General features: G+C 35.0%; 1 long non-coding RNA gene across 2 annotated transcripts; it reads left to right on the top strand.

Moving 5' to 3' along the window:
- Nucleotides 1-14,887: 14,887 nt before the first annotated feature.
- Nucleotides 14,888-22,848, top strand: LOC139704572 (uncharacterized). 2 transcript variants are annotated; one of them, XR_011706445.1, is made up of 5 exons: nucleotides 14,888-14,962; nucleotides 16,269-16,421; nucleotides 17,491-17,559; nucleotides 20,299-20,377; nucleotides 22,242-22,848. It is a non-coding gene; the product is annotated as an uncharacterized lncRNA (long non-coding RNA). The 2 variants fall into 2 exon arrangements; XR_011706446.1 differs by lacking the exon at nucleotides 20,299-20,377.
- The last annotated feature ends 49,241 nt before the right edge of the window (nucleotides 22,849-72,089 follow it).

Raw genomic sequence — 72,089 nt, 5'->3', positions numbered from 1 at the left:
CATTTGCCTCTTCCTTTTGAAACACCAGCAAAGAGATGCTTGACAGGAAGTAGTAAATCTGGTATATAGAGCCAGAGGGTCTTTTACTTTCTTGCTTTCAGACTTTCCTCTCTTGCTCTCTCCCTTGTTTCCCGCCCTCTCTACTTGAGAGCCTGGGAACCTAGATTTCTTGTTCATGTGCTAATATTTTCATGTTTCCATTCATGTCTACTTAAGCTTAAGACCATGATTGACATGTGGAACTCTCTGTGTCCAGCCAGGTCTATGCCACCACATGCAGTTTCTGCCCAGGCAGTGTGCCCACTGTGCTGCTCCTGTTTTCTGCATCATGGCATACTTTCATCTCTGCTTGTCCTGCACAGCATCTTTCCCAATGTCAACTTTGAATGTTTCATTTAAATTCCACATTTCCTCCTTTATGCTCTGTAGAAACTTCCTTATAGACATGCAGTTTGATAAAAGTTAAAGAACTTGTCATTATCCTCCCCATTTAAATGGCTTTTGCACACCTTGGAAAGCTTTACACCTTATAGCACTCAGGTATGCTGTGGATAATGTGGTGTTTGCTGTCATTTCTGTAAGTCATCAAGCAGCAGAGCCTTGGACAGACACTGAACCTCCCATTATAACATTGTTTCAATGGGAAAATCAGAGTTTCCTTACATCATTTGGAATTACAATGTCTTTTCCAGGAACATAATTCATGCTTAATGCAGGGACTGCTGGTAAATTGAGTGATAGCTGCTCCTTTCTTTCCAGGAGTGAAGGTTTAAAGAGCTAGGCATGTTTCTTGGATACCAAATATAAGTGCATACTGCTGAAGTGCCCTCTGTGAGCCAGGTTTTCCCTGCTCACTCTGAGGAGATCCTGCTGGAGAAGACGACTTCCTTCGTGACCTGCCTCCCTGTTGTCTGATCCTAGATTGGTCTATTTGAGATGTGTTTTGCCAACATCATTTATGCAGTCTTGGCTGCATGATAGTCCGGAAGTGTCCATCAACCACAAGCTGAGCTCACACCTTTTGGGGACGAAGTTCTGGAATAACTTTAAGAATGAACACCTGTGTTTTCACTTGATTCAGCTGGACAGCCTGACTCCATTCCACGTCTGTTCCGTAACTACTCATAAGGCCTGATCCAGCCTGAAGTTTCTTTGGATGGCCAAGCCAGCTATAAAGTTGTGCTCTACCTCTCATGAGACATATTTAATCAAAAATATTGAACTCCTGTCACTATTGTGTGCCGAGATTCTAAGATCCAAACACAAGTGAGACCATTTCTGCTCTAAACCAGCTCATACACCTAAATGGGGCTTATTAAGGGGAGACAGACGTAAACACAAGTATTTGTAATAAAACAGAGAATAGAGTAAGACAGGATATGTCAAGTATAACTCAGAACATTCCCTAATAATCTGGATACACTGGAGAAGTCTTCTGGATGGATGTCACTGTCCTCACCTGGTATCTTTAGGGTTATTGAAAGGAAAATCCAACTTCTGGGGTGGGAAGAAAAAAAAAAACTTTCCCCATGATTTAAGTGAATCATCAAAATGTATTCAGTGGTGGAAATGACTTGACTATATAACATAGTCGTGGCTCTGTGGATTATCGTGAAGCTGGAGGGTAGCTTTTATCACAACCAGAATTGGTACAGCTAATGAGCATGTGGGGGAGAACAAGGTAAGTAACCAGTTTTACCTGGGCATGCCCATTCTACATCATTTGTAATCTTGATACTAGTCTTGTAGTACTTTTTACACAGCTAAAAAAATAATAAAATTCCTTTTAACTTAGGAGTCTGTTCTTATTCAGCCATTTGATAATCAATCCTCTCGTGGTCATCCACTCAGCCTCCAAAAGCTCTTTCCTGAGTCTATGTACCATCTTGTACCTGGCACCATGTGGTCCACATTTTGAGATCTCACTTAATTGTTGATCAATGCATGGATAGGTAAATGAATTTATTGTTACCAAATTTCCATGTTCCAGTCTCTGCAAGAATCTATTAGCTTCCCATTTTTCTATTTAGATTGTGGCTCTCTTGTAATTTATTAACTAGTTGTTTTTCAATCAGAATCATAGGCAAGCTATCTACTCATTGAAAACAGGTTCAGCAAAATTTTCTTCCTCCTCTTTGCCACAATCTCCAGGAAGTGATAAGAGGAAAAAAAGACAGTAAATGCTCCATAGGCCCTTGGTCTGCCTTTGTATGCTTGTCTCTTACCTTCTCTTTCTGCATCGATAGACACATACAGAATCACAGGGCATTTTTTTTTTTTTGGATGAGTAACATCTGTTTGAACCAGAGTGGGTCAATTTGTTTCTTAAGAATCATGTTTACAGAATTAATTTGTTTATAAATATGAGAACAAATTTAGGGTACTAATTTAACTTGGTTTCTCCCCAAGGCAAGCTGATTCATAAAATCAGAAATATTGTTTTGGCCATGAAGTAATGTTTCCTCTAACTTCATAAGTAAATAGAAGGAGAAAACCTAATAAAGCTCAAATTCCCAGCAGCTAAAAAGTTAACACCTTTGGTGATGAAGAGTCATACAAGAAAGAATCAACTCTTGCCAGTACCCCAGAGGTCCCAAACCCATGAAACAACTTTCTGAAACTGGTAACTCTTTTCTTTCAAGTTATTCAACCTTTCACCTAATAGGTCCCTTTCACTGACCCTTGAACTATAACTATTTGTTTAGCACTGCAGTAATAGAGTTTGGAAATCTGAAAAACATTAAGTTAAATGCAAGGGTGTTGAGAAGGTGAAATTCTTTTAAGTGAGTTGAAGCAATTCTATCTGGAAGATTTAAACATTTTTTTTCCTTGTAAGATTAAGGAGTAAGAAATATGTGAGTCTCTGGAAATGTTATCAAAGTATTTTTAAAAAAATAATGAAAAAAATATTATTGATAGAATGGGTGAATAATGAAAAAAAAGCTATGTTCCCTTTAGCAGCTACTTATTTTTAAAAAATTATTACAAAGGTAAATAACAGATCAATCCAAATTTTCATTGAAGTGGTATATATTTTCAAAAACACCAAAACTAAACAATATAATTATTTATTCCAGTGACTGTAATTTCCAATCTCTGACATTATTAAATGAAGGCCCAAGATTCCTACAAAGTAGATTTGCTTTCTTTCCTGTGCTTAGTTTGGAGTTTCAGCATTATTTCAAATACATTAAAGCAGAAGAAAATGAGGACCTGGTATTGTGACTCCTATGAAATAAAACTGAAATTGTGAGAGTCAGGTGTTTTGACTATCCCAAAATGTTATGATTAAAAGTATGAAAAACTTGAGTCAGTCTTAACCTCTGTTTCTTTATAATATTCTCCTCTTCCTCTTCCTATTTCTTCTCCTCTTCCTCCTCCTTCATCATTATCATCAGCATCATTTAGAAGTGCCTCTTTCATCCATGTTTTTAACTTTATGCCCCTGAAGACTTTCTTCTGCCAAAGGGTTTTGGTGCTAAGGCTTTTCTGTATTGTCTTGATAGTCTAGAATTTAATATGTAGAGGACAAAACAAGAGATTCTTATTTTTTAGTTGGGGAATGGCAATAAGAGTTAAAATTCACCAGGGTTTTATATGTATTTTTTTTTCTTTTTGGTACGAGGGAATGAACTCAGGGGCACTTAACATCTGAGACACATCCTTAGCTTTTTTTTTATTTTGAGACAGGGCCTCACTAAGTTGCTGAGGCTGGCTTTGAACTCATTATCCTTCTGCCTCAGCCTTCTGAGTTGATGGGATTATAGGCATGTGCCACCATGCCTGGCTGTAATCTTGAATGAAAGTAATAAAAATAAGCATTACAAAACCTCTAGCAGAATCAGGATCAGCTTTAGACATGAATTTAAGGAATAACTTGAAGAATGGGTTTCTGGAATAATTTGAGAGAGATTGAGAAGGTGTTTCTGATCTCTATTTATCTGTCTATATTGATTTACCATCTATCAAACTATTTACCTATCTACCTACCTACTTGCTACTTTCTTGCAGCCTTACTTTGTATCTGTATTATTCAGTTAATTACTTACTTATTCATTCAATATATATATATATATATATATATATATATATATATATATATATATTTTACATATATGTCTGGTCTTGAGAAAAATCACTGAGGATAAGGATGAAATGTCAAAATCTTTCTTTCCAAAGAAATTTAGATTAAAGCTTTGAAGATCTGGTGAAATGCAAAATTGGGTACATAAAACATCAGACACTCTTAGGTGGGGATCTGTGTGACTCAATGGTAGTAACTCTGGTCTGAAGTCAGGAAACTTGGGTTTTAGTTCTGTGTACTAGAACCAGGTCTGTCACTAGTTTGTGGAATAACTAGGATAGGCCACTTTACTTCTCTGTCTTTCACCTTCCACCCCAGGGATTCAATGTGTGCTCATCAAGTCTCAGCTCTAAAAGGTCCACAGCAAGCACAAAATCATCTGGGGTTAGACATTTGTTAGGTTCATCCTGTTCTCACCCTTGTATTCTCACCTTTATTAATGTAAATACCATATGGAACATCCTGGGTTAGTTATTTGTTAGTTGCCATTTTCTCCAGTGTCTTCTCATTTCTCTGCCTCCACCTCTAATGCCTGGAATATACGATGTGCCAATAAGTATTTGAATAAATGATTGAGAGTAACAATGACACTAGAAAGAAACTCTAGAAACAGAAACAACATGAATCTAGCAGCAATTAAAATCTCATCTAAAGAATATGTATCATGTATTTCACATATCTTATTATGTAACAGAAAACTCTGTTGGTGGTATTCAGTACAATAGGCAGCTTCTACCTGCCATATGGCAACTTAAGCCCATTATACTGTTTGGCAATTTGTGGAGGATAAGTCAAATCAGAGAACTAGCATGACCCCTCTCCCAGTCACTGATGGGCTAGTCAACAACAAATGTCTCTCTTCGAGGTTCCCACTCTACAGCTGCTTTATGTACCATATCATATCATTGCCTTTAGGATGACAAATAATCTGACACTTGTTTGATCATTTGTATAAAACTCCCAGATCATTATATCCACTGACATTAAACATCTAGGTCTTTTCAGATATTGATTACATTGCTGTTTCCACACACAGAATAAGTTTAACTTTTTTTGTCTGGTCAAACAACCAAGTAAGTCATCTAAGAGATTAGTTTATCATGTGTGTTTGATATAAGGTGAACCCAATAAATATTTGTTGAGTTAGTGTATTCATTTTGCCAATTAATTTGCATAAATTAGTGTCTGAATATTAGAAATTCGACATGGAGGAGGAATTGGGATGTCAATGGTTAGTAGAACCTCTACAGAGTACAATATCCATGCACAAGCGTGGGGCAAATCCTCCAATGTTGAACAAATGCACATGTTAATTAATTAATTAATTAATTTTTTTAAGCCTGCAAAAATTGATTGAGTCAGAACAACAAAAAAAGTTTTCAGCGTATATATTCTGGAACAACTCTCCGCTGGACAGAGCAAACCGAGAATGCAGGTATTAACCAAAAAATACAGAAATAAAACCCATCAACATTTTAAAGGTATATGTAGCACTTCTGCAGATATGTTTCTATAATAAAAATATATGGTCTTAATTTTTAAAGTTTCATCTACTTTATGACTTGGTTACTTTTTTAAAAACTTTTTATAGTAGTCGATGGACCTATATTTTATTTACTTATATGAGGTGCTGAAATCGAACCCAGTGCCTAACACATGCTAGGAAAGCACTCTACCACTGAGCTGCAAGCCCAGTCCATGACTTGGTTATTGAGTTAAACTCTGGGGCCAAAAGACGTGTAACATTTTTTTAAACTCTGCACCAACTTGAGGAGTTGTTGCTTTTCAAAGGGTGACAATGCCATATATCCTATGCTATGTCAGTCACAGTTCATACAAGAAACTGACTAAAGTTTTTATGTATTTCTGCAATCCTGCTTTAAAAAAAAAAAAATATATATATATATATATATATATATATATATATATATATATATATATATATATGTAAGCCCATAGTTACTGAAAATCACTCTTCATTACTACTTAAAAAAAAAAAAGAAACAAAACCTCTGCTATCCAAGATACTTTCTTATATTTGCTTGTTTAAATCAGGAAGAATGGCAACAAGATCAATATATTCCTTATATTAAGATGTTTATTAGTAAATAAAAATTTAAATATTACCATGATGATTGACAACTGTATTTTGGTAAAAGGCATGCATGATTCTATTTATGGATTTATTGGGGGTAAACTAAGGGCAAGTGGAGTTTTTCCTTTTTAGATGAAAAAAAAAAAGTTTAGCCTATGCTTTAAAGAACCATCTGTCTATCCCCTTTCCTCCTGGGGTTTAAAAAATGTAGAACCAAGGAATTTCATTGATCCTATTTTGTATCCCCAGGGATTTACTTCTTTAATGTCCTTTCCCAAGTTTTTGTCATTTCCCATGAAGCTGTTATCTAACGTTTAAGTACACAGAGTCTTTTTCTTGCTTAATCCCATCACGAGCCTAGAACTATTCTTAGCCAGGCTTCACTTTCTTCTAGTGACTTGTTATATATATTTTTTTCCTGTAAATCAGCATCGTTACAGAATATGACCAAAATTATACCAACAGATTTTGTAACTCAGTGATATTTAGAAGGCTAATTCTTAGTTGTATTTTCTAAAAGTGACCCATTCTGGTCCAAAATAGAATTTTTCACCTTTCCACCCAACCTCCTGACTTTCTATTTGTGTGGCATTTTCATCCTCATTTTGGTTTCATGGGTTTGTAGTCTCAGACATCCATTCGGTTTCCTACGTATCGCTTAAGTCTCAGTATTTACTTTTGTCACTGATTCCTACCAATATATCTTGGTAATTTGTGTTTGTTTGTCATATGCATGTCTTTCCCACCGAGATGGCTCAGGTTCAGATCCACATGATTGCTCTCCTGTTAAGACTAATCTCTTAATTGAATTCTCAGGCCTCACCCTTCTCTAAGCAATTTTCTACACAGCTCCCTAAAACACAGCTCGGAAATGCTCATTTCCCAGGCACAATTTGAGAAACCATTTAGATCCTACCGCCTACACAATAAAAGCAGCATTCTTAATTCTTGACCTCTCAACACAGCCTGACTCCTATGTAAACCTCCAGCTGTGCCACCTCCCTCTACCTGCCCCTCATCTAGCACCCAAGCTACCTTTCTTCACCTTCCATGTGAATGCAGTATGCTAAAAGGTGGAGAACTGGAATTGGTCATCAATTACAATCCATCATACAGGGAAGACTCTTCCCATAGGAAATTCAGTTATATAGAAAAGATCAAGGGCTTTGATGATTTCAGACAAATAGGGATTTGAATCCCATATTCCATCATTTTCAAGTTGTGCCAGTTTAAACACCTCAAATAGAATATGGAGAGAATCCAGCCTTTGGTAGATGCCATAAATATTGATGTGAAAATACATGCTATGAGAATGAAAACATGTGTTGTTATTATTATTATTGATAAATAATGGGATTAAAGGATTGAGCCCAAGGGCAGTTAACCCTGAGCCACATCCCCAGCTCTTTTTTAATTTTATTTTTATTTTGAGACATGATCTTGCTAAGTTGCTCAGGGCCTTTCTAAGTTGCTGAGACTGGCTTTGAACTCATGATCCTCCTGCCTCAGCCTCCTGAGCCACTGGGATTACAGGTGTGCGCCAGTGTGCTCCACAATCAACATTATTTATATAATGATCATGTTGGAAAAAAAAAAAGTGTCCCCAGTTCTGTTATTGTCCCCAGTGTGATGGTTTAATCAACTGTGTTCAGTGGGCTCAGTCCAGTTGCCTTAAGGCCAGTTCTTTAAAGATTGTTTTTCCGCTTCCCTGAAGGCCCCTGATTAGTAAGTCTTGCTGGCAGGTGGGGACATTGTTTTCACTAGCAAGTATCTTCTCATTAGTTTCTTCTTCTCAATAGCATCTCACTTCAGATTTGCTCAAAAGAGCAGATCAAAGGGAGTATCTGAATTTCAGCCCAGATGTGAAGATAAGGAAGAACAGTGAGAAAGTAAAAACTCTTTTTTTTCAAAATGATTTTTCAGGGCTGCAAATGTGAGAAAAAGATCTTCCACAACTTTTTATATTTACCTTCCATTCATTAAGGTCTGTGCTACAACCCCAAAATCAGCTAATTAGAAACTAAAATAAAGTAACTTTTTTCCCTCCCAATATAACAAAATCATCACAATTAATCAAAGTGAAGTGAGTAATTTAGTCAAAATATGTAATAAATATGAAAGTCTGGATGGATTAAAAACTCATGGAAAAATACGTTAGCATCTCAACTTACAGCGATAGAAAAATATGCATAATAAGACTTAGTGTTTTATTTATCCAAAGGACTGACACATTTAGCATGTTTGAAAATCATTGTACTTTCATCCATAATATGGAACATAAACCATGTTTTTAAAAAAGGAAAGATGGTACTTTTTCCTACATAATATCAGTTCTAGCATTTGTTGTTTTTCCATTGTGGATTGACAAAATAATTTTTGATTACAGCAGCTATGTAGAAGAATAGTAATTTTGATTATTTTCTTTTCAGTAAAAATGATTTTTAAAAATATAACCCATATGATGTTTTTAGATAAATTGTAAAACTTATACTAAGAGGAAATTTTAAGGTAGTTTCTGTTAGAAGAAAAAGGCTTACAAATACACTTTTACTCTAAAAAAATGTTTAACCATTACCCATAGAACTATTTATTATTCAATAATTGGTATATTTTTTTATGTTGTATTTTCTTCTGCTGTATATTTCTTTTTAAATACAGGGATCTTTGTTGTTGTTTTTGGTACTGGGGATATTTATTATTTGCCACTGAGATGCATCCCTACTTCTTTTTATTTTTTCTTGGAATTGCTTAGGGCTTTGCTAAGTTGCTGAGTCTGGCCTCGAACTTTATATATATATTTCTTTTGATGTATGTGACACCTGAACATTCTTGAATTGATTCTTACAATCCATGATCAGGTAATATCTCTCTGTTTACTTAGAACTTTCAGGTCTTTCATTGTGTTTTGTGGTTCTTCATGTATGGATTCTGTGCACATTTTATTAGACAATTGTTTTGTGTTGGTGCTATGCTAAATAGTGTTATAAAATCATATTCCAATTATTTATTATTGGTGGGTAAAAAATAAATTCATAGACCTTGAGTTCTGTAACTTTATTATTCTTACCAATTCATTCTAGGAGTCTGGGATTTTTGTTTGCTTTAGATTCTTTGGATGTTCTATGCAGATGATCCTTTTTTAAAATAAATGATGACAGTTTTATTCTTTCCTTTCCTATGTGTATATTGCTTATTGTTTTTCCTTGTCCTATTGCACTGGCTAGAATTTGTGAAATGCCATTGAAAAGGAATGCTGAGAGACAGCATTCTTGTCTTTTTTTCTGATTTCAAGAAGTCTAGTCTCTTTATTAAGCTTGATGTTGGCTCTGAGTATTTGTAAAATTTTTTATTATGGTCAGAAAGTTCCCTATTAATTCTTGTTTCCTAAAGGTTTTTACCTAGATATTGTTGGATTTTGCAGCTGCTTTTAATTTTAATTTTATTATTTTTTTGCATAAATTGAAGGGGCTGTACAATTTTCCTTCTTTATCTTATTGACGTTATGGATTATATTGGTCAGTTTTCAAATATTGAACCAGACTTGTATACATAGAATAAATCCAACTTCATTGCAGTATTTAATTTTTAATATACTATTAGATTTAATTTGCTAATATATCATTGAAGTTTTGTTCCAATTTTCATAAAATATATTGATTCATATTTTTCCTATGCTATAATGTCTTTATCTGGTTTTAGTATTAAGGTAATAGTAATCACCTAACATGCTGACATCATAGAATGTGTTTTGGAAGTGTTCTCTCTGCTTCTATTTTCTGGAAAATTGTTATTTCCTTTTGAATATTAGTATAATTCACTGGTAAAACCATCCAGGCTTGGTGCTTTTTTAATTGCTTTTTTGGCAGGGGGAACTGCTAATTAATAATTCAATATATCTTTAATAGACATCTTAAATAAAATCATATAATATAGATATTCAGGATTTTTTTTGTTATTTCTTGAGTGATATTTGACAGTTTGCATCTTTCAACAAATTAGTTCATTTCAACAAGGCTAATAATTTTGTTGGCAGACTTTCTCACTGCATTCCTTTATTATTCTTATAATATCCCTAGAATCTTTTGCTTCTTCTCTTGGTTTCTCTTCTGGTTTCCTTTTGAGCCATGAATTTCTAAAAATCCACAACTAGGATTTCACTGTTTAATTTCCAAATACTGTTTTCTATTACTGTTAACTTCATCTAAATCCCACTGTGGTCTGACAACATCCTTGGTATGATTTCTGCTCTTTTAAATTCATCCATGTGGGTCATCAATTTTTTAAGCCAACAATTCTGTTGCATCAGTATGCTCAGTTTCATTTTCTATGGTTTGAGCATCTCTAACCATACTCATAAAAATGATACATTAACTGTGATGTTCAGTTACTGATTTAATGAAAATCATTGCAGCCATGCCGACCATTATGGCATTGGCTGGGGGAAAGCATAACAGGAAGTCGAGGCTGCTTGTTCTATGGTGGAGCCACAGACATAGAAGGGTGCATTCTGTGAATAGACTATCATCAAGAAGACAGAAGCTGACAGGCTTGATGGCACATGACTGTGATCCCATTGGCTGGGGAGGTTGAGGCAGAAGGATCACAAATTCAAAGCCAGCCTCAGCAGCTCATCAAGACCCTGTCACTAAATTAAAAAGATAAAAATAAAAATAAAAAGGGGACTGTGGATGTGACTCAGTGGGTCAGTACCCCTGGCTCCAATCCCTAGTACCTCCCCCCCCCCCAAAAAAAAAGACAAATAAAAAATTTAAAAAGCCATGACTAGATCTTCATTCTACCAACATATCAATCGGAAATTTCCTGGGGTTAGGTGATCAAAAATTCAGTGTAAGAATTTGAACTGACTCAGGAGCTACACATAATTGTCTTGTTTGAGGCATTTGATCCATTCAGATATGTTGATTTCATAGTTTCTCAACTTTGGATGATTACTGTATTTCAACCTTTTTCTGCCTGGCCTCTCTTTTCTGAGTTCTTTTATGTGATCAAGCTTCCTAATAATCCTTAATTGTCTCTTCTGTCTCATGCTTTTGTTTTCTTGGTTCTAGTGGGATATTTTACAGAAATCTCTGTGGGTTTAAGACATTTTACAAATATCTCTTGCTTAAGACATAATTCCAACAGTACTATTATCTGCTAAGCTCTCCTAAAAGTTGGTCGGCACCTCTGTGGTGACACTCTCCATTTATTTTCTTGTTTTATGTTTTTCTGTCTACTGACTGATCTTCTCTCATCAGGTATGTTTATATTGTATCTTTGTAACCTTTGTGTCACTTTTTAAAATTGAAAAGAATAGGCAATGTTCATCTCTATGACGTAGGTAAATAGAAACTTTAAAGTGTGATAGTCATGTGTCTTCAAGATAAGATCAATAATAACAGGATTACAGTTGTGTTCCAAGTTAGGAGATTTTCAAATTACCAGTGAATGCTGATAAGACAAGAGAAAATAAAAAGAGGCAGAGGAGGAAGAGCTCTGAAATATGCTGATGGAGAACTGAATCTTGGGTCAAGACTCCTAACAGTCTTGAAAAAGACGAAGCAATGCTATTTTTTTTTTCACCAAAATGAAGTGGAAAATTGATTTTAAGTGCTCTTACACAAAAAATGCTAGCAATGTGAGGTAATGCATCTGTTAATTACCCAGATTTAACTGTTCCACAATACATACTTATTTGGAAACATCTTGCATTATATAATATATATACATAACTTTTATTTGTTAATTAGAGTAATTATTTTTTAAGTGGAATTGTCTGTACTCTGTATAAAACATACATATCCCCCAGAAAAAAATCCATAGATATTAACATTTATTGAAAATGAGTTTCAGCCCTGAAATATGCATTATATAAAAATGCTGCTGATTAGTCAATCTGAAACCTCCTGAGTTGATGGCAGCAGAGAAGCAACAGAAGATAGTCAGTCATTCATAGTCTGATGTTTGGAGGTGAATTCTGAAGAACCTGGATGGTGGCAGGAGAAAGCTATAGATGCAGGAATAGAAAGGGTGCCATCACCCCAGCAATAGAGATTCTGATGCAACTAGTTCTTTCACTATCTTTATATTAAGACCTAAAAAACAATATCCCAGATATTTATCACTGACAACTGCTTCCCTACACACAAAATAGACAAACAGAAATATAGAAGGAACAAAAATTAAAAGGACTGAGGGAGCAAACAATAAAGAGTATTTATGTACACTAACATATTGTCTGGGCAAAGATGGAAATACAATCTCTATTTTTAACTTTTACGACTTATTAGAAACATTTTAATGCAAGAAATTTGATGGCGAGAAAGGTATTTATGAAACTATTTTTTTAAAAGCTTTGATAAACACAAACTGAATCCATTTTTTTTCTTCTGATCCACATGATATTGGGTGGGTAGCTGGTTTCTTTAGTTCTTTATGAACATTTTAAAGTGATAAAGAGAACCACAACAGTTAACGTCTGTAAATTGGTGGATTCCAAACCACCAAATCTGGTTCCAATGCAGGCAGCCTTCCTTAGGGCTACTGGTGGGAGTTGTCTGGGGGCTCCTCTCATTTGGGAACTGGAGCAGTCAGCTGGTCCACCCCACCTCTAGCATTCCCATGTTCCTCAGTGATATTCCCTAAGCTTCCCTGTAAAGCTACTGAAGATTCTGTGAAAAGATGTGGGGTCAAATACACACTGCTCACAGATTAAATGTCAAAATCAGAACATGATAGGAAGAACAGAACAATGAAAAAATTAACAATAACAGGATCACGGGTAATTTAGGGATCTATCACAGCTTCCAACCCCATTCCTCCCTACTCAATCTACCTATCCCAAGTTGTCTTAGAGAAGATGTGTTACAATTTCCTTAAAAAAATTAATCACCAATATTTTTCTAAATGATAAGCAAGAGAGTTTTGAATAATTCATCAAAGTCCTTTTGATCAAACTCACTGAAAAGGGGTAAGCACACACATCATCTTTGTTTCTCCAACCTAGGCAGGGAGAACTCTCCATGCAGCCTCTGGTCCCTTCTTTCTGGGGTTCCCAGAGAGGAGCCTGAGTTTTGGAAGTGTCAGAACTATGTAAATGCTGATGTATAGACCACAGTTGTTTCTCTCAAAAGGACTTCAGAGCCCTCCCCTTTCCTCTGTTCCCTTCAAGTTGGGAATGATTCATCAGCTGGCCTTCAGCAAGAAAAGAGGCCAGCCTGAGGTCTTAGGCCTTTGACCTCTGTGAAGAGAAAGGTCATACTGCGGGCAAGTGTGCAAGCTCCAGAGCAGGAGCCACAGGCGTAGAAATCCAGGCAGGGGCGCCCAGCTGAGCAGAGGGGGATGGTGGGAAAGAGTGGGCGTTTAGAAAAGTGAAGAGTATATTTCTAAGAGACTCAGTGGATCAGCTGACAAGCGGGGTCAAGGGTCATATTTATGCTTGATTCCCGGAGCAGGTTACAGTAACATCTGCTTATTAAGGGCCTTCAGGGAGCAGGCCTGGGGACCCAACACTGCTGACCTCCTTCTACAAAAGGGGGCCAGCTAAGAGATTAGGGGACCCTGCTAATGTGTGTTTTGACTTCATGGCTGCCCCCCACTCTCCTGGGCAAGATTTGTCAGCTTCACCCCATTTCTTTTTATAATCTTGCAGAATATTTATATGAGCCCATGGTTAGTAGCAGAACAAAGTTTGAAACTGCCAAAAAGAAAGATTTTGATTGGGAAAAATCTGGGTGAAAAGTACATATTGGGAAAGATTGAAGCAGGAGAAGAGGGAATTCTTCATGTGCTAGAATCAAAGCATTTAACAAAAACTTCTCAACATTTTGCATCTTAAATAGAAACAAAACAGAACAAAACAGATCTGATTGTGTGCTGCCACATTCAGTAGGAAACCTCCTAACAGGAGAAATAACTTGACCATTCATGTGCCAGGAAATCATAACTTTTTGTGTCATTTGTATCTCAGATGTTGGTGTCCTGAACTCAAAGGGAGGACAGAACTCATAATCCCATGGCAGTTGAAGACTGAACGTTGATTCCATCTCTTTATTAAACTTATTTGTTTGAATCATTTCTATGCTTTTAAAAAACCTGGTTATATTTTTTCCCTGTTACCAGAGAAGTGGAGTCTTCCCGTGTAAATATCTTCCACCTCTAATTTCTCCAGCTAAATTAATAATATACAGAAGCATCAAATAATTTCTGCAAAACTGGCTGAAGGAAGAAAAAAATGCACCAGGCTGCTAAATTATTTTTTTTCTTCATTTTCAAGAATACTTGCTGTGTGTCTACTGGTTTCTAAAAAGCATGTTTTACAATGGCTGTAATTTCTCACACTTCCTTGTTCCCATTTCCCATGACTTTTGCATGAAAGTTACTGGAATAACTCATCTGGGTTTTAGAAAATCTCCTAGTGCCACTACAGGCCTTCATTTCAGGAGCATACATAGTTGATGTCTTAACCACTCATGTGACATTTTGTTTTAGACTAAAACCTCCTGTAGAAGAATAAAACACAGGAATGGGGGAGGAGGTTAGAGATAAAGAATATTATTTTTAGCTAGAAAAAAAAAGTTAAAATAAGCAAGTGAGTGATGTCACGTAACACAGCCTTCTCTGGTTTCCACATCCGTCCATGGCAAAGTTCACATGGTCCAATATTCCATGCAATTGTAGGAAAACAGCATGTTTGCTATTTATAGGGTATTGCCTTGGGGAAAGCAGCTCCTCTGAGGAAGAGAATAGATCCAGGGATGTGAGTGGATGAGTCCTCTTCAAAGGTAAGGGCTTGGACCCGAGCGTGTGTGTGTGTGTGTGTGTGTGTGTGTGTGTGTTCATGTACGCTTGTGCCTTTGGAGTCCAGGGAGTTGGTGGTGGGTTGGGTGATGAGAGATGTCCAAAACCACTTTGTGATTATAAATAATAAAAAAATTCAATCGGAAGTGCGTTCTGCCAAACTTCACAATAAACCTCCTAGCAGGACATTGAGATTTTCTTAATCAGGGTCAGACCCACAAGCTTAAGGCCAATGAGTTCAGTGGGAAAAATGACTCTTCTTCCCTTTTTTTTTTCCTTTCCTTTTTTCTTTCATTTGGAAGGGACCCCCTCATAAACATGCAGAGCAATTTTCCAGTACATTAACCCAGGAGGGATCCTCTCTCTGTCTGCTCAAGAGACAGAAAAGTTGAGAAACAGGGTGAGGGGAAGATGGATGGGCCTGGGATATAGGAGAGGGCAGTTTTTCCACTGTCCTGCCCTGTACACCTAGCACAAAGACTTCATTGACTGCAATGCTTGACATCAGCCTCATAAACTAGTAGTCAGCACAAAAGGTCTGACACTTGAAAGTACCAGTCCCTGCCTTCTTTCTATTGCAGCTGTGCACGGGGGCTGGGCCTAACAGTGGTGTCCCTTTGTCAGCCCATAGGACAAGAGGTGAAGATAAATAGTGTTGACTTTAATGTAGTCACACAATTTTGCTATTTCCCAAAAGACAACATTTCCTCCCAGGCCTCACATCCTGGCCCCAGGAGATATAACTACGGTCCCCTTTGCCAGGGAGCAAGGCCAGACTGGGGCTGGGGAAGCTATGCGGGTGCAGAAGGGACATGTGGCTTGAGGGGGTAGAGGAGGGACAAGTACAGAGTCGTGGGATCTGTTCCTTGCCCTCTAGGAGGAGATGGTATGGTTTTCATGCATTCCAGCTTGCGCACAGTGGTTTCTTTCATTTTCTTGAGATCTTTGGAAATGGTCCTAAAGGGGAAAAAAATGAACTCAGGAAGCAAGACTGAAAATGTGTGCAATTGTATGATTTAAAAGATTAAAAAAAAAAAAAAAAAAACCCTCCACGGTACTTTTGATTATCACAAGACCAGAAAATATAGTACTTTCCTGAGAATGTTTTGGTAATACGACTTTAAAACAAGCAACGTTAAGTAGAAGGTGAGAATTCAAGTGTTTTAGGTGCTAATGGCTGAACCACATCAGCTCTGTGATCCATTGCATGTGACTGTTATTATTATTCATTTGTAGCTGTCTGGGTGTCAGCATAGATAAAACTTTTGTTACTATTTCATTTTATGTCAGAATTTGAAATACAGAACATGGAACTCAAATGGCTTTGATGGGTTATGGCCAAGTTGGATTGCCTGAAGAGCATCACCTGCTTGAATGTGAGTCCTCTGACTGCAGATTGCCACTTTGGATCTCTCCATACTTTCTGAAGAGGCTTACTGAAAGGTAATATCTGATCTATCCCCAGGCATAAGCATCTGTCTTCCTTTAGGCCTCTCTGTATCCAGAGTAGGTTCTGAGAGTTTAGAGCAAGCACCCAGACCCAAAGAGCTATCCAAAGTGTTTTATGTGCAGAGAGAGGGAAATGTGAAAGCTCAAATACCCTTAGTCCCCTTCCACCCAGGCTGAAGAAACGTCAGAACTGAGACATGAATGCCCGAGGAATGTTCTATTTAAACACCAACACTGAAACTCAGATCAACTACATATCAGCTGATTTTAATATTTAGCTGGGTTTCCTTCCATTCCACTTCAAGTTCACAAGTTTAGAGCCCTCTTCCAGTTATGATCACTCATTGCATTGTTTGACTTTTGAACATATATTTTAGAAATTACTGATTCAGAGTATTTTAAAAATTCCGTTCTATACAACTCTGCTACAATGGCATTCTAGAAAACTTTGCTTGAGGTTAAAATTTGAAGGTATCTTATTTGGTGGGAAAGCATTTAATATTTGATACTTTCTATGAATTTTTCAAGTAAGCATGCCCAGGCTAAAACCAAATAGTTGCAAGTTGGGAAACGTGTTTCTTGGAAATATAGTACTGACCAGTTTAACCTTCTCTTTAGAAGGATACTGAGGCCAGTGCATCACCTCATGAACTTAAAGCATTTGTTTTCAGTTTATCATGGTTAGCTTTTGAATGTAATATGATACTAACTTGGACTTATTGGTAAACATATTCAATTTTGAAGAAGGTAATTTTCTTTTGTTTTTACTTTCAGAATCACTGAATTCATTATTTTTAAGATATATTTATATTCATTATACTTAAGTAAAGCTTTGATTGTTTCAGAAATTTACCACTCCAATTTTCACATTCCAGATCTGGTTTCTAGGAAGACAGTAGTGTGAACCTAATTATGCCCTTCTGCCTCTGCCTGGCCCACTGCTTCCTTCCTCTTCCTAGGACCACTGGGTCTTTAGTTCCACCATCCTCTGGGCTCTTGAATATATAGCATCATTTGGCAGCTTTCATACATGAAGAGCTGAGGTTATTTTATTTTATTTTAGCAGAGAAAAACAAATAGCGGAAGATGTGCAAACAGCAGCCCCAGTGAGGGGGAGAAGGAAAGAGAGAAGGTAAGGGCTGCATCTATGGAATTTCTCATGAGATGATGAGACATGAGCTACTGGAAAATTTTCTATGCTTTTCTGTGTCTGTGTCTCTTCTAGCCCATGCTTCTGCAGAGGGCACACAGTGACACAAGTTTTCAGTGCCAGTGAATGTATAAAATAGAGAACACTCTGAGCATGTCTCCTCACAAAAAAAGTGGCTGGACTTGTTTTTCCCTCCTTTATAGCATACCCTCCCTGTGCCCAGCTCAAACAGGAACAAACTTCATGAGTTATCCTGTAAATCCCAAGATTGAGAAAGTCCCTCAATATTTTCTTTTGAAGATCTCCAATATGAGAAGCAATAAGGTAGTTGGGAAATGGGTTGGGTACTGGAAAAATCAGAGTCCTAGTTAGTGTTCTCTTAATAGAGTTTGGGCAAAAATTTACCTGTCTCTGTTTTCTTATTTGTAAAACAGGCAAACTAGATTTATATCTAAGTAAGTATTTTCTCTTGGTCCCCAGCTTCTAATAGTGACCTGGATCATAAGTAATTAAAGAAAACAAACAAGACAGTGCTGTAGAAAACCAGACAGTGAAGAGCATAATCTCAGTTAAGGTATTATTGGTACCACATCTAGAAAGGCCAGTGAATCTGATGTGTCTTCATGAACAAGCATTTCCCCTGCTCTATATTTAGAGCTGTGTCATGGAATTGGAATGAATACGCCTTGGAGTTTTCTTAGCTCTACTTGGGGACACATAGTTTTGTAAACTTACTGTTATAAACCAATTTTCCTGGAAGGGACTTCAGCATGTGGATGACCCCGTGGGTATTCAGTTATTGGCTGGTGTCTTTCCTCTGAATCAGAGCTAAAAAATATATTTTAAATAAACACTTGTTTTCTGGCTTGTTGAAGGTCTTACATTTTGAAAAAAAAAATTATTTCTCTTTGCATAATATGAAACCTGTATATTAGGTCAAATTTGGGTACTTTGATCTATTTGCATGTATACCAATGTAGTCTGTAGACACACACGTGACTCTCGTCAGTTTACTGGGAATTGTATTGAGCTGGCAATGCCTTTCTGTGTCCCTCACTCATTTGCTTCCAAAGATAGAATACTGCTGCAGATTAAAGGATAAGACTATTTTTGATCTCAACACCAAAGAACTCTCTCTGTGCAAAGAAACCAAGTAGACCCAAGGCCATGGTTGTATAATCATAAAAAAGAGTGGCTGAATTGGTTTTGTCCCTCTCCTCACTAATGTGGGATACCAAGATACTTTGCTGAAGGCCTTTGATTACTTATGTACCTTGATGCCAACTTTACAAGGACAAGGACCAGTTGAATTAGGGAGTTAGTTGTTTCTAGTTCTCTAAGTAGAGATTCAGCCTCACATGATAATAACTCGCAAAAAAGTTCAATTTGACAACCTGTAAATCTTAAATTTAGTTTATCTCAAATTCATGTCCTGGTCCCATTTAGGAAAATGGGCTTGTTTTCTCTTTTCTTTTCTCATTTGAATTGTTCTTTTCTGTCCGAACCCAAAACCTTACCTCCACCTCTGAATATTATTTTTTTTCTTTTAGATGTTAGCAGTAATCTAAACTGGTTGTAATTTTTTTCTCTTATAGTCTGATTTTTATCTTATATCTGTTACCCCAATTAGTAGAGGTTCTCAGATTTTCATACCTAAACAGGGGAGTAACCCTCCAAATGAGTTCCCTTTTCCACTATACCTAACATACACACACACACACACACACACACACACTTTTTGTATAGACCTAATACTACTATTCTTTGATACAGGACTCTTTTCTAGTTACTCTTCAATGACTAATGCCTTAACCTCATTTAAAAAAATATTTTCTAGCTGCAGATGGACACAATACCTGTATTTATTTATTCATTTTTATGTGGTGCGGAGGATTGAACCCAGTGCCTCACACATGTGAGGCAGGCACTCTACCACTGAGCTACAGCCCCAGCCCCCTTAACCTCATTTTTTCACCCAGAATGAGACTCTGATACATTTCAACTCACCTTCATCAGCATGTTTATTTTGAGACCATGAAGAAACCAATAAACACTTTTCCCTTGGATACTAATTTAACCTTTGGCAGTTACTGTATGCTTCATCATTCCTATTTGAGAAAGTATAAAACATTCAGAGAAGTCTTCTAGGAGTTATTAGAATTATTAAAATGATCATATGAGGATGATAAAGCTGCTCAAGAAGTTGAGTATGGAGGTAGATAATAATAATAGTAGTAATAGCAGTAATATTGGTGTAGTTATCAATGATTGTCACTATGTGCCAGAAAATATTCTGTACTTTTTTTTTCATTGACTTAATTCTACAGCAACACTCTGAGGTTGGTCCTTGGTATCTCACAGATGTGAAAACAGAGGTTTTGACAGGCTCAGTACAAAGAGGTGCATGCTTTAATAAAGTCCCGAAGGATTGCAAAATCCCAGCAGCAGAGATAAGCTATCCAGCTGGAAGAAAGTTGTAAAAAGAAGTCATAAAATAGAGGAAAATGACTGGTGATTTTTCATTTAATTAATTAAAAATGTGACATTGTTCAGTCTTATATAACTATAGTTCTATGAGTTCATGATTGTGTTTTTAACTGGGTGATCAGCTCCTTGAGGATCAATATTAATTCTTTTTGTCTCCTGTATAAGGGCTAACCTAGTGCTTTTCACAAAGTGGAAATACTTTACTTAAAAAATACTTTTTCTTGTTTCGAGCAGTGAGATCCTGTGTTTCAGCTTTTGTGGTTGCTACTGTTCTAGATACATATCTGAAGGTAGTCTGCTTATATGGAAATAGGTTAGTATACACTAATTGTATATACAATGTATTTATTTCTGTTTAAGAATGTTTAAACAATCTTAAAAATAGGATGGGAGGAATCTTTGGAAAATAAAAAAAAAGAATAGGTTAAGACTCTCCTCCCCATGGACAAAATAGGTTAGTATATACATTTATATGCTAATATAAATGTAAATTATGATATACACCAATATAAAATAAATTATGATATTTTCTGTTTTTAGTTTATCATGAAATATTTTTGGACCTGTCATTCTCTGTTTATTCCAATCATAATTATTTGCTAAGCAGAGTTTGGTTTACAATTGAAAGGATTAGAGCTGGTATAGGTAAGGTGATGTGAGTTGCCAAAGATTTTCACAGAATCATGGTTCTCTGGAGTTCCTCATTTTGGTAAGTGTGTCTTTGTTAGAGTTTCAGTGACTTTCATTGGAAGGATTAAGTAGGATTAAATAAAAAAAACAAAGTGATTATAACAGTCCAATACATCATAGTGCTATGTAAGTCTTAAAAGTCATTGTTGTCATCTTCACCATCATCACCATCAACATCATCTTCACTCATGTCCTTCCATTTCTAGTTGTCAGTAAACATCACTGTTGAAAATGGTTCCTAAACTAACATCAATGTTGCACTTGGTGGTGTGGCCTTAGTAGAGGATTTACAACCTTAGATTTCATACACTTAGTGGATACACTTCATTAATGTACTACTGGGTACCATTGTTTCTCATGCATCTTATGTAACATTTTTGAGGGGCAGTATAGTGTCCTCTTCTTGAAGAAAGTATGTGATACTCCCTGCACAAACCTCCTTTTACCTCCAACTTGATCTTATACTATTCAATATCCTTGATTCAAAACTGGATTCTATTTACATGCCATTTAATAAATTCAACTATTTTTTTAAGTTCATATTAAAGTTAGTGAAAATTAATAGTCCTGAAACATTAGAACTAAAATTAAATTTGTGGATGATAAGCAACCATTTTTTTACAAATTATTTTATTCTTTAATTTAAATACATCTAACAATTATTTTTTTTAAAAAAAGAAAGAAGTTATTTGTTATTTAAATAAAAAAAACTAAGTTTAGGTGAAACATTTTGTTAGTTATCCATCTCTTCTTTCCGAGTCAAATGACACATATTTGAACAGGGATAAATGTTCACTTGAATTACAACCATTTAAACAGATTTATCAAGAAAGCTGCATGTGCAGAAATATTTACTTGACTTTATTTTTATGAATTCCTAATATAGCCTTGAGCGCAGACACTTCTCAACACATGATTCTTTTAATTCAAGTTTTCTGTAATTCGTATTTTTCTAGTAAAAGTTATTGACTATAATAAGAAGAATTTAAAATAAATGGAATATTTCCAAAATATTTGTGTGGGTTGATCACACAGGAATCATTCATTTTTAATATTTGATCAATCCCGATATTACTGAGCATATACCCTGAATTTAAATGTTATACTCACACAGCTAAGTTTAAGAAAGGGGAGGGTGGTTTAGGATATAACTCAATGGTAGAGTACTTGCCTAGCATGCGTGAAACTCTCTGTTTGATCCCCAATACTTAAAGAAAAAATGAAGTGACAGTTAACATATTTTCTTTTTTTTATTTTCCAAAGATTCCTCCCATCCCATTTTTAAGATAGTTTAAACATTCTTAAACATATCTCTGAATATTCAAAGAAATACAATGAAAATATTGGGGAGTGTTCTAGTTAGTTAGTTTTTGTTGTTGTTGTTGTTTGCTGCTGTGACCAAAAGACATGACAAGAACAATTTTAGAAGAGGAAATGTTTATTTGGAGGCTCACAGTTTCAGAGGTTTTTTTTTTTTTTTCCCATAGATGACCAACTCCATTGCCCTGGGCCAGATATGAGGAAGAACATCGTGATAGAAGGGCATGACAGAGGAAAGCACCTCAGGACATGGCACCAGGAAGCAGAGAAAGAGAGAGACAGAGAGAGAGAGACTCTCCTCCCCATGGACAAAATACATACCCCAATGACACACCCCAAATGACCCACCTCCTCTAGCCACACCATATATGCCTACAGTTACAACCCAGTTAATCTGTATCAGTGGATTAATACATTGATTAGGTTAAGGCTCTTATTTCATCTCTAAACCCCCTTGCAGGGTCTCACACATGAACTTTGGGTGGACACTTCATATCTAAACCATAACAGGGAGGCAACATGTTTTCCTAGTCCTTCATTTATTATAAATTTTAATTCATAGTCAGGAAAAAGTGGAAGAATAATATTTTGGAATAAAGTTGAAATGATTTAATACTTTTCATTTTTAAATGTATTGTGCTTACTTCTCTCATATTGCTACTAATTAAAGTGTAAGAATCTCAGAAACAGAGAAGCATTCCTATAGTACTTTCTTGAACAACAGTGTCACTGAAACACAAAGGAATGGTAAGATAATTTTGATGAAAATTTCTGATTGTGTGCTACATATAGTTCTGAAAAATGTTTATAATTTTAATAAATAATAGTATCAAGTTACTTCGTGGATTAATTGATATAATAGACCCACTGGTTACTTATATTTTAATTGATACATGATCTAAGCAAATCATAATGGAAGTCTATAGCAATAAGAACAGAGTTTCACAAAAATACATATTCAACAACAGGTTTAAAAGTGTTCAGAGTAACTTAACACTCAATTTTGTTTCTCTTTCTTTCTTTCTTTTTTTTTTTTTGGTTTGTTTGTTTAAACTATATATTTTATTAATTATTCAAGAAATTATGAATATAAATTTTAAAATGTGAAAGGATGACATGCAGATCACTTTCTTCTGATAAAACCACTCAAAGGTAACCATGGTTAACATTATGCTTTAATTCTGTGTAAATGGTGTGTAGAGGCAACATGAAAAATATTAACAATCAGTTCCTCATAGTATTGACCAATGGAAAGCATTGCCAATTGTAAAGTCCATCTGGATGAAGCATGTTTTGTTGAATATCATCTCTGTTGTGTTTGTTTATACATACACATACACACACACACATATATATATATATGTATATCCATAAATGATAAATTTTTGCATCAGCTATAATGCATATACACATAGTACATGATCTTATAAAGTTGTACATTTTGTATAGAATAATTATAATTTGGATAGTGAGACTATTCTAACAATTGTTTATTTCTAATTAATCTGCAAAGACAGAATAATTGCTAGGCAAATTAGAAATGCAAATTAAATTGGTGGGGGAGGAGGAATTTTTTTAAACTACTTTATAATAAACACCTTCAGAACACCTGTTTATTAACTATGCAAAGTTTGCATCATTCTTAGCTAGACCATAGTGAAGGTAAGAGAATTTTTCTGGGAAATATTTTCTTATTACTGAAAGGGTTACAATATAGAACTTTACACTATTTATTTGGTTTTTAAACTATTTATTTGCATTTTTTTTTACCAGTTCATTTGTTTTTCAAGCACCATCCCCAAGCAGTTAGCCCTAAGAAATATAAATTCTATTAAAATTTCATTTGACTACCTACATTTTTTGTTTGCAAGCAAATTGAGCATATATAGAATGAATTTAATAAACTTTTTCTTTAAGAAGAAAAATTGTGTACTGGAAACATTACATTTGGATCAGTATCAAGGATCAGTGGATGTTTTAGAGTTTCTATATCGAATCAAGTTCACCAAGAAGTTCACACAGAAGTTCACGGATCAAGACATTCTCCCCTAAACAAGTAATCAGTAAATTGTAAATCCATATGAGGGTCTTGAAATATTTTTGAGACATTAGGGGAAAAAAGAAAGGAGCTCGTCAGAGGGTTAATCTTGGGAAGCCAGGATAGATTCATATAAGAACTCCATGGGTTCATGCCAGAGGTTGCCTCTGGTTCTGGAGTAAGCAGTGGGCTCGACTTATTCTGAAGGAGGGTTCCTTTGTTATTACCTACACATCTCCACTCATTGGTTCTTGGCAAAGTACATTAACCTGAGAAGTCACTGAAATACCAATGCCTAGAAAGGAACCGACTGAAAATTAGGTTTCAACACAAACATGCACTCCATCAGATGTGGTAATGCACGGAGCGCATTACAGGCTCACTTTGCCTCTTATGTGACATGAAAGTGCTCTAAGAACACACAGTTTTACATTCATTCACATCCCCAAATGTCCTGCAGTGGGGAACTCACTCCCTCAAAGAAGAGCGATTTCTATCCTCATTTGTGTTTGAAACATGAAAACAACATAACAGCTGCATGCTGCATTGAATAAAGAAGATACACATGCATTTAAATCACTTATATCTTACTTTTTTATGATGCAATTGTGAATTATGTTCTTTTTGCATCTGTAATTAGAGGGCAGAACAGATGGTGAAGGCTTCGTTTAAAGTGATGTGTCCATTAAAATAACCTATGCTGCCAAATGATTGTTCACTATAACAGGGTATTCATTCACGATGGCTGGCACTTTGCTGTACTGAAATATGTTGCAAAGGCCCCTGGACTATACATGACGCTTATTATTTTTAAGGGCTTTCCAATAAAAGGGTTCACTGTAGCACAGCTAGCTTTGTACCTCATTTATCTTCTGAGCATATGTTTTACTATATTGTTCTAATTAAAAAGTGACCTTGTGTATAATGATCAGAACTCCATGCTGAAAATGATTCATATAGGAGCTGGGGATGTGAGAAGACAGTCCACACCACATTAAATAGAGCAGTGAGATGGGAGTGGGGCCAGGGACTCGTGGGATTGCAAACCTTTTCCTGAGATCATAAATGCAAAGAGTTTAGAAGATTCAGTTCATCTCTGCGATACATTAGCCTCTGACTACATGTTATTTGAGGAGAATTTTGAGACAAACAAAAATAAAAGCAACAAATACAAAAGGGTAAAGGTCATCATCAAGTTTGTTTCAAATCGCTCATAAAATTTAGCTATTTCACATTTGGCCGAAGTACACTAACTTCTGTGTTGTTCAAAGTCATCAAAGATGTATTTTTTTGTTTTGCTTTGCTTGGTCAGGATATATGCCAAATATACATATTTTTTTCATTTTCACGTATCAGATTCTGTCAGCTATGATCATAAATATTCTTCAACTTGCATTTTAATCACCTTCTAACAACAGAGGAAATGTTGTTATATAAATGTCATTTCATAGAGGACCCAGAACTCTGCTAAATGACTATTATATTTCCACCCTCTGAAGGAGAAAACAGTGTGAGAAATCATGAGTAGTCTTAGTCATCCAGATGGTAGAAGTACTTCATACACCATGAAAACAATAGAAGAAAACATAAGTGATTTTTTCAGTTGTAATTTCTGGAGAAAATATTTTGTTAACCAAAATTGATGGGAAAAAAGTATAAAAGCACATGTTAAAAATTCCATAAGCAAAATTAAAATGCAAACACTTAAGGTGAAAAAAATGTATAACTGATATGAAAACTTTCATAACTTTAATATGTTAATGTCTTTAACATGCTGTCTTTAATGTGTAAAGAACACATAAAAATCATTAAGAAAAGTACTAAAACTCCCACCAGATTGGCAAGACAAAAGCAGTTTTTTATAGAGAGAAATGCAAAGAACTATAATAATAAATGCATTTAACTTTGTAATCAAATTATTTTCAAATAAACAACTAACATAATGTCTCCAACTAAAACTTTAGGAATTATTTTCAAACTATTCATATTCATTTCTGATGAAGAAGCAGTAAAAATAACTTGTGGTAAAGGAAATTTGTTGAAACTACCTGTCTGAAAAATGTTTGAACAATTTGTATCAAAAATATTGCACATTTTTGGGATTTTTATCTATTAATTCTACTTTACAAGTCACTCTAAGGAATCAAGCAGAAATATAGATAAAACTGTGCATTTAATAATAATGTTATTTATTGAATCACAAAAACCTTGAAAAACCCCTAAGTGCTAACACTTGGTTAATAGGTTGGTCAATTTTAGTATTTGTGGCCAAATGTGACTCTGTAAACCTGTAATCCAAGAGACTTGGGTCACAGATGCAAGAGGTTCATAAGTTCAAGGCCAGCCTGGGCAATTTAGTGAGACCCTATCTCAAAATAAAATAAAAAGGGGTAGGGATGTAGCTCAATGGAAGAGTGCCCCTGGGTTCAATCCCCAGTATTGAATTATTTTTTAAATATTCACGTATAATGCCCAAATATTTCAGCACTAAAATAATGTTAAGACTTGAGCTCTGTCCATAAGAAAAAAATCTTGTATGTGATCAACTTTAATTGGTGACAAAAATTCATTTCTGGCAAACTGAATTCCATCCATTTCAGCCAACCTTCTCTTAAATTTGGGTTAATCAATGGGAGATTCTCATACTCTGGCAGGTTTTCTACACCAGCCTTTCCAGAAGTAGTTAATGATCTGTAAACAACCATTTAAAGGCACCAGGGGAGTTTAACATTTAGAAGAATTCTGTAGGGAATTCTTTGTAAAAGGAAAAGTTTGGGATAATACAAATATTCAACCCTAAACATTTTCTAATTTGTTTTTAATTTTATTTTAAAGTCCTTTGGATAGAGCTGCCAGTCATGAGAATGTTTTTATTTCTGGAAAAAAAAACCATTCCCATTTTTCCATAGTAATTGCTTTTCCACTTTCTTCAGTAAGATTTAATTTGTCTTTGTAGTGAGAGGATGCACTGTGGGCATAGAAGAATTTGAACAACAGTGGCTTGGTCTTCAGATTCTTTGCACTACAATTTATGGAATTCCATAGATGTCCTTCCAATCTTTTTATGGTGTGGCTGACTGGCTGACCTGGTTTGGAGCTTGGAGGTGTAGTAGCAAGCACAGTTCAATTAAGGAGGTTTGCCTGGGTCTTGCGTTCTTTGGGGAAGAATGTAGAAATACCCAAGGGCTCTACTCTACCGAGTAGATGCTGTGGAAAATCACAGCTTTCCCCGATGTTAGAAGTGAGGAGCAGGGCAAGGATTCCACACTGAGACTTCCTGCTAATTAAAAAATCATCTCCCAGAGTTCCAAAAGGTCCCAAAGTCAAACTAAGACTATAAACACTACTGGGTTCACAGAAAAATCATGAGGGTTAAAGAGATGGTGATATTGAAATGACTCTCAATCTTATTCAGAGAAATTGATGACTTAATGTTTGATGGTTTTTGATCTCTTATCAACCTATCCTGGACAGGCACGAGGCTTCATTCATCTTTTTCTTTTCTTTTTTCCCCAGAGCTTAGTCCAGACAGCAGACAAATGATCACATATTTTTGTTTTATAAACTGGTGTTTTCTCCCTTTTCACTGGACTACACATAAGTATCTGCCGGTAGTTTCTGAGTGGAGTGTTATTATATTTTTAAACTCTTTGGAGGACTCTCATATATTCCAAGGATCAATAACTCTGCCAGTGTTTATGCTATTTTTATTTATCAGACTCTCCCCCATCATCATTACATATATCACACAAAGCACTGGACAAATTTTAAAGATGTTTACCTGTTCATTAGGGTCTTAGAATCTAGTTTCTTCATGACATGATGTGGTTAATTACTAATGAAGAGATTAATTATTTGGTATTCAAAGACCCATTCTTTTTACAAATTGTAAAAGTATTCCAGACATATTCTTTATTGATTTCAAATGGAACCAGGACATAAAAAAAGAATATGGAACTCATGCAGAATAGAAACTAGCTGTACAAATACTGAAATGTGGTTGCCAACTGTATCAGAAAAAAAATGTTTTTTTTTATTGTGAAAACTCAATTTTAAAATATCAATATTTTATGCTTTAATTTTTGATCTCTGCCCAAGCTATTTGTCAATGTTTGAAGGCTCCTCCACAACCACAGCCTGTATGCTGTTGCACTGTGAAGTGGGTCTTTGGTGATCATTCTTTTTCACTGAAGGCCTCTGTCTTCCAGGCGAAGACTTTGTTTGTACTCCCCAAAGGTTCCATCTATAATAATTGTGTTACCCTACCTGCCAGTGGCCATTTCTCAATTATTCCAACTCAAGTATTTGTGGTTTCCTGGAGGAGCATGTTTCCCATTTCTTCCCATACACAGATGTTTGTTTAACAAATGCCTGTGGTTTATTTCCTCTGCCCCAGAATATTAAGGGGCCATAGATCAGAGCAGAAAATGATAATTCAAAGCTTGGGCCTGGCATTGTTTGAAGAATTTGTCAAGTCTGGAGAGATGCTTTAGAATTCAGTGGATTTTTCAAGGGATTTCTTTGGACTATGCAGGGTTGCAATTCATTTAAGATCACTCCAGGAAGCTTTGCAGATTTACCTATCTGGCCACCCAGGTAAGCTCTGTGCATGCACTTGTATATGCATGTGTGTGCACACACGCATTCTGAGACCTTGAGCATTGTTAATTCTGATTGTAAGTATAGGTGATGACTGACATGTTTTCACAGAGGACAGTGTTCAAGTCTTGAAGAGACCTGTTGGGATAAACACATTCACGATAATAGCATAGGGACAGGACAAAAGCAACATCATTGTGAAAACGCCTTCAACCTGAAACATTCTGATGGAACTATGCAGGAACAATGGACACAAACTGCCTAATGTGGTATGTAAAGATAGCAATAACCCTTAATGGCAACTGTAAAATGAAGCATTATGTTAGCCAGCAGAAAGGAAAATGCAAATTGATTCTCTTTTTGTTTAGATGTAAGTGCTTATCAAGGTTAGTAGGTATTCAAGGTCTGCGACACCAGAATAATTTGTTTTATTATAATACATGTAAAAGGAGAGTGCTTGGGGCTTTCTGAGTGACTCAGATGGCCAGATAAAATTCTACAGTCCAAGCTTTAACAATCTCATCTCAGCATATCTCATACTCTATCTGATGGGAGGAAAGTAGATTCAGAACTGAAACCCTTTCAAAAATGGGATGGGAGAATTAATTGTTATCAAGGGTGATAGCTGGTAATATTTCATTCCTTTGTGAGATTATAGCATTGAAACCTGCATTTGGACTTGTACCGTTTTACAGGTACCCATTAGGCAAAGAGTTCTAGTTTTGTATCACGGCACCAGCAAGATGTTTACTCTTAACTGTCCCCAAACACTGTGACTCAGTGGGCAGTAGAGATCAGTGAACATGTGAATCCACTTGACTGGAGAATAGCCATTCCCAGCTCTACCTCTATGTCTCTATCTCCACTAAAACTAAAGCCTATAGAATCCTTTTTTTTTTTTTTCTTTTTCACTCTGTCACCACCATAGACTAACACTTAATCTACAGATGCTGACACCTAGTGACACCTATTTTTGGATGAGCAATTGTTGGCAACACTTTTATGCATCTCTACTCAAATGGTGACTCAGAAAGGCAAAAGGCAGGAGGGCAGAAGGAATCGAACTGATGGGCAAACCATTTCATTTGAAATTCTGAAAGTTTCTGAATATCGTCTCCAGCTATAACTCCTCTCTAATGAAGAGGCTAATTTATGGAGATGTTGGCAAAGGTAAATATGGCTCCTCAGAATTTTCCTTACGCTGTTAGTGGGATGCCAAATGCAAAGTGATTATTGGCACAATAATGAAACAGAAAAAAGCAACCTCCATAAAACAGCATGGATCTCTCTAATTCTTTAGTAAGATCTCTCTAGCTCTTCTTCTGGTTGGTTTCTGAGTGGTATAATCTTTACAGTAAACTGGACCTTTTATTTGGTGTTGAATGGTGTATATAACTAACTAGTCAGTTATGATTCTGGAGATTGTATAGATGTAATACCAAAAACATGCAAGATATAATCACTTTCCTCAGGGAATTTAAAATACAATTTTCAACTGGATGTTTGCTGGCTTCTCATGCTATTGCTCTCAAAATAAACAGAAACTTTTTTTTTAATTCTTAGGAATACATCACTATCTTTCAAGGGAAAATCACCAAGAAGATTTATAATAATTAAAACTAATAAAATATAAAAATAGAACAAACTCTTGTTGGTTTCTTTGATTTGGAATCAACAGAAAATAACTTGAGCTAGCTTAAGCAAAAAAGGCTGTTTATTGGAAAGATATTGATGTTTTCACGGAAGAAATAGATTAAATGGCCTTAGAAAGCATGGAAACTTTTCAGTCCTGGGATGTCAAAGAACAGTTGACTCTATCTCTTCCCTCTTGAAATACATCATGAGTTGATTTAGCTCCCAGCAATTCTCTTGTTAAAGTGAAGAAGTTAATGTAAGAGAAAGCCTAATAGTTCCAACTTGGTGAGGTAGTTTAATAATCCTTTGGCCAGAGGAGCAGAGGGTAAAATTCATACATGGCCACAGCTAAATATCTTTCCCTGGAGAGGGGAAGATAACTCTCCAAGATGAGAATAGTGTGAGTTGGCTAGACAGCCCAAAATATGTGACATACAATCATGATTTAATAAAAGTTCTCATTTTTTGAAAACACTGATCCTATTTCAGAGAAACAAATGTTGTCTGAACACGTCAGGATGATATAGTCAATGGTAATTGAACATTAGTGATTTGGAGCAGTGCAGCAGAGTTTAGTCCATGATTGTATGTGTTCATGCTCATTACTTTGTCCTTGTCAATCTTATTTTTATTTCCTCACTTTGCTGGTCAGGCTACTAATGCTCCCACATATGGCCCAAATGAGTCAACCAGAATCTCATGATCAAGTGACATCATGGGTTCAGAAAAGGAAGCAATTTTGACCCTAGCATAAAATCCAAATGCCATAGCATGGCACACAGGTCTTTCAAAGTCTGTTCTTCCTTCCTTTCTCATTTGGCCTCCCTTCCTATACCACCCTATTCCCTTGTTATGAAGGGTAGGGCAATTTCCAATCACATGGAGACTTTCTTATAGCTCTTTGAACACGTGACATGTTTTCTGTGCCATTGAATCTTTTCTTCTACCATTTCTCTTAATCTATAATACCACTGATTTCCTCCACCTGGAAAACTCCTATTGACCCTTTAGAGTATTCAGTAAGGTTCAAATATCACCTTTTTGATGAAGGCCACATATGTCAAGTGCTTGTCTCATAGTGTCTCTCTGGTCCTCAGAACATGTGCTCCCAAAGACAGAGTGTGCTTCTTCTTCACCTCTGTATCCTCCACATCTTGCCCACTTGTGGCATGAGAAATGTTTTGTAAAAGGATGAATCAGAAGATGCAAATGTGCATGTGATCTGGAAACTTCCAAAAACCTCTTCCTGCTGCTTCCCAGAGCCTTGCAGCTGTCACCTGGACCTTCTTCCTACAACCTATAGGTGGCAATGGGAAGTTTCTCTCCGATGCTTTGCTTTTCTTCAGATCTGATGGCAATGACAGATCATTCAGAAGCATGCTGTGCTTGAAATGAAACCAACGCAGCAACAGTGTTATGTACACTTCTGTCCCTATCGATCTTGACAGAATTTTTATATTGGGATTTTATGACAAAAGGCTTCATATCCCATCACACTTTCCTTGAGCCATCCAATCCCAGGGGAATATTAGTATACAATTGCACAAAAAGCCAAGAAAACCTGCCATAGACTGTTGTTTTCCAATGTAGGCAATTTCCCATTGTTCTTTTTATTGGCTACATAGACCCATGTGCTTGGGAGTGTGAAATATATACAATATGTACATTCTGTGCATTCACATATTTTGCAGAAATTATACAAGTATATGTATGAACATAGCAACCTATGGTGATAAATCACATAACACAAAAAGAAAAGGAAGGAAAGGCAAAGAAAACTCTCACCATTTTGACTGTTTTAGAGAGAACCATCATTTGCCTATCAAAAGAGGCACAGAATTCTGAATGAATTGAGATATGAAGCTTTCTAAATTTTTCCTATCTTTCTTTTTTGGCATTGTGTCCATTTTTTTTTTTTTTTAATTTGTTCACCAACCATCAAGGCCAGTGTGCTAATTTGCCTAATTTGGAATTAGAGAGAAATGTGGGTTGGTTTTGAACTTCTCTCTGAGTACAGGGGAAGAGCCATCTGTTAGAATTAACTGGGTGTGTAAATCCCTTTTGACTCATCTTCTCTGACAGCAGGGTGGAAGAGTAACTGGTCGACCACAACGTTCTCTTGATTCCCAGTAAGAAATATACTTTTCCTCTGAGAAGTCCATCAATTAATATTAACAAGGAGAAAGAGAAGGAATAACTTAGCAGGAAGCTTTGACTCTCCCCCGGATTCGATTCAAGAGATCATCAAGGAAGGAGTCTGACTGTAACATATCCCTCTCTTCCTCTGATGAGAGTGACAACCGGGGTGACTGGAACCAGAGGGCAGCCTACTCTCCTTTGGCAAACAAACACCCACTCTGGTAAGTGCCTTTTAAAGTGCATCAAGTCTTTGTCTAGGAAAAGGATGCACAGTTGGCAAGTACAGAGCTGTAAGGGGATAGCTTTGACATGCTGATAAAGCTTCTCAGTTTACTTTGGACTTGACTTTATCATTTACTGAAGGATATTATTAGTGTGGAGATGATAGCCATTCTCGGACTTCTCAAACGAAAGCCAGGGAAATGTATATGAACTAAAGGTCTGTTATGGAGAATCCGACCCTGTTTGTTCAGTGACTTTGGGATCCTAATCGTATAATTTAACGGAGATAAGGCCTGTAGCAGAGGGAAAGAGCCCACCCACTTTGGAGCCCCTGAGGAAGACGAGTGAAAGTTAGTCATGTTAAAAATGGAAGTTCATCCAGGGCTGAGCATGTATGTAATATTTTTTTCCCTCATTGCAAATTTATATAAAAATAGATTTGTTCTTAGAGCCAGATGGCGTGCAGTACTTCTGAAGTTAAATCCAGCCTTATGACAATGGTCATGGACAATAAGGAACTACTTGGACTGGGATGCCAAATATTCAGCTCTTGGTGAGTCCCTTCCATCAAGCAGGGATGTCTGAACCTCCTTGAGTGAAAACACCCACACAGGCCCCTTGACAACATGTGGATCTAGCTAGAGGCACTTTTTTGACTCTTGTTTTAGGTGGGATCTCTTTGGTTATATTTTTATGTTTAGTTTTCATCTGCTTTATCTTTTCCAGAAAAAAAATAACAATGATTAAGAACACATAAATAAAAACCTTGGCATGGATCATCAATTAGCTGGTTGCTTTGCAACATGATTTTACTGCTCATCTTATGATGGTTTCATTGATTAACTGATTGATTGATTGATGTACCCATTCATTCAGCAGAGCCTACAATGGTATACACACAAGATCCTAGGATCCTGAGTGAAAAGATGCACATTGGGCTTGTCAAAACACGACTTATAAAAGCTGTGTCTCCTTGGTAAACCCTTTACAATTTTCTCAGTTTTAGCTACTACATCTTATATAGAAAATAATAAGAGTAATTGTACCTAAAATATCACTTGTAAAAAGATTTATAAACTGTAAAACACCATGCAAATACTTCTTTAATTCTCAGAGTCTAAAGCTACAACTGGGCTGTTGTATAATTTAAGTGAATAAGCATATTCTAACATCCATGCTGGGCTCAGAACTATGTGAATTTTATAGATAAAAGTCTAATCTTGTAGAGATTCCTTACTTAAGAAAGACTAAAATCTAGAAGAAAATAAGTTGGGCTAAGAGAAGGTAAAAATTTAGTCACTGAGTTTTCCTAAAATTTTCAGTTATTAGTAATTTATTTGTGGTCCTTCTTCAAGATCCTGAGTCCTGATGCTGCAGAACCTATGGATGAATATATACCAGTTAATTTAAGGTATTACACAAAACCTCTTTAAACATAAGGACATTTCTCTTTTATTTGACATAATATTCTGCTTGCTAAATAATTTTACAATTTCATGATAGTTAAGAAATTTAATGGCCACTGAATCCAGGCTTCTTTCCCTTGTATTTTTCAGAAATCAAAATGGAATGCTAATTGAAAAATATTAATTTTTATTGTTCAGAGAAAATATTTAATTGTATAAGTAAAATATCCAAACATAGGCTTTTGAAGAGAGAGAGAGAGAGAGAGAGAGAGAGAGAGGTATTTAAGTCTGGGCTATTCTGTTTAACAGAAAGTAACTAAAATTTTTGTAATTCAGTTTCCTTGTATGTAGAATAATGCCCCATTTTAAAGGTTAAAAATGTTTTGAGGACTATTGTTTATTGACCACAGGATGGGTTTCCAGAACAAAGATCATCAAATACAATGGCTTGAACAAATGTAAGTTTCTTGTTTCCTCACATAGCCTGGGTGGTGGTTCACATCTACTCAGTGGTGTGGAGACCCAGTGATGATCCATTGTAGATTATAATAATGCACTTTAGTAAATTCTAACAGGACATGTGATCCAAACAGATAAGAAGGGTCAAGGGCCTCAGGGAGACCCAGGATTTCTGTTCATTTTGCTGCCATCAGGATCTTCAGAGAAACAATCACCTACGTACGGTCTTGGACAACATCTTGTGGCCTGGCATACCTCAGCACTCATCTCTCTGAGCACCAATAACATTTTCCTTTTAACACTCATAATTTGAATGATCACATGTTATTGTTTTTGTTTGTTTTCCTACTGGTGTATGCTCTGCAAAATGGGAAGAGGTAGCTTATTGGGAAAATAAGGCTTAAAGTTTTAGGAACCTTGTGGTGTGTATGTATGTGTAATGTGAGTGTGTATGTATGTAAGCATATATGTGTGTGTGTATGCAAGCATTCTGTGTGGTGTGATTATGTGTGAAGTGATTCATTCAACTAGGCAGAAGGCAGCAGTTATATGGGAGGCCTATTAAACATATCAGAGCCTGCTGGAGGATTGTCAAAGGGTGTCTTTAGTTGGGTGTGATTTTCTGAACCACGGTTGCCACTGCCCTCTGAGAGTATCCATCATCAACTCAGGGTCCATCAGGTTGCATTGGAGGGCTCCCATTTCCCCCGGAGGCCATGGGACTTCCCGGCTCTGAATAGGTGTTACAGATGGTGCTGCAGGTAAGTGTCAGATGTCAGATGGGGAAGCAGCATGAGTCCTTGTCACCTCTCCTTTCCCAGAAGCTACTTCCTCGAGTCTCTCCACACTGCCAGCAGAGGCTCAGGTGCCTGGCTGTCTGCCCTGCTCCTGAAGTTCTCTTTGACATTGTCACTTATGCACCCTGCCTTGTGCAGGGTGATCACTAGTCTCATTCTGTCTGGGGTTTAAACCTCTTTTCAAAGTATGCTTATTGATAGCACTCAAAACCTGTCCCAGTTTAGATGGAAAATTGTTTGGGCAAATTAAAATATGGTATGTTTAAACCTGAATGTTAAATGCCTTCTTTCTACACTCTTCAAAGAGCTCCTATGTAAAGCATATTTGGAGAGACATCAACAGTCTCTCCTCTTCCCATTTTGCAGAGCATACACCAGTAGGAAAACAAACAAAAACAATAACATGTGATCATTCAAATTATGAGTGTTAAAAGGAAAATGTTATTGGTGCTCAGAGAGATGAGTGCTGAGGTATGCCAGGCCACAAGATGTTGTCCAAGACCGTACGTAGGTGATTGTTTCTCTGAAGATCCTGATGGCAGCAAAATGAACAGAAATCCTGGGTCTCCCTGAGGGCACAGTAGGAATATATTTGAGGTATGAATATGGGGTCATCTCCATAGAGGTGACAACAGTATTTGAGGTGGTGAATGGATGAGAGGATCTGATCCAACCTCTTGTTCAGGAAAGATAATGAGGAACTCATGACCCCTACATTTGTTTTGGACTTGGTATTTTTCTTACAACAGGCCCATTTATTATATCAACTGATGTTCTAACACTACTATGGGGTAGGCACTACCTATGATATTATCCCTGCCTTAACTTTGATTAAAAAAACCCTGAATAATGCTAAATTGCTAAGCACATTTTAATAGTCAAAGGCAGAAACCGAATCCAAATGTAAATTCATCAGACTTAAATTCAAATTGTCTCCCACCTGCAGTGCACAAGCAGAATATAGCCAATGATTCACTTGTTCAGTTTGTTAATGCTTTGAAAACACTGATCCATATTGCCTGTGTGATAATTGATGTTACCAGTGACAGACTTAAATGGCTGGGTCCTGTTGAACCAGGTTTGTATCCAGCTTCTGCCATTTCCTGGAATCATGCATAGCTCTATCACTTAGATTTTGTGTGTAAGGAGAATCATCCCTACTTCAGTGGTCTGGTTGTATTAAGTTATATTGTGTAATGTGCCTTAGGTGTCTTGTGCAGGTGACACCAAACAGATGATTTCTTCTTTAAAGTAGGTGTAAAATGCTTATGTGTTTAGTACATCTTTAAATTTGAGTTGTGATTTGTAGAATAGATAAAAGAAATGTGAGCAATTTCACGATTGTGGGGGGGCAGTGAAGCCCCTCATAACCTTAGATATGCAGTTAAACCAGAAGCTGAATTTCCAAGAAGATAATAATGCATGGGTTCCATCTCTGCTTCTTACAAACACTGAAAAATCTGAAATTCTCCACCACTGGAAAGAAATTTAATATTTAAAGGTAATTTGACCTGTACATGTGTGTACCATGAATATTTGATAAAACCTATAGCAAATGTATTTATATAGCATTAATCTGAGGATATTTATTTCTTATTCGTTTTCTAGGATATTATTTCTTCAGCAAATGCAAAATTGCCCTCCGTAAAAGTGCTCAGCTCTCAAGGTGCGCTTAGAAATTGTAGAGTAGAAATATTCCTTTCCCTGTGACAAATGTCGACACTACATATCCCACCAGAAAGAAGAAACAATTGTAAAAGGGTAAGAGCATCCCAAATTATGACCCCACGTTCTTGGCATAGGGCTAGATCATCACCCTTTCACAAGTACCACTCTTTAACTCTTCATTCCATTTCATATAAATGCTCAGAAATATCAACAGATCAACAGCAGAGTCTGTCTCAATCCTTTTCCTTTGGTGTCATTTGTTTCACTTCTTTGTGATGTTTGAATTTGCTAGTGCTTTGAATTCAACGGTATTCATTGATTCAGTTTAGTTGGTAGTTAGTATAATGTCTAATTCAGAGATTTTTTAAAAAAATTGTTTTTAAATTGGCTTGTATATACACCTAGATTGGAGGTGCTTTTCTTTATTGTCGCTTCAATGCTAAGCAAAAATGAACATCAACAATCAATGTAACAAAAACAACACTTTGTCCAAATGTAATTTAGTATTTTTTAAATGTTTTTACCAGATCTATTGTTGCAGATTTGAAGAAAAAATAATAAGGATTGTCTCATCATATTTTATAACTTTAAGATTTCAACATATTTGAGAGAGGAAAAAAAAAGTTACAGAAAAATAAGTGTCAACTCCTTTCTCACCCTGAGTGAGTACAAAGACTTGCCTATTTCACCAGGTGTACCATGCAGAGCTGTTTCTGGGCATGCTCACACTGGCCAAGTAAGTCACCACCAGAAACCTGTTTGTGTTTTGAGTCATTTCCATTTGATCCTGCTCTTTAAAATGTTATTCAAGTCAGGAAAACATAATCAATACTTATAATCAGCATACTCTTTTAAAATGTCATTAGCCAGATATCATGTTTTACTATCTAGTGGAGGAAAAATAAAACTTAAGATAGAAATATAAGGTACTGAACTACTTAAAAGCAAAGAATCCAAAAGGAAATGTTCCATAGGCTACATGTCTAAGAAGTATATCCCAGAAAAATTGATAATGTGTTTATTCTAGAAGAAAGGTTTCTAGGTTAGCACAGAAGTCTGTCTCACATGTGACTTTGTTAAAATAGTCACCAAGTTATGCTTTGACTTTTTTTTTTTTTTGACAGTGATGATCCAAGAGGTCTTAACCAGCCAGAATGGGGAAGTGTCAACTTCTGTTTAAGGTGTTTGCTTGCCACCCTGTTTATATCTACTTATAAACTCTTGTCCCTTCAGATAAAGCCCCCTTTCCTTATACATTGGGGACAGGTAGAGTGCTGTATGTGGCTGCTTGCCATATCAGTTAGTATGACCCTCGTCCTTGAGCTCCCGTGGAAAACTGGGTCTGAGCCAAAGGACAATAGTCAATTCTTGTGGCTGATTTTGGATTAACTTTCTGTTGCCAGAAATGGCACTAAAACAGTAGTGACCCAGCAGACACAATACACAAATATACAATGGAAACAAAATTTCAAAAATATTAATCTTTATTACACATGATTACATGATGATAGTTTCTGTTCTAGATTACCATTATTTATTAAAAACATGTGGTCACAACTCAAGAAACTGATTTCTCAGTCCACATGTGTCATGACCCACAGTGGAAGAAGCATTGGCTAAACACATATTGGACTAGTGGGTATGTTTTGAACCTCATAGATATTTATAATTTATTTTTTACAAAGGTCATGTGTACCCTTTCCCAACTGTCTCTCCTTTGGTGATCTCTTCTTTGTACGGTCTTTCAGTTTTAGTACATAACAGAAATTTGCAACACACTGAGAGTATTTTTGGAGAGGAAGTTCTAATTGGTGAGGGGACATAGAGAATTTTAAATATGAATAAGATTGCCAGATAATATACAGGACATCCAGTAAGGTTTGAGTTTCAGACAAATAATGAATATTTTTAGTATAATTTTTGTCCCAAGTAGTACATGGATATCTTATATTTAAAAAGTTCTTTGTTGCTTATTTGGAATTAAAATTTACCTGAACATCCTGTTTTTTTAATTTGCTAAGCATAATATCTCTAAAGCCAAAAAAGCCACGATGTCCATTTGCAGTCAGTTTATTGATCGGAATATTCCTTTGTCACTTACAAAATGTGAGAATTGACTTGATTTGCATGAAAATTCCACGTAGGTATACTTTTCTATGATTTAATGTATAGAAATTTAGAATATACATTATTAATAATTTTTAGATGTTAAGCGAATAATACTGAAGAAAACAAATTTTATATTTATATCTCAATTAAATCATGCAGCATACATTTAACTATGAAAAAATAAAATAAGTTTTTTAAAGAGAAACTAATATATTGGTCTATTTTGCTCACTGCTTCTCTCAACACATATGTGCCATCCACATGTCCAATACATACTAAGTCCTTATTCCTGTTGGCTTCTCAACATAGGTGAATTTTGCTGGCTGTAGCAACCGTGGACTGTGACATTGAGATCTTTCTTCCAGAAAGAACTTAACATTCAAATTCAAGGAGTGCAGTCAGGTAAGATTCTGCAGTTAACATCACCTTCAAGATCCACTGCTGCTTTTGAGCTGGTCCATATTCCTCCTAGACAGTCTTATCCAATGCCCGATTATGGTGAAAAGTGCTAAGGTCTGGTGTTTTCTTCCCAACGCTGGACCTTCTAATGGGAAATTTTCTTGCTGTAGCTCACTGTTAGGTTACACTTTGCCAGATTTACGTCTCAGTGGATGTCTCTCCCTGCCAGATTCTTCCTTTTTCCTCTTTATTCTTCACAAACATTAGCTTACAATAAACCTCATGAATCTTGAAGAGTTTGACCCCTACCAAGTCCTCAGAGCATGAAAAGGTAGCTTGCCTCTTCCCTAGCAGGCACCCGATCATTCCCACTGCGAGAGGAGATATTGCAGACTTTTTTCCACTTCTGAAATGTAGTGGTGTCTATCTCAGGAGGTGTTCCAACCTCTTTCCTTGGATGCCAAGCCAAAAAACAAAAATCCCTCATTTATAGGAAAAAAGTAATTCTTTAGATTAAAAAAATAAACAATAAGGGCACAGAGAAAAAAATATTAAAGGAAAGGTTGTTAGTCAGATTTTCATGACTGTGACACAATACCTGATGGAATCAACTTACAAGGGGAAAAGTTTATTTTTAATCACAGTTACAGAGGTTTCAGCCCATGGTCACTTTTTCTCATGGTGGCCAGAAATCAAAGAGGAAAAAATCAGAAGGGGCTGGTGTTGATACTCCTTTGAGAACTTGCCTCAGTGATCTAACTTCCTTCCTCTAGGCTCCACCTCCTAAAAGCTCCATAATCTCCCACAAGTGGCTGGGAACCAGGCCTCCAACACATGTGCTTCTGTGGTACATTCAAAATTGAAACTATAGCAGAAAAAGAATTATATTTGACCTTATTCTAATGAGAATTTAGAGTCTGAATAAAACAAAAATATTATTAATATTAGTACATAAAAAAGCAAGGCTACAGAGAAAATGGGAAGAAGCAAACTTGATATAAATTTTCCCTCTTCATAAATCCTTCACAACAAGGGAATCACATCAATGTACACTTTGAAGATGAAATATTGTGCTCCAATAAAATCAGTCAATGACTAGGAGCTATGGCTCATTCAAACATGAAGGGCGAAAATGCTCTCAGACCCACTGGATCTGCAGAAGTAGATGGTTCTGAAATTCCTGTGATAAAAAATTACCTAAGGACATTTTTCAATCAAATGAGAAATTAAACAAAATAATGGTTAATAACTGAGAAAATATGATAGTAGAAAAGAAATTAAGAAAAAGAAACTCACAAATCTTGGATTTTTTTCACATGTGCATTCAAAACATAGTAAAGAAATATAATGATTTGTTAAAAAAACAATAATTGAAAGAGGTTATTAATAAAGTAAAAACATTCACAAATTTTAATCTAGATTTCAAATCAGACATTATTGAAAAGTACAAATGAAGGAGGAAAACAGAAGCCAGTGAAGTCAACATACTTTGAGGTGTAAATACTGTTTTATGATTGATATTAATAGGGGAGCATGTGAGATTTATAACTTTCCAATCACTAGGGAGCACAAGAACAAGCAAAATGTGTGAAGTGTTCATTTTTTAGAAAATTCCTTTTTTCGCTAGCAATTTTTGATGATTTCTTTCTATGCATATACATAATCTCTTTGATAGTACCGTATTATATTCTGTTGAATAACTACCCCACAGCTTTTTAACCCACCTCCTATGTTTAATGTATTGGATATGCTGCCAAACTGTATTCCAGAGAGTTTATTATTTTACAGCCCACCAGCAATGAATGACAGTGACTGTCACCTCACATCCTAGCCAACATGCTGTTAGAATAAAAATATATCAGTACTGTCTCATTTTAGTTCAACCACTAAATATTTCATTCATATGGGAGGTTTTTCCTGCCCTGAAATAAAATGTTTAATTTTGCTTAAAAATGAGTTAGTGATATATTTATATGCCAAGTGTAGTTTTCCCCACAAAATAATTTAAAATCTGTCTTTCAGACTAGGACCAACTGCTAAATGCTTTCTCATTTGAGCAAATATTTTGTTTTGGGCCAAAAATTACAGTCAAATACCTTCAAAATATTTGGTAATAATTATCATCATTCTATTTGATAAGACAAGAGTCCTTTGGTGGATATAGTTATAAAAATTGTGTTATTAGCTTTATAAGTGATATGTGTGATTTTAACATACAGATTTGAGATGTTCACTTTTATTTGTACCATTGCATAAGAGGAACATAATAATGAATTACTATGTTTCCAGGAGTTTTTTTTGACACAACACTTATGTCACCATTCCACCATCATCGTCCTCTTTGTAAAACAAATGATATTTTAAAATATATAAAATTAAGGAACTACCAACAATAAAAAAAATAAATAAAATAAAATTAAGGAACAATCAAGAAAACTTAAGAATCTCAAGTTAAAATGTAATCTAACCATTAGCATGGATGGTAAAATAAAATATTTTAATTTGAAAAATTTAATAGCACCACAGAATGCCAAACTGGATAATTTTGAATGAATATAAATTTGTTTTCATGGAATATAAAACACACTTAGGTGTAAAATAGTGAAAGCATCATAAATGGGATTGCACTTTTGGTGGACAACAGTAATCCAGACAATTAAGTGAGCAAAAAATATATACACATCAATCTAACAACTCCAAAAGTTATTCCTTGCATCCTTGGGCATAATAAAGACTAAAAGACTATGTGAACTGTCATGAGTTGCATACTGGTACAGTAAGTTGGAGTATACTCCTCTGAGGTGGCATTATGCAGTCATTAAGAAGAGTAAGAGAAACACAACCGAAATGTATTATATTTTTACACCATATAGACTGCACACAGGTCAATGATATACATGAAAGGTAAAATTAAAATTAACGAAAGAAAATATTACATAATTTTTGCTACTCAGAACCATGCAATAGGTTTTAAACATTTTTTTTCCAAATCATAGACCATAAGAAAAAAATGGTTTGATAACAAAATAAAAGTTTGAGATGAAGAAATCATAATATGGACAAAGTTGAGGGACAGATAATAGCATGATATATCTTTACAAAATTGAAAACTGCTAAGAAAATAATACTTTCCATATAAAAGGAGATTCTAAAACTAACAGGAGGACAATGAACCAACATGTTGGTAGACAATTTATCTAAGTAGAAATCTGAAAATTCACAAGTTAAAGAATTTCAAACTAAAACAACAATAAAATATCACTTCATCTATTAAATCACTGCAGAAAGCTGGGTAAATATGAATAGCAATATAGGGATGCAAAACCCTGATGCCCTTCTGGTGGGAGTACAGATGAGGCAGCTATTCTGGATAGTGGGCTGGTGGAATTCAGATAAATATATGCACCTCACTTACACCAATGGTTCTGCTCATAGGCATCTATACCAAAGAAAATCCTTCAGATACATGCAGGGTCATGCATTAGTATGTTTCTTTTTTTTTGTTTCTTTTTCTTTTTATTTTTTTAAATTCTAATTTGTTATATATGACAGCATCACAATTTATATTATATATATAAGAACACAATTTATCATATCTCTGGTTGTATACAAAGTATATTTACACCATTCATGTCTTCATACATGTACTTAGGGTAATGATATCCATCTCATTCCACCATCTTTTCTACCCCCATACACCCTCTCCCTTCTCCTCCCATCCCTTTGCCCAATCTAGATCTAGAGTTCATCTAAATCCTCCCATGCTCCCCCTCCCAACCCCACTATGAATCAGCCTTCTCATATCAGAGAAAACATTTGGCATTTGGTTTTTGGGATTGGCTTACTTCACTTAGCATTATATTCTCCAACTCCATTCATTTATCTGCAAATGCCACAATTCTATTCTCTTTTATTGCTGAGTAATATTCCATTGTGTATCTATACCACATTTTCCTTATCCATTCATCTATTGAAGGGCATCTTGGTTGGTTCCACAGCTTAGCTATTGTGAATTCTGCTGCTATAAACATTGGCGTTGCTGTATGATGTTTTTTAGTCCTTTGGGTATAGACCAAGGAGTGGGATAGCTGGGTCAAATGGTGGTTCCATTCATAGTTTTCCACGGAATCTCCAGTCTGCTTTCCATATTAGCTGCACCAATTTGCAGTCCCACCAGCAATGTATGAGTGTGCCTTTTCCCCCACATCCTCACCAACACTTATTGTTGTTTGTATTCTTAATAGCTGCCATTGTAACTGGAGTGAGATAAAATCTCAGCATATTTCTTTTTATGGCATGAGAAGTTGGAGACAGCTTCTGAATAGCCCTCCCTGGGACTGAATGAGTAAAACATGGCAGATGTACACCATGGTGTATCATGTGGCTGTGAGAAAGAAAAAAAGTGATAACATGCAGACACATGAATGTAAACAAGTAATGAGGAAGAAAAGTAGTTGGCTGGTTTGATTTTTTCTATTGCTTGGTACCTTTATTTTCATTAGTGGATGTTTTTATTGTTGTTATTCCCAAGCCTCCACTGGCCTTAGATTCAATGTCTTACTCTTTGTCTAATTTATTTATTTATTTTTCCCCCTCATTTTACTTATGTATTTTTAAAATTTTTTATTCTAATTTGTTATATGTGACAATATATCTGCTTGTCTAATTTATGATGTCAAGACTTTTTTTATGAAGACTTCCTATATATATATATATATATATATATATATATATATATATATATATAGCAAAAACTTTCTCTGTCTGTATGACATTAGATTCATTCCAAAAGTTTAGGAAACATTGTATATTCATTGACATTTAGTTAAATTTGAAGAAAAAAAATTTTTTTGAATTATGTTGTGTGGTGTTTTGTGTTTTGTTTTTTAATTTATGGGCTGTTTTTTTTGTTTTGTTTTTTTGTATCAGGGATTGAATTTAGGGGCACTTAACCATTGAGTCACATCCCCAGCCATTTTTTATATTTTATTTAGAGACTAGGCCTCCCTGAGTTGCTTAGAGTCTCACTAAGTTGCTGAGGCTGGCTTTGAACTCATCATCCTCCTGCCTCAGGCTCCTGAGCCTGGGATTATAGGCAAGTGCCACCATGCCCAGCCATTTATGGTCTGTTTTGAAATGTATGGGTTCATTTACAAATAAATAAGAATAATTTAAGCTATCTTTAAATTGATTTCTAGTTTAATTCACCATAATCAGAGATGTACTCTGAATTATTTTACAACTTCAACATTTAAAATTTTTTAGGCAGTTTTGAAAACAGTTCACCATTCTCTTGTGGGTAGTGAGAAAATAATGCTGCAATTTATATATACAATTCTGTCTACAGCAATTATATCAATTCATGTTCAGATTCCCTGTACTTTTACTGAAGTTTCGTTATTTATTTCTATTAGAGGTTGAGAAAGATGTGTTAAAATCTATTTCTTGTTTCAGTGCTGTCAATTTTGCTTTACACATTAAGAAACCATGATATTAGGTAAATACACATTTTTAATTATTAAAACTTTCTTAATTTCTGATGACATAAGACATGTCATTAGACAGCCTGTATATATGTAATTATATTTTATACCTTAAGTACTACTTTCATTAAATTAGTCATACTAATTTTCTCTTGATTTCCCATGTTTTCTTTTTTAATTTTTTTGTTATTTTTATTTACACATGATAGTAAATTGGATTTTGATATATCAAACATACATAGAGTCTAACTTCCCATTCTTCTTGTTGTACCTGATGTTTAGTTATACTGGTTGTATATTCATATATGAACATAGGGAAGTTATGGCCGATTCATTTGACTGTCTTTCCTATAAGTTAGAATGAATTGGTCATAACTTTCCCATTTATTCTTATATTCAATGTGTTTTTCTGGCAAACAGTACATAGAATTTTTCTTTACACAGTTTGACAAATATTTTTTATTTGGAACATTGATTATTTTTGCAAATAATATTGCTAAAGTTTTTTTATTGGCTTTACTATTTTTTTAAAATTTGTTGTACATGGCAGTAGAATGCATTTTGACACATCATACATAAATTGAGTATAACTTCTTATTCTTTTGGTTGTGCAATATGGCTTTGTTGTTTTATTTTGTCCTGATTATTTGTTTTCTATCCATTCATTTTTCTATTTTTTAAAATTTTTGCCTTCTTTTTATATTTTTACCTTATCAGTCCATGTTTGCTCTGTTAATATTTCTTTATAATTTTTTTCATGGTTACCTCTAGATACCAATGTATATTCCTAAAATGCTGAAATTCTCAAGAAACTTAGAATACTTCAATTTCATGTACACTGAATGTTCAACTGTTTTATAGATAAACATGTATTTTCATTTGTTCTATATTTTAAATAAAATAATAAATCATTATTATTACCTTATGTAATCCATAATAATTTTTATTTATACATGTATTTCTTTTTCCCTTTCCTTTCAATATGTCCATGTGGCTCATTTTCCGTCTGTCTGAAGAACAACCTTTCACAGTTCCTTTAGTTCAGACATGCTGATATTGAATTTTTTGTTTGAGATCACTGTCATTTTGTTTTAATCATGATTTCATGTTCACTGGGTATAAAATTTTATGGTGGCAGTAGAAATACTGTAATAGAGTTTGAAGCCCTGAATCCATTGTTTTCTGGATGTCATTATATTCACAGAAGTCTGCTCTCAAGTTCATTGTTCCTCCCTTAAAGATGCATATCTTTTCTCTGGCTTCCCTTATGTCTATTTTTTGATCTTGATTTTTAGAAATTTTGATCTGATCTACCCAAGTGTCATTTCCTTGTATTTTTCATGTTTGAGGTTTGATTTACTTCATCACAGTTGAAAAAAATCTCAGTTGAAAAAAGTCTCAGTCATTATCTTTTCTATCATGGTTTCTGCCTCATTCTCCCAAGCTTCTCATTCTAGCAGTTCAATTATATATATATTAAACTTTTCTACTGAGTTGCCATTTTTCTTTTGGTTTGCACTTTCCAAATACAATGTTTGTGTGTGTGGGTACACTGGATATTTTCTTTCAACCCACCATCTAATTCACTAATCTTCTCTTCAGCTGTATTTACTTTGCAAGATACACATCATTTGAGTTCTTAATTCTAGTTATATCTTTTTTCTTACAGGATTTCTATTAATGCTTTCATCTAATTTTTCATTTAATTTTTAATTATTTATTTATTATCTTGACCATACTAATCTTGAACATACAAATGGTTACACGGTTATTTTAAAGTTCATTACCAATAACTTGAATATCTGGATCTTCTATGGTCTATTTCAGTCATGTACTTTTTTCTTTTTTTTTTTCCTTGACTTTGGTAAGTTCTCTTTGGGCACCTGATAGATTTTTAAATTGAATGCTTAAAACCATGCATTCTTAAAGAAAATTTGGAGCTTTGGAAGGTGCTATCCTCTTTCTGAGAAAATTTACTTTTGCAATCTAGGAAATGATATGTTTTTATTTAATCTAATCATTAGTTATAGAGGCCTAAACCTTGGTTAGATCTTTGTATGAACTGGTTTATTTTCAGCTTTCCTTTAACATCAGGGCTTTTATTTTTTAGTTTTCATTTGAGAATCTTTGATGCTTATCAGGGGCCCTTTACCTCATGGCCTCTGAACTGCAATTTTGTCAACACAACTACCAAAACTTTTGGAAGCTTTGTTAGCTTTTTAGTGAGTCTGTCTTTCAACTAACCCTTCCTGCTCTTTTATAAACTATCCCTAGAATCAGAAATTATCTCAATTAGCAAAACAATATTAAATGAGATATTAATATCTCTGTTCTTCCTGTATTCTGGAATATTAGCCTCTTTATATTTGATTCCTACATGACTGTTGAAATTTTAAATTTTATGCACACACATACATACACACATGCACAACCAAGCTGATTTATGGAAATATCTATGAAATTCTACCCTAAATTTATTATCAATCCTCTTGGCTATAAGATTTTAATCATTGAGAGTTTTTATAAATATGAGTTTACATGTATATAAATAGATAGAGATGGATTCACACTTTAGTAGTTTGGCTTTGGCAAACAAGTTTTTCTCCAACGTATATGTTGCTTCTCTGATCATCAATGGATCAAAAAAAAAAAACTTTGACTAGGTATACAGGCATTTTGGGGTCTATTTCTCTATTGATTTAATTTAAAAATCTAAATTAGAATTTCATTTCATAGACAAAAGTTAAAATATAATGATTCCAGGTTTTGAGGGTTTCCTGTAACTCTAAATTCTGCCTCAAAAGAACAATTCAAAACTATTTATTTCAAAAGAAAATTCCCCAAGTGAGAAATATTAGGAAGACTAATTTTTTTTAATTTGAAAAAATAATTAATTGGTGATAATTTTCTGATTTATATGTAATGACTAATGCAAATATTAGATGATGCTGGAAAATAAGTAAATATTACATTTGAAATTTTGCAGTATATTTTTGAAGTTATCAGTTGTATCCATATAAAAATAACATTTTTAAATTAAATGTCAACTTATTTTGAAGATTTTAAAGATTTTTTTTTCAAATTTGAGGGGATTGTTATACATAGGTTTCCTCAACCATACTGAGTTATAAAAATGTTTATAGAATTCTATCCAAAATTTAAAACCACTTCTTTTGTCTATAAGATTTTGGTTTTTGAGAGTTCATAAAAAAAAACTAAATATGAACATAAATTAGCCTTTATATTTTTGTAAGAATAATTTAAAAATAAATTTTAAAGTAAAAATTAAATTAAGTAGACAATAATATGGATTTCTAAAAACATGCATTTGCTATTCCCTACAATGCAATTTGTCATTGGTGATGCTAGTGGGTTGTTTTTTTTTTTTTTTTTTTTTTTTTTTTGGCTCTGCCACAAAACCTGAATAGCAGGAAAAGTGAATGAGCAGATAATTCAGACTTAAAAATAAAGAGTCTTAGCTATTGGCAGATGTCAAGACAACCTGAGACTTAATGAATACTAAGCTGCATCCTTGCCATCCTTATCTTCTCCAGCACAGTTGACAAAACAAGTTAGTCTTGATGTCAAAACAGATGGGGAAGGAAGAAAGACAGACAGAAGAAACTTGGGCAGACTTAAGAACTCTTGCTTTTTCATTTCAAGTTTTCTTTTTTATTCTCAATTATCTCTTAGGCAAACTCTGTGTGCATGAAATTAAAGCATTTACTAACCAACAGAAAATTGATCAGAAAGCATTCTGTACCACCAGCATCAACAATTTGGCAGGTAAAATCTTACTGACCACTTCTTTTCTTGTTAAAACCTTTGAAGTCCTTGTTTGAGTCACCTGCCCATAGGCAGGGTGATGGATCTCTTCTCACAGAAGTGCTCTTGCTTGGGCTCCCTTGTTGGTACAATTTGTTTCTTTCTCTTTTTGTATGTGTTTGCTTCCTCTTGGGGCTCATTACATGTTGGATCCTCCAGGGCTCCATCCTGGGCCTATTCTCTAACACTCCTCTCCTAGATGATCACAGTTTTCATGGTCATCTAAACGGGTTATTTATACTCAGTCCAAGTTCCTTTCTGAGTGCAAGACTCACAAACTCAATTGGATAGGGATTGATTTATTTATGTTTCAGTGTCAGTTTTCCTTCTGTTTTAACATAACTTGTTTCTATCTACTCAAGCTAGAAATGTGAGTCCTCTTAGTTCTTCTTAAATCTAAACCCTGCTCTCCATGTCTATCTCTTATATAGATTTTTTTTCTTGGAACCCTTATTTCTTAAATCTTTGTCTCATGAAGGAACTGGAATGGCTGCTTTAAACACACATCTGTGCCTCTATGTATCTTAAAGTATGGATCATCACCCATAAAATAGAGTACAAATTTACTGGGTGTGTGTGGCCCTTCTGTGATTCCACTTTCATTCATTCATCAAATGTTTATGGAGCTTTTCATTTGCTCCTGAGAGTAAATGAAAGACAATATGCCTTCTATAAGAAGCTTAGACTCTGTTGGTAGAGAAAGAAGCATAATTATCAACTGAGATAAATAAAATGCAAAAACAACAAACAAACAAACATCATAAAGAAACCTGACCTAGTCTGGGGAGTTGGGAAAGTCTTATTAAGCAAAGGTCATCTGATCTGATATCTAAAGGACAGTTAGGTATAATTAAGGAGGCAAAGAAATAGAAATGGTGGGGGAAACATTCATGCCTTGGATACAATATTGGCAAAGGCTTTGCTATTGGAGTGAATTGTGTTTAAAGAACTAAAAGGAGGCTAGTAGGACTGGAATAGAGTGAAGGAGGGGACATGAAGACATGAGCAGGTGACATAAAGAGGGAAATAAGGACAGGATGTCTATCTTGACCTCTTCAGTTCTGTTGAGAATTTGGTACTTCTGAGAAAGAAAAAAAAAAGTAGCTATTGAAATTCATTAGGACTATAAAATAACATTTGAATTATAAAATACATTTGAATTTGAAAATAACCTTCTGATGAAAGTGTAGAGTAAGAATCAGAGAAGAAAATATTGTGCACGTTGCTGATTGAAATAAAAAAGAAAGAAAAAAAGAGAAAGAACTGCACATCCAGTCTAGAAGAAGTGACAGTCTTAAATTTACCTTATGACTCTGAAACTGCTCTCTTAGGTATGTAAGCAAAAGAAATGAAAACATGCATTGACACAAAAATGCCCATAGTAACATTATCCATAATAGTTAAATGTAGAAACAACCAAAGTGTCCATTAACTTGTGAATGGATACATAAAATATGATATCTTCATATACAATGAATATACACTCTATCATAGATGAACTCCAAAAACACTATGCTAACTCAAGGGAACCAGGCACACAATCTCATTTATTGTATGAGTCCATGCATATGAAGTATTCAGAAAGGCAAACCAGGGGGACAGTAGGGTAGTGTTTATCTGGGGATAGAGCTGAAGGGGGACGAGGAATGACAGGTAATGGGCACAAAAGATCTTTTGGAGGCTGATGGAGGTGTTCTAAAATCAGATGGTGATTATGGGGGCACAACACTTCAATAAAAATCCCTGAGTTGCACATTCAAAATAAATGAGTTTATGATATATAGTTTATCCCTCAAAACAGTTGTTGAATGAATAAACAAATGAATAAGTAAATTCATAAGTTGACAGAGAAACAAATTGTGTTCTTGTAAACACTAGTCAGGAGGTCCCTGTGACAGCCTAGGTAGAAGATGGTGGCTCTAGGGTGGTGGCCTCTATGGAAAGAATGGAATCAGCAGGAGAAATGTTCAGGAATCAAGCTGAGTACGAACTAGAGACAGAGATGATGTGGGAACTCTGGCTCATACTCTGTCCTCTAGAAATACCAACTTCTTGTGAATATTTGAGCACTCATGTTCCTTTACTTTCTGAGTGTTTTCAACCAGGCTCCTCATCTTCTCCCTGGTGTTCACATGATGGTTCTTCCACACTCAGATCAGATGTCATCTCCCCTTTAATGAATTCCCTGAGCCACCTTACCCCTATTGTGTTCCCACAGCACGCCCTGCCCACATCCATGTTAGCATTTTCTTGTATGCACTTTTTTACCTGTCACTCCATTTGATCACTACTGCCAAATACCTGACACTGAGGTCTTCACATCCATCACAGTACCCTTTCCAGATATGACCAACTGACCACTGTACGCCTGCTGAGACAGGACACCTCTACACAGTGCCACGGGTAGCCCCTGGAACCAATTGGCATTGCTACATTCATAAATTCTATTGCTGTATTCTTCACAGTCTTCTCTTGACTGTGCCATGCTTTGGGACATGGTTCATTTGTTCATGAGATCTCTGAATCAGGTACAAGGAATGGATACAATAAATGGATAAATCCTGTCTAAGAAGAAGCTTCCAGATTTATCTATACTTGATATGGAAAACAGTTTTATTTCATATACCATGTCTCTTTCACAATGATGGCTTCCATTTTGTTTTGTTTTGTTTGCCCTCAGGTGGCAAGAAATTAACTGAGCCTCATAATTTCTTCCCTTTTTTTTTCTGCTAAATCCTGTGTTTTGTTTAGTGAATGCATCATCCACAGTCTTCCATCATAAACCACTGAAGTACGGTCCATAATGGGGCTTGGGCTTTACACAATAGTCTTGATATTTTAGACATTATGCCTTTGAGAGCTAAAGCTTTCTAAGTCAGGCATCAAGGTAATGATTTAGTTATTTATTCCTTTGAACCAGCTACTTTTGTGACTCATTTTTCTCCCTAACCCATGCTATTATGCACTAATCCATACATTACTTCCCTTCAATGCAGATGACACAGACTGTTGACTTAGGGTGATTTTGCAATATGCACATTAACAAAGACTTTGTGAGCAGGAAGAATACCAGTTATTCCACCAACTTTAAAAAAAAATAGCTGAGTGGGAGACCAGCTTAGCAGGGTGTTAAACATCCATTAATAATGGCAGGGAGACAAAATTCAAGGTTTTGATTTTGGTTCAGATAAATGCTTTAAAGTCAAGGCTCAGCTAACTGTATTTCACTGAGTTTCTGTTTGAAAAATCCTGGCCTGAACACACAGGGGTGTTTGCCTGCATGAAGATTAGACAGACATTTCCAGTAGCTTATGTAATAATGACCGTGATTCAATAATGCACTTTAAAATTATTATACATGTTGATCTTAGTGGGGTAGTCCAGGTTTCAAATATGTGACCCTGTTTTTCCACATGGCTACATTTCTCAGATCATATGTGTTGACTTTTGGTACAGAAAATAATATTTTTAAAGTCTAAAGTTTTTACTATATTCCCACTTCAAAATTTTAGACAAATTAGTTCCATTCTCAGTGATAAAAAAACGTTTGTTGATTTGCATTGCTACCATGTTATGTGGTGCATATGGCTGATTCTTCATCCACCAACCTGTAAGTTCTTTGAAAACAGAGACTGTGCTGTTTATTTTATAGTCCATCAGCACTTCTCCATTTCAGGTGCTCAAATGCTGTTACTAAAAATATGCATGTTAAAAAATTACTTTCATGATAATATTAGAACCATTTCTTCACTGCTTGTGGGAAACTTCACCATTGTTGAACTGGTTAGTACTCTAGTTTCACAGAAAAAGTGAATTTGTTTTTCTCAAATGTGCTTAGTGATTAATATATGTCTGTCATGGTGATGGTCACTTTGACCGGATTCCCTCAACAGATATTCAGGACTCCCCTGTGAAACAAGCACTATTATTATCACTCGTTATAAGTAGGAGAATTCAACACAGTGAAATAACTCTGCCTTTGTCACACAAGCTGCTGAGCTGAAAAGCCCAGATTTAAAACCAGAAGTTCCATTTCATTTTACTTTCGGGAAAATATATGTTTTGTTTCATGTTCCATGAAAAAAAGTTTTGGTTTAGATTGATTTTCTTTATGCATTGCTTTTTTTTCCCAAAAATCAAAAAAATTTAAGCCTTTTGAATGAGTACAGAGGTGGAAATCTCAGTGTTTTCTTTGTATCTTTCCTATTGCTATTGTCACGAATCTAGACCCTCAACAAATCCACCTTCAAAATCTATCTAGAGTTTCACCACTCCTCATCCCTACCACTGCTCCCGCCCTGGTCTAATGCACCAGGAGCTCTCTCACATGACAGTTGCAGTACTACTTCCTCTCACCCCCACCACTATCTTTCTTGCACCCCTACAGACAAATCTCTATGAGAAGTCAGAGTGTTTTTTTCAGAAAAGCAAATCCGATCATGTGGCACAGTGCTCCTAACCCCAATAACTTCCCATGTCACTCATAGTAAAACAGAAATGTCTTTCTGGTGTTTCTACACAGTTTACAACTCCCACCTACAGTTATCTTTCTGATGTTGTCCTCCACTACTCTCTATTGCATGCACTCTCTCAGCCATGCCATCTCTTTTTTCCCCTCCAACTCATGACATGTCCCAGCCCCAGGATCTTCTGCACTTGCGATGGTGTTAGACCAGAATTCTCTTAACCAGGACAATTGAGTAGCATCACTTCTCACTTCTTCAGGTCTTTGATTAAATCCTCCCTTTTAGTGCAGCTTCTTCGAATTGTAATATTTTAAATTATTTTCCATCTTCCTTCATTTTCCTAAGTAGCACTTACATGCTGCCTAAGCACATAACATCTAAGGTATTGTAGATTTTAACCATCTATTCAATGTCTGGTTTCACCCAGTAGGAGTGACCCGCCCAGGGCAAGACCTCATGTCTTTTGCCTTCTGAGCCACATCTCTAGCACCTGTGCCATTGCTTTGCATATAAGAGGCATTTGAGAAATACGGTGGAACCAGAAACTCTTGTTATACTTCAATATACAATAATGCACAATAGTACCTATGTTTTTCCAACTAGATGAAGAAATTTTGAAATATTATGGGATTGTTAATTACAGCTTCATGTAGGAAAATAGCAGGAATGATTTCCTGTAGTTAACTGGGTCATCATTTTACTGGTGTTGGACTCACTCAGATTTTCATGTAATATAGTCCCTTTACAAAAATTTATAAAGTTTCCCCTTGCCCCAAATTGTTTTTAACCTTCAGAAATGTAGATCTGTGCTGAAACAAACTCTAGTTTAGCCTTAGACTCTCAATTATAGCTTTTCCAGACACATTAACTCCCAAATTCAGCAAACTCGATTTTTCTAAAGCAAAAAGAAGTCATGCAATAAGGAGGATAAACAAGTTTAGTTTTTTGTTGTTGTTGTTGTTGTTTGTTTGTTTTGTTTTTTTGTTTCCATCAGAGGCAGGCTGCAAGGTTTTTTGGCTTTTGTTTTCTTTTAACAAAAAGTGTTTATATTTTTACTGTGTAGTGCATAGTAATAATTCAGATGCTGAATTGGCTCCTTCTGGATTTCCTCTGAAGCTCTTCAAATTTGAAACTTTCTATTATATTCTAAAGTATGCATTTTCAAAAGGCATAAATACATAATTTAGATATTCTATTAAAATGATTAATGAAATTATTGAGCCAGATATTAGAGAAATATCAAAGTATAAATCTTACAGCATGTTTTCTAAGCTAAGCTGTTGTCCAGATGTGTAAGGGTCAGGGTTTCCTTTGCTATTTTTAAAACCATGCATTTATTTATGCCTTATTTATTCCATAAATATGGTATTCAGCAAATAATCTGCACTAAGTGTATTTAAACCTAAAAAAAAAGAGGTAGGATTTCAAAGATTTCATAAATGTAGGATTTCAAAGATTTTACAAATATGTCACTGTTAAATAGATAGAAATATGTTACTCTTAGGGTTTAGATATGAGGTGTCCCCCAAAATTTCATGTGTGAAACAATGTAAGAAAGTTTAGAGGTAAAATGATTGGGTTGTGCTGAGAGCCACAGCTGAGTCAGAATGGCCCCTGGCATTTTGCCAATAGTATTGGTTGACAGGCGAGGCATTACTATCCGCCTCAGCTGCTACTTTGGAGTTCTTGTGGGGATTCCCGAGGATTCCCAGAGAGTTCCCATTGGTTGGGGAAGTGCAGGAGGAGGGATTTCCGGAGGAGATATTTCCAGTGGCTGGTTCCTGGACGAGCCACATGGGGTTCCGGAGTTCCCTGGGGAGCGTGTGTGGAGTGTGCTGGTGGAGTTCAGAAATAAAGTTTGCTCCTGCTTCATTGGCTCGTGATTTGAGCCCAGCCAGACTACGGCAGGGTTATGAGGAATTTAACCTAATCAGTGCATTAATTCATTGATAAAAATAAACTCTAGGCAGGTAGGGCGTGCCTGAAAGAGGTGGGTCATTGGTGGCATGCGTTTGGGTTTATATTTTGTCCCTGATGAGTGAGATCTCTCTCAGCTTTCTGGTGGCCATGTCCTGAGCTGCTTTCTCCCACCACACACTTTCACCATGATGTTCTGCCTCATCTTGGGCCCAGAGTAGTGGAGTTGGATAGAACCTGTGAGCCCCAAATAAAATTGTCCCCCTGTAAAATTGTTCTTGTCAGGTCTTTGGGTCACAGAAGTGAAAAAGCTGTCTAAAAAAGTTACCATCATCATTATTTTTTTTTTTTTCAGTAGACATCAGATACTGGAAAACACTCCACGAACTATTTGAGAAGTGTGAAGACAAGAAATGAGGTGGTGCCTTTGAAATAGATGTCTCCACAACTGAAAAAAAAATTGAAGTTTAGACATTGGCATGGCTTTGATCTTCAACATCCCCCCAAAAACCTTGTTTTCTTAAAGTCTTGGTGGTTGACTCAGTGCCATTGAGAGGTGACAAAACCTTTAGAAGGTGGGGTCTAGGGAAGAAGGTAGGTCCTTGAGGGTGTAACTTTGATGAGTATATTGGAACCCCAATCTCTTCCTTTCTTTCTTTCCTAACTGGCTACCATGAGGTGAACTGGCCTCTTCTACCATGCACTACCACCATGATATATTGTGTCACCACAGGTCCAGAGTGACATGGCTAAGTCATCATGGACTAAAGCCTCAGAACTGTCACCCAAATAAACCTTTATTCCTTATAAGTTGTTTATATCAAGCATTTTGTCACAGTGATGGTAAGCTGAACTAGCACAAGATACTTAAGTGGTCTCAACTTCACTCTGAAAATTGACTTATCTTTACCAACAGGAGATAATTGAGCTTGCAGGAAGCGGTGTTGTATACAATAATCTACTGTCTACCTTCTTTTGTCTAATATTGTTCCCAAACCTTTCTAACTCTTTTCTCTTATGCAAGCTGATCATGCTGCATAAAGATTGTCTGGCCCTTCTTTTTTTGGGGGTGGGGTTCCAGGAATTGAACTTAGGGGTACTCAACCACTGAATCACACCCCAAGCCTATTTTGTATTTTTATTTAGAGACAGAATTTCACTGAGTTATTTAGCACCTCACTTTTGCTGAGACTGGTTTTGAACTCATGATCCTCCTGCCTCAGCCTCCTGAGCTGATGAGATTACCAGCATGCCCCAATGCCCGTGGATTGTTTATCCCTTCTTTAAAATACTTATAACCCTTAGCAGAAGGCAATGAGGAAGTCATCTTCATGTCTGGTCTCAGAGATGAGTCACTCCAAGTGATCCTGACATTCTCTTTCTCTGCTTTTTTCCTTCTCCATTTATTCCACAAATGTATCTTACTGAAATAATGTGATAACTGTCCAGTTTTCCTACTGATAAACTCAAAAAAGCTTGGTGCCATTGCTGCCTTTCCTTCTTTGAGGTACTCTGCTTAGCACAATACCTGCATTTAACTAGCTATTTCATGAATATTAATGGACTAAATAAGTTGCATGATATCAAATTTTAACTTAAATATTTGATTTTGAGTGTTCATCTTCAATGATTAAGGAAGAGGTTAATTTTTAATAATTCACCAATGCTTAGGTGAACAGGATTAGACAGTTTCAAAATACCTTAGTTGTGCAGTAGGCGGGAGGGGGCAGGTTAATTCATGCCCAAGACACATAATAGTTCCAAAGGACTTTGCATAAATAAGTAATTTATTTTATGTTTCTTGCTGGTATTTTTGCTTTCCGAATCTTCAAAAAGATGAGCTTAAAGACCCAGAAGAGAGTTCAAATTAAGACAAATTAAAAATATGATCCAAGTAAGACAGAAGAGGGAAGTATGTAAAAATGTACTTGTTCAGTCTTGCTACTATTTCCTGGAGTCAATCTCAGTTTAAAACATAATAAGCAGACCCCAGCTTGTCATACCTACTTTCTCCCAGGGGTTTGAAACTGTAATGAAAGCATTTTAACTCAGTGGTAACTGGATTAGAGTAATGCAAGAACCTGTCACCTTGGGACCTCCTGCTTATGTCTTGAACTGAATAAATGTGCATGGAAATTGTTTTAAACCGATGGCTGTGCAGGATCACAAGTTATAGTAATGTTGACAGTCTCAGCTTGGAACCTGGAAAAATAGCAAAACTGTGGAGCAGGGATTGAAAACAGCTCATTTGCTGACATGAAAACTGCGCTCAGAGGTTTAGATGTACAACCTCTGCAGGTCAATGGTGACAATATTTGCAGAGTGCCACCAGCATCTCTACTGCAAATTGAAGCAACTTAATCCAAATCTTTGCTGCAAATCTCAAGCAACTTGATTTCTTTTCCAGCCTCTAGTACCCATAAGAAGCCAAAAGAAGAAGTTTCTCAGACTTAAAGTGTACAAAAGGATACTAAATCTTGCATCTCCTGGAGGCCGAATGGGTAATGAAAAGGCATAGTTGTCACATTCTGTCAGAGCAGAATATCTTAGAAATAATCCAATCAGTGTGTTCCTTTCAAAGAGTAGCCGGTGTTTCAGTATGAGTTCCTCCTTCGTTATTTCACAGGTTTATTGTACTCTGTCACAGAGGCAAAACATCTGTTGGCAAAGACAAGGGAAGAAAAGGGGATTCTCCATCTTCCTTATGAACATTTGCAAAGAAGTTCTGGTGAATTTACTGCCACTGAAAAGTGGCAGTTTTTCACTTTCTGAGATTCCAGGTTCAGGGCTGCACCAACTAATTCCTGACTAAAAAAAAAAGAAAACCTGTAAGTTCTAAACTGTCAAAATGTATCTTAGAGTCAAATTTAGCAAAATAGACACAGAAGGGAGGATTCAGAAGAGTCTTAGAAATCCAACCTGCTTCTTATAAAGTTGAGTTGTTCCCTAAAGGAGATTCATTTAGAATCCATCTTTTCATAGAACTTTATTTAGTTCCATAGTACCAGCAAAATTGCTCAATTCATAAAGCCATCCATATCAGCAATATTTATAAAATATTACATGGTTCTTCTTACTTCCTTCAAATGGAATAAGCAGTAGGATGTCCATTTTACAGATGTGGTAAGTGAGATTCAGAGATCAGGTATGTTTTGCCTGTGGCATATGGTGATATGATTCTAAGTGATAAGTCAGTATTATATATGAATTTATCTCTGCAAAACCCTGTGTCCTGGAGAAGGTCTAGTACATAACAGATACTTTGCTTTCCAGTCTTCCATTGAATTAAATCAGTACCTCCATAATCCACTTGAAGAACTCATCTTTTCATAACACTTTGGAAAGGAATAGGTGTTCACAACTACTTAGAATATTTATTTGTTCGTGAATTTGTGTCTCACCCTTTGCATGCGAACTGTGAGATGTTCAGAACCCACACATGATCACTTAGACAGTTCAGGTTTTGAAATAACTTTTTATATATCAATGTAACTTGGTTGTAATTTTTCTTAAATTTTGAATCGGGACTAAAGTGAAGTACTTAATATCAAATTGGGAAGGCATGTCAAAAACCATGCCTGGTTTCTCCAATTGTGAAACAGATAATGGTTTACTTTGGACTGAAGTAAAAAAAAAATATATGGAGACAAATTTAGGAGTATATGGTATTGATTCTCTTGTTATTACTATTTTTACTATTTGTGTGTGTCTATATTATGCTTTTTTCTTCCCCCTTTTGTATTCCATACCTGTCTCCTGTTATATTAAAAAACAAAACAAAACAACAACAATAAAAAAAAAACAGTCTTGACTCTAGGCACTGTGTAAACCACCCCCAAAGCTCCCCAAATATGGCAAGAACAGGCAACTCTTTCAAAGTTGTATAAAGGGTGCAGGGAGCTGGTGTATTTAGTATCTAAGGAGCAGCTTTTCCTTTTCTTGTTACTTTTTTTCCCTTTTCCCTCAGTAGAAGCTAAAACTTTATTATAAAACCACAGATAAGTATATCAACTGCTCAGAGGCTGGCACAGCAGAATACAAGGAAATAAGAGATAAGGGAATTTGGTCAAATACAAAAAGTACTGTGGAATTTAAACCAAATGACAGCAGATAAGGCTTTCTCTGAGTTTCTATTAAAAAAATGTAATAAATAAGAAATTCGAAAAATTTTTTTCCAGGCCCAGCACTTTTGTTCCTACATTGCTCATCATAAATGTACAGTATTTTCATCAATGTGTGGATTCTATTCACAGTTGCAAAAATATACACTGTTGGAGTCATGCTAAAGATATGACAGCCTTAGATTGATGCCCTGTGAGTCTTTCTATAAGGTTCATTATTTAAATAAGTAGACTTTATTTGCAAACTTGAGGATGTAGCCCCATAAGCTTGCATGGATGTCTGGTGGTGAAAGAAAGGTGGTTCAATAGAAATCATCAGAAATCAAAACAGATTACAAACAAATAGGGTAGGTACTTTGCATATGAATTTCCTTAGGGAAAGTTCATAGTTTTCTATTTTATCATTACTTACAATATAATATTTCTCTAAGGTCTTTAAGGTACTGTTAGTAATGGGTCTTACTGATATTTCACGGTCCACTATGGAATTGAAATTGACCTAAGTCAGATATGTCTTAAAGTGGACACAGCCCTTCAATGAATTTTCATAGATTCATGAAGACCATCTCAGTTCCTAAGTTGACTTCAGGGAAGGGAGAGAGATTGCAATCTAGACAAAAAGAGACTCCAGTTGTACTCTGAGATGACAGGACCTGCAGACCTGAGTATGATCTGCAGCCTTAGGTGAAGTGTTCTGGTGCTGGCTCTATTTATAGAGAGTAATATCCCCAAGTCATAAAACATCTCCCTGTATAATTAATATGGCACATTTGTCTACCTCAGCATCTCTTGAGCTCAGTCTATGGGATGGTTCATAGAAGGAGAAGACCACACTATTTGGATGGTAGGTGTTCAACAATTTCATTGCAACTTGTCTTTTGTTCTTATTGATATGTGCATATAAACTTCTATCTACTTGAATTTATGTTTAAAAGCATTTATTGATAGATAATTTGGGAATCTCATATTTATATGTCATAGTAGACTGAAAAAGAATACACTAAGCCTATGTGATTCTTTATACTTTAGTTCTTGCTAGCTTGCAAGTGGGGGGGAATCTTATCATATTTTAGTAATAATTCCATAGACTGTGGCAATACATCCTTCCTGGGCATAGTAGATCTAGTGCCACAAATAGGTCACACTTTGTAAATAGTCTGAGTATCAAATCATGAGTGGGTATAACTATCAATAAACAAAAATTGAGTCCAATAGAAGTAGATTGTGTGAAGAATTGTAACATAGTGTCATAATATGTCATAACACCTAATTTTTAAAAATAGTTCAAGTTTAAATGTCATGTTATTTTATATAATCAAATTTTAGATTTTTCTGTGTGTACAAAGATGTTGGTATTCACAAGATATTGAAGATCCCATGCTATGTGGAACATAAAAGAAGATCAAATCTCCTAAAATTAGCCACGGAGTTGCTTACAGAAATTGGATAGCTAGAAAAATCTAACTCTGATCAGTTTTTAAAAATTGCTTTTTGAAGTACTTAATTCTCTCTCTGAAAATAATTTAAGATTTAGTATCAATGGAACATTTCTTCGTATTTATAAACAAGATCTCATAAATCTTTGCTGCTTTTGTTGTATGGACCAGAATAAGAGATGAATGTGAGGTTTAATAAAACTGAACACCTAGATCTCCATATTTCTTGCTGTCTCTGTGAAAAATCCACATCAGTCTTATCTCTAAATAGCCATATAGAATTCCTTCTCAACTAATGAGAAATTTTTTGATTAATGAATGACTAGAATTAAATGAGCAATCATGAGTAAGGTATTTAGAATAGCCTCTGGCATGTGCTGATCATCCTATTTATCATTAGTTTATTTTGTTTATTGTTAATTCATATTTCTATAATAGAACATTGGGGTCATCCCATTGTCAGAGTTTCCTAGCAAAACAAAATGTATAAAACCTGAGACTGTTGGCAGAATATGAACCTAAGTCCTCATTCTTTCTCTATTCCATTTTTAAACTCAACTATTGACATTAAATTTTTAAAATTATTTGCATGTGTTCTATTTTATAACTTCATTTAAGAAATAATTTTAATTAAAGAAAATCCTATCACTTGAGAATTGATTTAAAAATAATTTTGCTTAATATATTGATTACTAGGCTATACTATAACTTGAGGACATCTTGAGTTTCACTTAAAACCATAACCTCATCCATGAGAGAATTTGTATAGGTGCATATGGGTGTAGTTATCAGGTCCAGGTTTTGTGTGTGTGAATCCAGAATGCCCATGGACAAAGTGGAGCTCTCCCTTGAATCCCGAGTACCTTTCTTATCTATGAGATTCTCTGTGGAAAAGAGAGAGAGAGAGAGAGAGAGAGGGGGGGGGGGAGAGGGGGAGAGAGAGAGAGAGAGAGAAAGGGAGAGAGACAAATTTTCCTTTTAAATTTTAATTATTGAAAGCTTAAGTTCTCTAGAGGGCATATACATATATTCATATAAATATTTTGTATTGATCCACTTAATCTTATTTTATGGTTATTTAAAGTGTTCTTTTGGGACTAGTTTTAGTTGTTCTAAATGAACAAAAAATAGGTTTTGTACTTTCTCAAAATGAAAGTATTTTGTCAATATCTTTGAATTTTAGCATGCTATTAAATAATCACTCAGGATATGCAATGATATCCCTGAAAATAATGGTGTAATTATTTAATTAGATAAAAATAGCATAAGTGAATATAATCTACTTTAATTTTCAAATATATTAACAGTGATATCCATACCAAAAAAGTTCAAAATTTGCCAAGCAGTAAAATAATAATTGTGAACATATGGGTAGGACGGCAATTGATTTTAAATATCATTAATTAATAAATAAAAATTAATAAATTTGGGGCTCTGATTGTGGTTCAGTGGTAGAGTGCTCGCCTAGCATGCATAAGGCACCCGGTTTGATCCTCCCACTACATAAAAGTAAAATAAAGATATTGTATCCACCTAAAGCTTAAGAATAAATATTTTTAAAAAATTAATAAATTATTTTCTTCTCAATAGTAATGTCTTGATTTCATGTACCAATATCAAATTCTTGGTCATAATCTTTTTATTATAATAGACTATTTTTTAGTACTTGACCATTTATGATAGCTTTAGAACATTTAAATGGTTACTTAAATCACATCACGTAACAAAATTTTTGTTTGCTTTATAATTTCATAATATAAAGCAAACAATTTTGTGGAAATGAGAGCTTTTGTCAAGTATTTGAACTATTATGACATTGTTAAGACATGTTTCACAGAATAGTTATGTCTCGAATTAGTTACACCTATTTCTTTTTCTAAGCCTAAATAGCTTTCATATTTATTAGGTCTGCATATAGTAACAAATAAGTTCTATGATGCAATTATAAAGGAACATAGGTATAGTTTCATAAGGGTCCTTGGCAGTAAAAGATCACAGTAAGTTGTTTTACTGCTGTCATTTCAGCAGAACTAAGACACACACACACACACACACACACACCCTCAGTTCATCAGGCCATTACATTGTCAACGTATGTGTGTCTTTGTGTATGTCACACCCTCTAAATTCAGGTGGCCTCAAGCTGTGCCTTATAATTCCAGCCTCAATTAAACTTTGCAAGGTCAGCAGTACTGCACCAGGTCAGACATAAATAAGACAGAGGATGGTCCTAGGGTACAGAAAAGCCATATTTATTCTTTATCCACAGTTCATGGCTATCAAATGAAACCTTGAAGAGAAGAAAGACAGAAGAAAGGACAGCTCTCAAAAGCTACTTTTCACCAAGTGTAACCTGTGTTAAAAAATATATGTGTAATTCAAGACATCATGGTGTATGTGTATATATATATATATATATATATATATATTTTTTTTTTTTCCCCTAAGAATTCAGTTTTTACCAGATATTATTGAAGAATATGTTGATATAATTGTACATCATTACTTCAGAAATCAAGAGAGCCAATTTCTAATTTGTTGTGTGTTCTGCTAATTAATAAGATAAATTTAAATACATATTTTATCACTCTCAGTTTTCTCTTCATAAAATAAATTTAAAAATAGATAAATCTATTAAAATTTTCAACTCTAGTTCTAATTGAATCAGAATTTCACTTAAATAATATTATTAAATAAAGATCTAATAAGCTACACAAAAATAAGAAATTTAGAGAATATATTTGATCATAAATGATGCATTGGAATTAATTTTTTAAATTAAAAAAAAGCTCCTATAGGACAAAAAGACAAACATAAAATTGCAGAATAATTAGCAGATAATTCATTGAAAAAGTCATTAGGTAGCCAATAAACACTTGAAACATCTTCAACCTCTTTAACAACTTGGGAAATGCAAATGATACCAGTGCTACACTATTTTATAATCACTAGTTTAGCAAAATTAATAAATCTAACCATGTCGAGGATGTTAGGAGTGAGATTCCTCATCATGCAAGAATGGCTACTGCACTGCAGAAAAATCACAAGGGCTTCATAGGATATTTTTAAAAATTGAGGAAACCACAGCAAAATATATTGAGCAGTGTATGTGTGTCACCAGCTTAAGGAAATTCATAGTTTCAGTATTAGATGGTGCTGTGTTCTGTTTGATGATGTCAGATCTTTGCAAAGCTGTTCAGTGCTTGTTGTAGTAAAGAGAGAACAGTGTGACTAACATGCAATTATGGACATTTGTAGGAAGAAATCCAGTTTGCTGTTCTCCCTGTTGTCTAGCATGTTGGGTGAAAAGTTTGATCCTTCTTTTATTTTTACCCCCTATGGTGTTGGAAAATGAACCAAGGGCCTTGCACATGCTCTGTGCACTCACTCTACCAATGACCTACATCTCTAGACCTATGACAGTTAATGTACACATGAGGCAATGGACTCATTTTTAGCCCACACTAGCACATGATTTCTTTCATTGTAAACTAAATGGTAAGTGGTGCATGTGATAATAAATTGGATAACAAGTAAAAAAGAAGAGAGAAAGCAAGGATATTATTGAAGAATATGTTGATATGATTGTACTTCATTACTTCAGAAATCAAGAGAGCCAATTTCTAATTTGTGGTGTGTGCTGCTAATCAGTAGGATAAATGGATTGAGAAAAAACGCAAAATGGATAGAGAAAAAAATGGCAGACTTTAAAGGTGTGTAGCATAGAATTCCATTGGAAGTAAGACTGAAAGATTTAGAGAAAACAAAAAGCAAAATAAGACATACTTGTTTTGATAAGTTGTTCATTGTTTATCTTAAATCCAAATTCAATTGGAGATTCTATTTATTTGGCAGCTCTACATGAAAATGATCAATAAGTTATAAGAATAGCAGATCAAAGTCAGGGAACTGATAACTGCATAGCAAGATTTTGAAGACTTTCTGGAGGTAAAGAGCAAACAATTCATCAGTAGGAGATAGGAGAGTCAAAGAGCTGAATCACAGCTCCTCTCCCATGAGAAGAAAGATACCTAAGAAGAAAATGCTGCAGTCTCTGTGGGAAAATAAGAAAACAAACATGAATTCTTGATTCAGTCAAGTGAGTATACTGTGAGAGCAAGTAGAAACTGAAAGCTGAAATACAGGAAGGGCAAGCTCCTAAAGAAAAATGCACATGTTGATGAAAAGAAAATGTAAATGAAAGAAGGACATTTCCAATTTCTACAATTTATTTGGGGGAGTATGAGATAAATTTGAGATTTAGCTTGACTGACCCAGAGAAGCATCAAAATAAAGATTGCTACAAAGAAAATTTTGAGATATTAAAAGATTTGAATTGAATAAGGCTCTATGCCAAAAAATATTTAAAAGAATATGCATCATGTGGAAATAATGATTTCTTAATCATAATCTGGGTAAAAATCCAGATTATATGATTCAAAACTGATAAAGGGAGGTATAAATCAAATGGAATCTCTAAATAGGAAATTCATAAGTCTTGACATGCATAATCAGAGAAAAAGAGATTTAAGTATATTTGCAGCAATCATGATGACAACCATTAAAAATAAATTGACAATATTCTAAACCAACCAATTGTAGAGACATAATAAAGTGAAGACAAAAGAAACACAGGGAGGAGAAACTTTAATGAATAATAATAACCCACATAATATGACAATTCTATCTTAAGCATTACCACTGAATAAAATATTTGAATTTTGAGTCAAAGAACCATGTTAAATATTTCACAATTTAAAAGGGACAGTGGCAAAATTTTAAAAAAGTTAAAAATAGAGGAATAACAAACATATCCCACGAGTGAATGAACACACATCGAAGCAAGAAAGTGGAATGGAGGAGTAGAATTCAAGATTCAATGTTAGACAGATAATTTCATGTTATTGAAAGTAACAAAGTCAACTGACAAAGTTGACTTTGAAAATCTAGTAAAAAAATTGATAAATTTGCAACAAAAAATTCAACTGTAATGGAAGATTTTAACAAATTAATGTCAATATTTAGAGATATATGGAGACTTTTCCCCAAAAATCAGAGTACCTGTTCTTTCAGGTGCCTTGGAAAATGTATCAGAATGTATCATATTGACTACAAAAATCCTTCTAACTACAAAGGAGAGCTTTCAGAGATCATAGCTTCTTACCATTTTTACTGTCATATGCTCTTCAGAAATGAAAACCTCAGAAATAAAGGCTTAAAACATGAGAAATCACACATGGAAAAGGGACTCTAATAGCAGGTATGGGGGAATTTAAGAAAAAGTATACATTCAATTTCTATTAATCAATATTATTAAGTTTTCAACCCCAAATGTAATGGAAGTTTTCAAGAAAATATAAATTACAAAAATTACAATTGTAAATATTATTGTATTAATAGTTTTAGAGTAATGTAACAAACAAGGACTCTCAAAACAAAACAAAAACAAAAACCTCAAAAGCTACTTGTTCAAAATAGTTTGGGAAATTCTTTAATTTACCAATATAAATGTAAATATCATGACAGAAAAGAATGTAGCAATTACACAAAAACATGGAAAATTCTCAGTTCATTTATGAATTGTGTAATCCAGATAATGCCAAATTTAGCATGCAGGTGCGTGTCTGACATTAACCCTTTTGGAGTTATACTTGTGAGTAGGCTGTAAGATTCTTAATTTATTTAATAGCATTTTCACCCAGGCGTAATCCCAGAGTCTCAGAAGGCTGAGGTAGGAGGGTCCCAAGTTCAAACCCAGACTGAGCAGGGTCTCAGTAAGACCCTGTCACAAAACAAACAAACAAACAAACAAACAAATAAATAAATGCAGTCTAGGATGTAGTTCAGTGGTTAAGTGATCCTGGGTTCAATCCCTGGTACAAAGAAAAAAAAATTTCAAAGTACACATATGAATACCAACAAATCTATAGTGAAATTCTAAAGTATATTCCAACATATTGCATTTACCAGTATGAATAAAACATCAGTATAATATGTACAAATGGAATTTAATTAAAATAAATAAGATTATCTTGTACAAACCTATTAATGTGATTCATAAAATCGGTGTTCAAAATAAGGAAAAACTATATAAATGAACATATGGATAAAAACCAAAAAATAAAAACATTGCATATAATTTACTATCCATTTTTAATTTCTTGGCAAATTTGAAGTGGAGAGTATATTTAAAACTATCATTAAGAATATCTTAATGACATAGCACTAGAATAGGCTTAGGTATCACTATTTATTTGGGTCCCCCAGCATTGGAACTGATTGCAGTATGTGAACCTGTGACATCAGCCTTACATCTGCCTGACATAATCTACTCATGTTGTAAGTATCCAAATTCCTATTTTTGTCTGTAGCATAATTCCAATTAGAACTTGCAGCAAGATAAGGTGACATTAGTAGTACTTAAAAATGTATTGCTAGGCCATATTGTATGACAAGAAAAAGAAAGAAACTTTTAAACAACATTTTAGCTGAAAGAAGATAAACATCTCTATTTGCAGATAGGTTCTGATTATATAAGGAAAAAGACTATCAACTGAATGGCACATTACAACAAGTATACAAAATATAAGCAAGGTTATTATTTCCTAAAATAGAAGCCATGTATGTCTCTGCCCTAAAGAGTCTACTTATGTAAGTAAACATCAAGAATATGCTTATAGAACACTCATAAGACCAAGAAATAAAATGTCACAAAGTTTTCTCTGGATAATAAAATTTTAATGTATGTTAAATAAATGTGTATTTATCTAGATTCTTGGGTTGGAAGAATTAATATGTAAACATGTCAGTGATTTGTTCAGTTCTTCCATTCATTCATTCCCTTGAGATTATTTATTGCATACCTACTATAGGCCATAAAATAAACTAGGAGTCATGGACAGTTATAAACATTCCAATTTGAATTTCAGACCTGGGCAGACTGTTTCTGAGATGCACAGGGAAGAATGCATGAGGAGAAGCTTGCCCTACCAGTAGGATAACAGCCATCACTAAGTGGAAGGCACAATAGGAAAGGATGAGAAAGCCCTAAAATAAAAAATACAAAAGTTAGTTACTGATAATAATGAATGTTACATCTTTCCATCTTCTAAGGTCTTCCTCAATTTCTTTCTTTAGTGTTCTGTAGTTTCCACTGTAGAAGTCTTTCCCCTCTTCTGTTAGATTGAAACCCAAGTATTTTTTTTCCCAAGCCTATTGTGAATGGGGTAGCTCTAATTTCTCTTTCAGGGGATGCATACTGATGTACAGAAATGCATTTGATTTATACATGTTGATTTTATATCCTGCTACTTTGCTGAATTAATTTATTAGCTCTAAACATTTTCTGGTGGAATTTTTTTAGATCTTCTAAGTATAAAATCATGTCATTAGCAAATAGTGATACTTTGAGTTCTCCTTTTCCTATTCATATCCCTTTAATTTCTTTCATCTGTCTAATTGCTCTGGCTAGAATCTCCAGGACTATGTTAAATATAAATTGTGAAAGAGGGCACTACTGTCTTGATCCGATTTTTAGAAGGAATGCTTCACTAGTCACCACTTCCTATTAAAATCATATTACAATCATTTCAAAGACAGTAAAGACACAGATTAAGGCAAGAAATTACACTATCACAATTCCAAGTTAGTTAAATTTCTTGAGTTATATTTTTACTAAATTGCTATAAAGAGAGGAAGAAGTAATGTTCTGCACTTTGTTTTCCAAGGTGGTTCCAGTTTTCACTAACTTTCTAGAATTTTCACTAGGAAGTTGAATTATATCATTAGGAACATTACCAGCCGGAGTATAGTAGGGCTCCTTTTTAAAGAACTGACCATTGACTGTAAAAGAAAGTGCCCCAAATTCTCTTTGGCAAATCCACTTACAGCATGAAGATAAACACAAAGTTCACAATAATATTTGAATCATGTGCAAAGAAGCCAATAGGAAAGGGGGAAACTTCCACAATGGTTAATATCTTCATTAAAGATCAGAGCTTTGCAGTTGATGAAATTGTTTCATAGCTTTAATTTAATTTAATTAGATTACTATAAAAATTCAGCAAGTTCAGGGATAAGATAGCCAACATTTTACATGGGTGTTCCACTGCCACTTATTCTTCAAAGAACTTTACATGCATTTGCTGGTTTAAAACCATGTTTGTGCCAGGTGCAGTGGCACATGCCTGTAATTCCAGTGGCTCTGGAGGCTGAGACAAGAGGACTGAGAGTTCAAAGGAAGCCTCAGCAATGGCAAGGTACTAAGCAACTCAGTGAGACCCTATCTCTAAATAAAATTCAAAGTAGGACTGGGGATGTGGCTCAGTGGTTTAGTGCCACTGAATTTAATCTCAGGTACCAAAACCAACCAACCAACCAAATAAATAAATAAATAAAACCATATATATATATATATATATATATATATATATATATATTTTTTTTTTTTTTTTAATCCTCACTTTGCAGATGATGGGACTTCTATTTGGAGAGGAGAGGTGAAATGACCAGAGTCACAAGGCCACAGAGGGCTGAGCTAGGACTCATACCTACAGCAATGAGTCAGTACTGTGTTATTATGTAAGAATTGGTCCTGAAATTCTTCCCAGGGAGAGAATTGTCATATGGCTATTGTGTAAGGCTTTAGTCTTGCATCAAACCATAGAAAGATTTGCATTTCTTGATGCCATAGGGTTGGTGGGGTGCCTCACAGCAGTGTAAGGAGGAAAGACAATGCATGAAGTAACTCTAAGAAACTTCTCACTGTGTGGCAGGCATCTCCATCCCAAGTCACCATAGCCTATTACACTTATGAATGTGGCTTTTCTTTTTGTGTGTTGTTTGTAGTAGACATTGAAGAGAAAATTTTAGATTGATGCAGTGGTGGTAAGAATATAGAGAACAGTGATTAGAAAATTTATGGGGATTCAGGATGGGGATTATCATTCTAAAGCCATTAGGATGTAAAATGAATATTAGTATAAATTCAATTTGACAATTAGAGAAACTAAATCAGAGAAAGAATTTTTCCAAGGCTAGCAAACCAGACAGCATTTTGAACCTATGGAATCTGAGACCTGAGTCACCATGGTAAATGGTTATGAACTGGAGCCTCTGCAAAATGGTAAGATTCTATTGCTTTCAAAAATGTAAAGAATTTATTGCATAAATAAAAGAACATTGGACTCAATGATGAGGAGAAATCTGAGGCTTCTGTTTAAAGAGTTTGTTTTCTCTGTGACAATGGGAATTATGGGTAAGGTTAAGGACTTTAGAATTGGGACCCAAAATGAGGGAAACAAAAAGCAACTTCAAAAGAATATATTTTTACTAAATTACATTGGACAAAAATTGCAGCATACTGGAAAATTACTATTTATACATATATAGTAATATGTACTCAGTATAATATATAGATAGTAATATATATGTATGTTTTTTTTTATTATCATAAGATTGCCAAAAGTGTCATGAGTGAAATGTCATCTAAGCAGCTTGCTGCTGATTCTGACTAGACTGGATAATGAAGACAGAGGGGTAAATAGAACAATATCGGGAAGAATACTTTGCTTCTTGTAAAGCTGGTATTCAAATCACGAGTCTAGGAAAAAGGGGTGGAATTAGGAGAATAAATATATTTTGGAAGGTGAGCTCAGGAGTCATTGTAAGAATTGTTCACAATGCATTAATTAGAGGTTATGCTACTAAGAATAGACATTGGATGTTCTGGAAAACAAGCAGAGTCCTGGAGAAAGGCTAAATAGAAATTCTTATAGCCAACATATGGCAAGACACACCCCCCACTTTAGAAAAGTGGGAAACACCTGAGTATTTCATGCCCATCAAAAGTTTCCTTGATGAGCGTCTCTGGTTGCTCTGTCCCAGAGGCATGCCATCATAAGATCTTAATGCCTACCTTAATCAGAATTTAAACCCACATATCCATTTTCTATTACAAAACAGAAAAAAAAAACTAGAAACATTTGTTCTTATGATAATTCTGCACATTCTTTAAAAACATTCTAAAACTACCCCTCAGTTTTGGTTTTCTTTTCTGAAGAACAAATAATCTCTTGTTCTTTTATCTTTCCTCAAAGGTCCCATTTTCCCATGCTTTAATCATTTTTATTGTTTCCATTTGTACCTACTTTAATTTTTCCTATCCTTTTATGATGTGTATCTGTAAATTAGATACAGTGCTCCCCAAATTGGAATAGATCTAAAATATCTATTGATCTGTTATTAGAATTACTCTCTCTATTTGGATAGCTAATATATAGAAAATGGTGGTATGGGAAAGAGGGAAAATAGGATATATTAAATGCTACCATTTAAGGATACTTTCAAATCCAGAAAGTAGTTCTAAGTGATGAAAATTTGTCCTGGAGTGAAATGAGGAAAGATAGAACTATAGCAGAAAATGACTATTAAGGAAGTTTAACAAAAAATGAACAAAAAAGTTATATCTATGATATGATTGCCACCATAAATGTATGCCTGCATATAAATAGGCAAGCACTGAAAAATAGCATTTACAGAAAAAAAATTATTTTCTTAGTATAAGTTTCTGGTTTTTTTTTCAATTTTAGCAGAGTTGTATGTGCAATAACTAAAACTTATAATGTGAAAAGAATTATTTGGAGAATAAGAAAGGAAGACTAGGACACCAACTAATGCAATAATACTTAAGAATTGTGGGAGGGGACCTTGAATTACATACAGATCTGTCCCATTATAATGCATTTAGCAAATCCTGCAGAGATCATCTCCTTTTGCTATGTATGTTTATAACCGTGAAAAACATTCCACATTCAGTACTCTGGAATCCTTCTTCTCTCCTTCAAATTAGGACAATAATTTAAAGAATAAAAAGAACAACAACAAAAAAAGATGTTAAGCAAAGAAATATTAGTCTCAGAATAATAAAACTTTAGGTTTAGAAGTGTGCTAATATATCATCTAGTCTAACACCCTAATTTCACAGATGACAAACTAGGGTCCCAAAAGTAGGATGGAATTTTCCATGGTAATCCATCAATAGAGAAACACAGTTTACAAATGTGTCCTGTTAGAAGGCTCTTCCAGACACTTGCATGCCATCATCTGTTGTATAACACTTGCAACCCAAGAGGAACTAAGCCCATTAAATAAGAGTGTTAGGACTGGGTCACTTTGCTGTATATGGACACCATCTTTCCTATCAATTGATATCTTTGTAAGTGCAATCAAAAGAGAAAATGACAGGTGTTTGAGTTTGTCTTGGCTGACAAAAAAAACCCCACATAATTTCATAAAC

Source organism: Marmota flaviventris, chromosome 2 (genome assembly GCF_047511675.1).
Source record: "Marmota flaviventris isolate mMarFla1 chromosome 2, mMarFla1.hap1, whole genome shotgun sequence".
Taxonomy (NCBI): Eukaryota; Metazoa; Chordata; class Mammalia; order Rodentia; family Sciuridae; genus Marmota; species Marmota flaviventris.
The sequence above is the reverse complement of the archived record's forward strand: the minus strand, read 5'-3'. Positions and strand labels throughout refer to the sequence as shown.